The following is a 71,422-nucleotide window of genomic DNA, read 5'->3' on the forward strand; positions in this document are numbered from 1 at the left end:
GACCAAGAGGCCGTGTTACCTGAACCTTACAATTCACTACTTGTCTCTACTAAATCAATTATAGTATATGTTCACATAGAAACCCAACTTTGTACTAACGACCTTGCTGAGTTGGGCCACTCCGTACCATTTTTTCCTTCTTTTTTTTTGTTGGGTTGGTGATCTTGCCGAGGGTTTACGGACAGGTTACGTATTTCTAACACAAATTAAAAGATCATCAACAAGACCATGAGTCTCAAGCCTATGAGCCTTAGAATTCCAGTAGCATGAATTGGTAGAGTGAAAGTAAACACTAATCATCCTAATTTCGAAGAATTCATGTTATAAAAAGGCTGAACTTTATTTTTGGTTAATGGAAAAAAATGATGAAAGTAGTAATGGGAACTTAGAGCAACTCCACCCCTAAAGACTTTGCGCAAGCACCCAACCCATTTATCCACTTCAATGAACAGTAATATACCCCAATGAACAGTAATATACCAAAGCATCTCCACTCTTAACAAAAAATAGACTAGTCAATTTTATTAAAATTTTATTATTTTTTATTACAATGGTCCTCTTATCCGACTCGTCATCGTCAGCCTCCGTACCTTCTCCGTCGTCCTCCACTTTCGCTTTCCCTTTCTCCTTCTTGTTATTCGCCTCGGCCTCCACTTTCTCCTTCTCTTTCTTCTTCTTGTTCTTGTTCTCCGCTTGGGTCGGTGCTAAAGCTGGGCCAACCAGTCTCAGTCACAACCACCAGAGTGTTCTCGTATCGTGCAACGACCATGGTTCTGATGATGGCGTCAACCATCATGTCGAGAGGTTTTGGTATCGGACGCCCGTGGTGAGGTAATCTTGAAATCCGAATGGGTGCTTCTGAAACAGGGGAAACTCGACCTCCGCCTTGATCTCGCTGGAGTTGTCCTCATTTTCCTTCACAGCTTCCCCTTCCGCTTCTTCCACCTCCACCTCTTCCTTCTTCGCCTGCTCTTTCTTCTTCTGAGCTCCCTTGACCTTCTTTCTCGCTGGCGCCACGGGTCACCAGCTTGATTTCGTCGGCGCCACCAACTGCTTGTCTTCTTGCTCAGTCGTCTTGTGTTTCCTCGGCACCATTCCCACAAAACGCACGCTAATAGGCCGATCCTTGGCTCTATCAATTCTGGGCTGGCCTAGAGACCAGCTTGGGCTGGGTGCCAAGCAATTGAACGGGCTAGAGCGGATTGACTGAGTCCCGGCCCCTTTTTTGGACTGGGTGCCGGCCTAATGGTGTTCCGGTGGAAGTGCTCTTAGAATTCCATCGGTGGAGAGTATGTACTCCCACACCTAAATATTAATCAGATTTCAAATTGTTAATTTACCTTCATTGGTCATGCCCAAAGGAGGGTTGAGGGAAAGCGAAAGGTGGAATCACATAGGATCCTAAGTTTGAAGAGGCCCCCAAAAATTTGTCATCTATATTTATATATAAATAATGCTAACATATTAAAAAAAATACTTTTATAAGCATAAAATCTCATTGTGCACTCCTTATTAGTGCAAATTTTTTTTTATTATTATAAAATTTTGAAGTGTACAATTAGATATTTAAAGTGCCAATAACAACACCCTAAAAATGATTTTTTTTTTTTTTTTGAATTTATTATATATAATGCTATATATTCAAGTGAAACTTTGAAGTTAGAGTTTTCTAAGCTTTTTTTTTTTTTTTTTTTTGTTGTTTAAGATTGAAATATTTTTTATTATTTAATGAAAGTTATGCTTGTAAGTCTTTTTACTTAGTATTTAATAATACTTAAAAATTTACAATCAGTAAATCCTAAAGTTTCTTTTGAAAAACTATCTTAAGAATGGACATTTTTATAAATTTCACACAAGGCCTCTGAAATCTCAGATGGCCCTGATCATGCCTCTGCATTTTCCATCATCGCTATTCATCGTTTCTTTGTCCACTTTGAAGAACACCAATTTTTTAATTATTAAAGAATAACACCGAATTATCCGTATTATTCTGCATATCTTAGATGTAGCACAAATCAACTTCCATTCGATCTCCCTTGTAAAAAAAACATTAATGTACAATTAAATTAATGATGCGCTGAAAATAAAATTTTAAATTAATAATCATGTGCATGTAGTCCATGTTGGAAAAGGGTCTCACCACAACTTATATATGAGATGCTTCACCCTAATATAATCAAAGTTTTTTACGATAAAACTCAACACATAGTATTACGTGATTAAGTTGAAATAATGTATAATATCGGTGATGACCAATACTAAGCTTAAAAAGTTTATTTGATATTATACCAGGTTATTCTTCTGACATGTCGGATTTGAACTCCTCCTTTTCTTAATAAATTTTTTTTTTCAAAAATATAATAATAATGATCATGAGCCTGAGCCTGAGTCTGAGGTCCCGACCCAAGTGCCTCAGCTGTATTTTCATTATTCTTCCTGCAAATCTCGCCCTGAGTCCATGATTAGGGTTCATAAAGTCGATTAGAATACTTCAGTTTTTAATAATTATTAGTACAAACACTCGATGGATTAGGTCCAAGTTACCTGCTATGTGAACACCTTATGCATCTGCTCCCTCTACGAAGATCATTTAGCTAATCACATGGGTAATCGAAAAAGATTGATTTATCCAAATCTAGAACACATGCATGCATATACTTAGATTTTACTGCCCAAACTCCGTACGAAATGATCAATCTTTATTACCATATATCTATATCGACAATTATATTGCACCCTCTATGGAGGAGGAGGAGGAGGAGGGACCAGTTTTCCCAAAGGCTCGAGCTGACACGTTCATATACATCTAGTACAATTGCCAAATACTCAATGCCACAAACCATATTAAAAACTCAAAAAAAGACGTATCTTTTTGGTAGAAATAAATTCAATCTTCAGAGATCCCTTTTTTCTTTGTAAGACTTTGTCTAACCACATGGAGACCTCTCACCTCTTGCAAACTCTGTGTACTTTCTTTATTGAGGTTCGGTCTTTGTCTTGTACTTTATTTTTTTCATATGCTTTACGATTTCATTTTTAATTCCCCCAGGTGTTGTTTGTGCCACCGTAGAATCTTCACTATATAATGTTAATTGTATATTAAAAATATTTTTTTTTTCTTTGCTTTTAGAACAAACTGCAATTATACTGGAATTCTCTAGAGATCTTTACACACACAATTATAAAACATCTTTTTATAATTGAGAAAGGCAAATATAATTATGATAAAGTTGATGTTCAAGTTCAACTACTGAATTAACTGTCATATTAGTTATATGAAAAATTTTAATTAACTACATCGATATTGTTTTTAGAGACAGATCATATGTTATGTGATGACTCATTATTTGAGTGAAATGAAAGGTAAAAGCTGCAGTAGCTAAGTGTGATACAGGGAGTTTGAGTTGGTTGAATTATCCTTGATGAGGCTTTTTATAATTCCTTCCACCAATAATTGGGGGACTCTAGCCTATATTCATATAGAAGGGGTATACTTTTTGAATTTCTGTTTAAGGAGCCAATAATGGGTTGAAGTTGAATCTAAGTGGGAACCATGCTTTACACGTCCGAAAAGAGGCATAGGTTTTTCATGGCTTGGAAGCATGCTTGGTGTCCCAATAAAAATTAAAAAAAAAGGCCAATGTCTTCTTCAAATATATCAAGCGCTTTAAGTGGATTCCAACTCCTTCTTCAACCATATTGGGATCTCCCGAGGCCACCTAGCTCTCAAAGCTAAGCTTATATATAGCTAGTGGGTTTCCCTCTCATCACCTAACCCTATGAAAATAACACATTGATATTCCAATGACAACTTTGATCCATAATAGTAAATACTTTCTCAGATTATTCCATTAATCTTTTGATGTGGGCTCTCCCAAATCTTGGTGCCCAATAGCTTATGTCTATATCTCTCTTTCAAAAGACAACTGCCCTCCTCTTCACTCATTTATCCCCTTCATTAAACTAGTTAGCTACTTGGAGTTGGATCCTTTATGCATATTTTTTTGTTGAATTTTCAGGTCGACAGTCGAGTGCCCCACTCCAACAACACTAATAATGTCCTCAACTTGATGATTATCACCTGTCCAATCAATCAGGTGTGAAATTTTGTCATAAAATGTCTCGGTATTAGTCACATTGGGGTAATCATATTTAAACTATTTCTTTCTTTTTTTTACTCACCGATGTGGGATAGCCACCATTTATATAGATAATGTATAAATATCTTTGTTTTTTAGGATCAAAATGTATGGACGGATTATATATTATATATAATCCATCACCCGAATGAACCTATTATTTTGTGCGATCGGCTTAAAAAGCAAAGGCTCTTTAATTTGCTTTAGCTGCCTAAAGTATTATTTGGTAATATTTGTTACTTTGCACCCTAATAGTGTTGCCACAGCCATCTCTCTTTCTGAAATTAATTAATTATTTAATTAAACTTAATATATCGAGCTCTCGTGCGTTCCTCTTTCCATGATCTCTTGTCTGAGACAAGGGTGAAGAGGAAATGGTATCTGTAAAAGGAAGCAAACTACATGCGGTTAGCTAAAAGATTTAACAGGTGGCTAGCTAGCTGTGCCTGTACTGAGGTGCACGTGTTACTTAAAACACGTCAATGATCAGTAAAAATTCGTTCTTCTTTTTATCCCCTCAATTATTGGTAACTTGATCACTCTGAACTGGAGGGAAAGTTTGCTTTGCGACCTGTGGATAAAATGTTTTCTTTTAGGTTAGATGAATAAGATGTTTGTTAGATCTGTATCATACGTGTATGGCTGTTAGCCCCTCACACAATAAGTTCACTACATAGTATAAGCAGGGTAGCATTATCCACACACTTATTTTTACTTCTCACACATCACTTATAATTTTTATTAATCAGATTGAACAAATTTTGAAGAAAATCAATGTAAAAAATTTAACAAATGTGCGTGCATGGGAGGTAAAATATATAGGTATATGACTATCCTATAGGCAATGATGATGGAGAGAGCTTTTGACTTTACTTACGAATAACATTATTTAGATATGTATAACTGATATATTAGTACTAAAATTCTCTCCAATACATTTGAATCTCATATACAACAATATACTCACTCACTTGTATGTTTGCCAATATATATATATATACTCACTTGTATTAGAGAAACGCCAGTAACGAGGTCTGTGTTTAAATAACACTATTGTATGATTGTGTTATTTAAATACATATCCTTCTAGGAATTGTTGATTAAGCTCAACTGTCTTACATTGTAAACATTTTATATCAAGTTACGCATCTCAAGACGTGAACGAATTGTTAGTTTTCCTAAATTGTATTGAGGTCTTTTGGAATAGGATGGACTAGAATTCTCTCCCCTTTTCTTTACATCTCCTTCCATCCCTTTCTATCTAATCACACCTAGTGCACCTAGGTGATGATGTAACTGAATGACTTACACTGAATCAAGATACTGTGTTAATTTCTCTTTTTACTCAGTGTTGCTTATTAAATTATCAACTAAAAATATCATTTTTTAAGAACAAATCTAAATCCTTTCATTTGAATTAATGAGGTTGTGTTTCTCTTAAAAACAAAAAATTGAAGTTTAACTATATCTGTGTTGCAATATTATATTGTTGTTAATCTTAATTAAACTAGAATGAAAAGTCAATTAACTATTAATTTAGTAGGTTTTTTTTTTTTTTTTTTTTGTTGAAAGATATTTTTAGTTCGAATCCTTAAGTAAAAAAATGCAGATAAAAATTATACCTGATAAATTAGCTTGTAGTTGAAGTAATAATAATTGATGAACAAATTCATTTTATAAATCATTATGAATATAGTGTTAAAGGTACATATGCACTTACTATACATACGTGCCAAATTAAAGTTATGCTAGAATGGTTAATTACCATAATTTTGGGTTTTCTTTAGGATCATTCGAGTCCTCTTAACAAGCTAGAGGTTACCTGCATCTTTTGATCGTGGTCTCATATTCCTTGCTCATACAATCATGCATAAAATGATGAGTGAGGATAAAATGATTAACACTAATGGTAAACCCAATAATTAGGCAATCTGTTAGGACTTTCGGTGTTTTGGTTTGGATTATGTTCTGTGATGGCCTCTTGCCAAGTTAAGAAGGTACTTAATGGTTGGTTTGTGGATAAGGATGATGAATATATATTCCTGCTAATTATACAGCAAAATTATGTCAATTTAGTAGCAATGAACAACGCCCCGGAGTGGTGCAGGTTCGTCCTTTCAACCCAAGAATTAAAATAATGAATGTGGCATGGATCAAAATTTGTAAGCATCATCAACTTGCATATTTTGGAGAGATTTTTCAGTGTAATTGGTATATGTGATGGTACATCACGTGTTATTATATTAATGGTGAGATATGTGTGTTGAAAAGTTAATAATTTAAAAAATAAAATTTCCCACCACTTACATAGAAACATGTGGTGTACCACTCGTATTCCCGTAATTCATATAAATATAAATTATAGAATTCATTGGGTTCTTTAATTAATACAAACTAGCAGAGAGCACACACTTTGTATGTGTATGAACAATTTTTCTTAATAAGTGCGTTTTTTTTAATATTACATAATTACTGTTTTGTCCTCCTTATGTAAATATTGTGTATCAAAAGTGAGGGTAAAATTGGAAAAATATGATTGTCATTATCTCAAAAAAAAAAAAGGTAAAATAGGAAAAATAGGATATGATTGTCATTTTGTCAGAATGTACAAAATTACTATTTTGCCCTCTTTTTGTCAATAATGTGTATCAAAAGTGAGGGTAAAACAGGAAAAAAAAGTTGACAAAGAGGGTTTTCTTAATAATAGTATAGATATTGAGGTTTAAACAACACCCTTACCCATGGACAGAAGTCAGCCAATAACATTGGTGATTTGAAACACAGTTCAAGAATTCGTATTGTGCCTTTTTACTGCTGCATGCATATTTGTCTATGCTTTGTTCAGGTTAATTAGTACTAAGTATAAGTATTAACAGCAGATTAAGTTAAACAACACACCTATAGATATCCATGAGGATCTCTGAGCATTGCTTCCGACACCACGTTAATATTTCAATACCAAATAGTTATTAATTTATTTGATGTATTCTAGGCCATGGGCACCAAACTTGGTCCCCAAGTTCTCTTGGATTCCCTAGTGCATGCAAGACAGCTTATATATAGGCTGCCATTTTCGAAAATAAAAAGAAAACATTCATAAAAAATTAACAGTTATAAAAGTAAAATTTTTGAATATGTAACTCAATAATGCCCATCTTTATTTACATAATTAATGATATATGTAGATTCTCCCTTTCAATTGTTAATGGAACAAAATAATTATTAAGCGTTAAGTTAGCTCAGTTGGTCCTTATTATACATGAAATAGGGTCTAAACCAGTAGTGCCTTTCTAAAGAGACATGTCTTGATTCCATAATACAATTGGGACCGAGTTAATCTTATAGGATCGATCTTATATGGAGAAAAAAATAAAATAAATAAAAATAAAAGCAAAATGGCTTAATGTGTCGTAAAGTACGAAAGTGAACTATTTGCCTTTGCCTTTTCCTGCATGCACAGAGAAACTTCGTGTGTGAACAGGAGCATTTGTTGAAACTTGAAAGTAGCTACATGCACTATGAACTTGCTAGAGGTGAAAAGTGTGAGTTTTAGTGTAAAGGTGATATTTGGCCACTTTTTACATTAAAACTCACACTTTTGACTTGTTCAAACTATTTTTTTATTACTATCACTATTGTTATCTCAACAACTACTACTTTGCATTACTATTTAACAGCGACTATTGCGTTTTTTATTTTTCCTTTTTATAAGTGATGAATCGCTTTCAAAACCTAATTAATTCATTATTAATAATCAATTTTAACATCATCTTAATATGAAAATCTTACTTTTGTTGTAATGTACATCCTAATACATATGTGATAGTGTAAATTCTAAGTAGAGATAAATTAAAAAAATTTCAGGATCTGGAAGATATTTCTTAGAAAGCAAGTTTCTCTTCTCGTTATTATAAATAAAAACACAAGATCTGAGAAATAACACATAGAATTCCTCAAACCATTTTCTCCATCTCTTTTCTCCATACCGTGCCTCCCTTCTCTTTCAATTAATTAAACATAGGCCACAACAACTTTTTTCTTTACTTAATAATTCATAGGATTAAATCATGTCAGGGTAATACATAGGAAGCATTTCTTCGGTTGGAAAAAGCATCCTCCATGAACAAAAGAACAACTTATATAGCATGAGTACATTGTCATGTGACATCTTGTGCTAATAAAATAATGATATAGGAACAAAACTTACACATGTTTTTATTTTTTTGGCATGAGAAAGGAAACTATATGACATGAGAATTGAAAGTCTCAAACAGGCTAATATTGGTTGGGTACACTCTTTACATAAAAAAATAAATAAAAAAAAAAAAAACCTTTTAGAATATATCACTGTGACTGTGTGTAGGTGCTATATACGTCATCGTAAAACAATGGTTGCATGCGTGTGAAAAGTTGGCTCCCAGTCAATATAACTGCCGTGATTGTTCTTTGTTTTTCTTTGAAGATGTACTTGGCTTGGAGACAAAAAAAAAATTGCCTAAATTTCTTTGATCAAATTATAAAATGGGAAAAAACTAACTTTACATATGACCAAATGATAAAAAAGTGACTATGGACTAAATTGTAACCTTTTTTTTTTTTTTTTTTTTTTTTGGAAACACTAAATTGTAACCTTAAGACGTCCACATTAAGTTTGAATTCCTCAATTGTACAAAATTTCTTGTGTTTATATTTCATGTATTCAAGTTTTACTTTTAAGTTCTTATATTTTTTTTAAGTAAATTCCGTATTGAGAATGTGAATGTTACATTAATTATGGAATGTACATGGTCATGTACCGTCATGTGAATGTCGTTTTAGTTTGAAAAAATACAACTCGAAGAGTTTATTCATATATATAGCTAGGTTTCCAATTCCATCATTATTAATTAAACAATGGCCATGCAGACAGATGTGGTTGATAAAACAAATAGACCGCAAGACAATGAGAGATCTTGAGAGAGACCATTATATATACAATTTCCAAATTAATTATGGGATTCAGTTCAATAATTTATAATCACTTAACAATAAATTAAACTACATAATTCAATCCACCCTTGACAAAATTTTAGGGTGGGTTTTAATCAATTAAGCGCGCTCCCCGTCGTCTACCAGTCGATCGACCTAGTTCCTTTGTTGGTTCGACAATCTCTTCCATTTCACCAAACGCAACAAAAAGTCCTTAACCTGTAAAAGTAATGCAATAATATGAAACATTATGTTAAAAACCGAAATAAAAATATTTAGATAATATATATAGCATAAATTCCATTCAATAATATTGTTCTTACCTCTGCTGGTTCTTGCAAAGTATAAGAAGCATTTGTTTCTTTTGGAACTTTAGAAACTAGAATACCAAATCCTTGTCCTCTGTCGCGTAGCACCTAAACATTTTTGGATGTGAAAAATATGTCAAAAGACTTCTACGAAAATATTGTTACTTTATCAAATTAAAGAAATGTACGTAGGGTAGGGATGGCATTTCATACCTTGAAGGCATCCTCGTCTGTTCGATCATCTCCAATATAGACTGGGAATACTTCATTTGAGTTCGCATATCCTAGAGAGACAATAATTCAATATCCTCAGAATAATTATTTCATTAATATGAGATTTTGTTAATCGGGAATAATCTCGTTCACACGTTCATAGGTGCTTGTGAACATTAATTAATGTTAATTGTATCATAGGATCTTCATCATTCAGTAATACAAATCATAGTCTTACAAGAAAATTTTGACTCTAAGACTCACTCACCTAATGACTCTAGCAAGAATTCAAGAGCTTTGCCTTTGTCCCATTTGATTGTTGGCCTGATCTCTAATACCTGTTTAAAACCAATAGACCACTGTTAGGCATGCAGTTGCTTGTGTACAAAAAATAACCGCGGCCATGCAAAAAATTCACTGAAATATGTTTGGTCAAGATGATTGATCCAAATAAAGGTAGAAATGGGTGACCAGTAGTTACCTTCCTCCCTTGAGTCAATCTGAGCTTTGGGTACTCATTGAGAACAAGTCTAACTTGCTCTGCTAAAGCTGCCCAACTCTGGTAAATTAACAAAACAATGAACAGAAATAAATGTGCGCTTCATCAGATTACATGACTAAAAACAGGTTAAAATTAAGAAAAATAAATGAAAATAATAGGTGGGATTTATTTGCTTACCTTCTCATCAACACAACGGAAGTGTACAGATAAGCAAAATTTATTATTTTCCACCCTAGCTCCTGAGATGGATCTAGTTTTCTCCAATAAAGTTTTGTACACCTGTTAAAAGAATTACAAAAAATTAGTTAGTCCTCCAAACACACTTTTTTGTATTCACCTTTTTCTTTTCTTAAAATTGGTATCAGTGAACAAACCTCATCAATCATTGGTACAAACTCACTGGCTGGTTGGAAGAGAACCGCTTGATTATCCTAAATAATTCACCAATTAACAAATTAATTAAAATCACAACAAAAACTGATAAAATAGTAAAACAAAAAACGAAGATAGAGAACTTTTATTGTGGTATCACACTAGAGCTCACATTCTTATATTTGCTACTTTTGGATGGCCCCCTGATGTCCATCCCATGGCTGCCTGCATAATAAAGCTCTCCTAATTTTACAAAGCTATAAACCTGCAAAATTATCCAAAAACACAATTACCATTATAAATATAGTTCCACTAATCATGAAAAAAAAAAGGAAGAAAAACAAAAAGAAACCAATATTTATTTATATTTCTTTATACAGAAAGGAAAACTGTACCTTGTCTCTGCACCTCCCGCTAACTATTGCCGTGGGAAAGTATCTAGCAGCGGCCCTCACTGCTTTTCTCATCTGACCAAAATTACCATAGTAATTCAAAACCTAAGAAAGGCATATACGTATACTATACGTATAGTGTACATATATAGATACGTGTATGACATAAAAATATATTTTCTGAAGAAAGTTGAGCAGAATCAGACGGGAGAAAGAATAAACCTCCTTGGACATGAAAGCACGATCTGGGTCTTCTACAATGGGGGAGAGGGTGCCATCATAGTCAAGAAACATTACAATTTGCTTGCCCTTTGAAGCATTGGTTATCTGCTCGAACATGCTCATAGCTGATGGATGATGAATCTGTATATTTAACCAAAAACTAATTAGTTTAAATTCAATTTTAAAACAACCATAATTATGAAGTTATTTTTTAGAGCAATGCTTACAGTCCAAGAGTTATAATCCACGGTTTCAGAAAGAGACTGAGGAGTGGCTGATTTGACACGAGTTGGAGAAGATGCTCTCAAGGAGTCAACCCAAGCATTGACTCTGGCTGCTCCGCCTTCTGTGTCAACTTTCAAAACCTTGATGTTCATGGGAATGGTGAAGCACCCTCCTCCTCCTCCCTCAGTCATCGGTTTCGGAACCGACTGTGAAAACATAGCCTTTTTAGCAACCGTGACTTTAATAGCCACGCCTTTGGCATCAGAAACAAGCACATTTTGGTTGGTCATTTTTTCTTGCCTGCACACACAAGAAAAAACTTCAAACTTTTACATTCTAAACATACCAAAGCGTGAAAATTTTGATTCAATGGAACGAAACGAGAAAACCCATTTGAAGGATTGTGATTCTACCTCGAAGATTTCAAAGAATTTGAGGAAGAGAAAAACAGAGGAAGAGAAAGAACAGAGGAGGTTTGTGGGTTGTTTGGGGGATGATGAAACAGGAGGGGAGGGAGGGTGGGATGGTGGGGTTTAATAAAAACAAAAAAACCTGAGGGGAAAGAGAAAAGAAGTTGAGAATCGCAACACACGCGCAGTCGACTAGGCTGCTTGCTCGATCGCTCACAAGTATTTTCAAACGGGGTCGCTTGTCAATTTATAACTGTGATTCCACAGCACAAAGCGACGAAATTACCACTCTTTGTTCTTGCCTGTATTTTTCGGCCTCAATATTGTAATAGAATTGGGGAGGGACCACCGTGACCCCAATGCACTCAATAGTAACACCCTTCAAACCTTGTCAATAGTTGAACCTAAAGAAAAAATATAAAGGGTAAAGTACAAAAAACTACCTCAATTATGAGTCGAATGACACTTTCATACCTCATTTTTTTTAAAATGACAATGTCAATGTCATACCTCAACTTACGAATTTATGATAATATCAGACCTCTGTCAGTTTTTCTATTAATTTCTCTGTTAAGTGTTAACGTGGCTAGAGACGAGTCAGACTCACTAATCCAACTAGATTAAAAAATAATTAAATATATTTTTAAAAATTAAATATTATAAAATTAAAAAATTAAGAATAAACAAAATTAAAATGGCCTAGGGGTGCGGGCCTCCCCTTTCCTCCACCCGCACTAACCTTCTTCTTTTGTTTGACAAACCCCAAACTCTTCCCCGTCCCCCCAACCTTCCCCAACCCACACCCATCCCCGACCTCTTCCCTTCCCCCACCTCTTCCCTTCCCTTTTGAACCCAAACCCTAACCCTAATTCCCCATTTTCAAACAGAAAACCCTAACTTTCCCCACCCGTCCCCCCAACCTTCCTCCACCACCCTCTATCTCTCCTCTCCCTCTCTCTCTCTCTCTCTCTCTCTCTCTCTCTTCTCTCTCCCTTTTCTCTTTCCCTAGGCTACCTACAACTCTTCCCCCATCCACCAGAACCTCAACAACAACAACGCGCAGAACGACGTCGTCCGAAGCCAAACCACCCCAAAGTAGAAACCCAAATCCAAGCCCGCCGAAGTCGAGAAGAAGATAATAATGGAGTACACGCCATCACCCAGAGTCTCTTCTCTCTCTAACGTCTCGGATCATCCCTATCCCAGAAGCCGACGACGAGGATGACGAAGATGATGCCATCGCATACCCCGAGACCGACGACGTCTAAGAGTTCCAAGATTTTTGGTCAATCCCAACTCTTCATATTCTGATGCTCAGATCAACGGCAGAGATTTTAAAGCCAATAATAATGTATAGGTGAAGATTTTGCCCGAATCCGCTTTGCTCTCTTCGGGTCAGGGCTCCGACACTTATGCCGTGGCATTGCAGAGAATGGGTTGGGGAATCCGACGACGGGTTTTTGGGGGCGAAGAATCCAAGCTTTGGAATTCCCGACAGCATGAGGCATAGTAGCTTCGTGACGGAGGATAGGGAGTTCGTGGCATTGCAGAGAAAAAGTGTCGACCTTTCGTCAATTTTTGAGCCACGGAAGAGAGAGAGAGATAAAAGATGAGAGATGAGAGAGATGATGGTGGATGAAGGTTGGGGGGGACGGGTGGGAAGGGTGGGAAGGGTTTCTGGGTTTTGGGGATGCTGTTGTTCAGAGAGAGAGAAGAGAGAAAGGTGAGAAAGGAGAAAGGCATGAGAAAAAGGAGAGAGAGAGAGAGAGAGAGAGAGAGGGTGGATCCCACAATTTTATATAAAAAAATAATTTTATTTTTAATTTTATAATATTTAATTATTAAAAATATATTTAATTATTTTTTAATCTAGTTAGACTAAGGAGTGGAGTCTATCTTAAGCCACGTTAGCACTTAACAGAAAAACTGACGGAGGTCTGACATTGACACAAATTCGTAAGTTGAGGTATGACATTGTCATTTTAAAAATATGAGGTATGAAAATGTCGTGACATCAATAATTGAGGTAGTTTTTTGTATTTTACCCAAAAAGATAAGTCATATTGTTAACTACCAAGTCGACATGTAATCGGGAAATAATTTTCGGACACTTTTTTCTTCATGTGCATACTTTTATTCATTATTGACATTTGAATTGAAAAAAAAAAAAAAACAAGTGAATTGAGACAAAACCAAATAAAAGTATACATAACTAAAAAAAAGAGTGTCCATCGCACGATGGAGGTCAAGAGGAGGCTAAAATGTCAACCACTAGTTGGTCCCTTCTAAAAAGAAAAACAAGAGAGAGTTCATAAGATACTGTTCTTTTAAATTTTTTAAGATACTAAATAAAACGACTAGAAATATCTAGTTGTTGGAGTACTTATTCAATATGTCACCCTAACATTGTTGCTTCATATTAAAAATAAATATAAAAATAAAACAAAAACCATGCGTGCATCATTTTTTTTACTGATTTGATCTAGTGGTAATTTTCTTCCTCAAAATTAAAAGAGATATCAAATTGGACCCATCTTCCTCCAAAATGATTAAAAAGAAAAAAGAAATGAAGTCATGTGGGGAAACTCTTATTACGTTTGAGTGTCAAAGATTTAGGAGCACCTTCAATTTAAATATTTTTGTAACATGCATGTCCTAATGACTATCCTTAGTCATGATGCAATCTTCCATAAAGATCCTCAGCGGATCAAGAACCTTTGTAAATTGGATTTTCATTAGTACGATCACAAGTAAAAATATTGTTGTTCCCCCTTTAATTTGAATAGTCGAACTATAAAATTAAGCTTAACAAAGAAATCCTCTTTAGCAGTTGCCCATCGAATTCTCTGAATACGATAACAAGAATGATAACTTTAATTGTAATTGGTTGTTAATTTCAGAAATCAACAAAGTTCCAAGTATGTGGTCCAATATCTTAGTAGATAGGGTATTTGGTGCGTCTCGGACCGCCCCCGCCCCCGCCCTCCACACACCACCACCACCAAAAATAAAAATTATCATAATAATTTCGAATTCTTCCCCTTCTCCTTACTAATAATAAAAAATGATAGTTCCAAATTTTCCCACAAGAAGTAACAATTATAAAGCCAGTTTAAAATCAAGGAGAAGATGATGAGCTTTTTAATTCGAGTACAAGCTTTTCCTAATTCAGGGAACGATTGAACTAAAACTATAAGCCTCTACTTCATCAAACAAACAATCCTTAAAACATAAATCTAAGATTTGCCAATTTCAATCCTTCACCAAACAATTTTATACACCATTGAATTTCTACAACTTATTGAGAAATGTGTGTGCAGTTTTTATAAAGGTTAAAATTCCATTTTACTCAAATAATTGTTTAATTAGAAAATTTCCTATCAGAAGCATAACTCCAAATAAATTCAGCTTCCACATCTGAACACTGCTATATATCCATAAAAGAAAAAGTGCCAAATGAAGTACGTGTAATATTGTGAATGTATTAGCAGTTTAGCACATATAGGAGAGAGAAAATGTTTTTTCTTGTAGATGGACTTAGAGATCTAGTCTACAAAGATTGAGATTGAAAGTACAGAGAAGATTGAAGGAAGAAAATGTTTTTTCTTGTAATTTTTTATTAAAATTATTCTATTGTTCTGAGAGCTGGAAAGATGAAAGATGAAGATGAATCATGCTGGGTTTGAATATTTTGAATGGTTTAAAATCAATAACTGACATTTGAGTGGATTAATGTATTTATTATCTTATGAATTTTTTTATATAAATGAAAGTATTAGGAGTGGATGTATTTATTTGTTTGATTTTTTTTTATATAATTAAAAAGTATTAGGGGCAGATGTTTCTGCCAACGTGGCAACAAAAACAATAGGGACGGATGTTTGACATTTTTTTGCATCTAATAACAATAGCAATAGCTTTTTTAGGGGTGAATCTATTTTCCGCCACTCCTTGTTAGTAGGGCCGATTTTTCTATATATTTGCCCCTATTGGTGGTTTTTAGAGGCAAATATTTTTGCCTATATTAATTCGATTTCTTGTAGTGAATGCAGTGATATATATGCAAAGTCAGATTATGATGTGACTCATGTTTCTAAAGTTTCTAACTTTTAAAGGTGATCTAAGGAAGATACCTAATTCTATGAAAAAAAAAACAACATAATTTACAAAAATGTCATTTACTTTTTCTCAAAAGAAAAACTTTAAAATAAATATAATAATATTTATGCCCATCAAATTTGTTTTCCTATAAACCAATAATTCTCCAACAGGCTTCTAATACTTCTTTAATGGGGATATGATTACTAAGGGCAATTGAGGACTCGAAGGAGCTACTGATCAAACAGGTTGAAGGTTTTTTCGCCATCAAGCTATCTAATTCAATTGCACATTGTCTGACTCGTTTTGCTTTGCATATTGGGGGGGTTCGTCTTTGTTTGAAGAGAGGCACCTGACTTCATTCTCAACAAAATGCTTTTTGGGGTCTATCAAAAAACTGAAATTTGTGATGATTTCATTCTGAGAAAATAACGATTCACGTGGAATATAGTTATGTAAAGAAAATGTATTTGTTTTATAAACACGAGAAGAATAAAGAACAGTACTGCTAAATGCATATTGTTTACCCATAACATATACTGCACAAAACGTATTTGTTTTGATGCAATGTGTTTACCCATAACAATAGGACTTGTACGCATAAGAAATGTCGTAATTTACATATATAAAAAGACAGAGATTATGAAGTACGTAGAACATGCATGAACCTGCAGCCTCAAAACAGTGCATTAGTACAGATCAAATAATAAAAGAATTAATCGACTAGGATGCCGTTCAAAGAATATTTATTTTGAAGTAACAAGGAAAAAGTTAATTTCAAACGTGGATAACAAGAAAGGATCAATTTGATTAATTAAGGATGTGGTATACCTGAGGAAAGAGAAAGCGAAAGTATCAATTCTAATGATACAATTACTTAATTCCAAATTTTTTTGCAAGTTTGGTTTAAAAATTTGATCTCCCTAACATTACCCATTTTGATTAAATAAAGCTGTGGTCAGAGAAAGCATCAATTATACCACTAATAATACAACTACTTAATTCCACACTGCGCCCCTTGTAAGCTATATCAGTGCACTTGTTTGTACTAAACTGAAAAAACAACCAGCCGCTCCAACCAAAACCCACGTACGTTGTTTGAATCAAAACCATTAGCCATAACCTATCATTTATAATTTTTCTCCTTACTTTGATGTGGATGCGCTTTCTTTATTCTACATTCCAGAACATCACCTTTTTGGATTTTTCAATGGATTTTGCATTTCATACGCCATACATGTAATTGTCTCCAAATGGAAGCTATCATTTTATTTAATTTTTTTTTTTTCCTATAATATTCTTAACCGTTTATTTTAGTTTGATGCATGAAGTGGTTCGACTGTTTCTAACGTTTTATATCTATATATTTACACAAAGAAAAGGCATCCATGCAGCCTCTAATTCATAAATTAAGATCAAGCTAAGGCCGACAATGTTGAATTTGTTGGCACGTTCTTCATTCATATACAAAGAGTGAGATGCATATTATATATATAGTCGCACTTTCGGTTTCTGAAAGTTAAGCCTTTCGTTTTAGCCTGAAAGTTTTGAAAATTAAGACTTTTTGTTCCTCTTTCTTCCTTTCTGTGATTAGATTATGTTGTTGAAAAATATGATTGACCAGCTGCAGAGAGATGGTGGAAGTTTCCTAACAACATGCAAGTACTAAATTGCTTTCAATAATATTTTCTTGGGCTAATTTATATAAGTTTGGTGACCTACAAATGCCTACGACAAGAAGTGACGTGATATTTTAATTTGACTAAGTGATATTTGATTACAGTAACTTTATATTTATTTAGATGATACTCTAATTTTAAACAAACAATGAAGAGAATTCAAACTTAGATGCGGAGAGAGGATATATTGACCTAGCCAATTTAATTAAGCCCATGTTTAAAACTAAATACGATACTTAAGAAAGAAGTGAAGAGTTTTATTTTTCTTCACTCACATAAAAGAGGCGAAAGCTATTAAATGCCGTAACCTAGGTTATAAACTAACTAGTAAATCACCAATTAGCTATTGTTAAAGTGATATCAGTTTTTTTTTTTTTTTAATTTTTTATTCACGGATATTCTCATCAAAGAATTTGATATTAAGGACTTGGATCCCATACATTGCTTCTTAGGCATTGAAGTCCAACCTTATTCCAATGGCCTACTCAGACAGTATGGACAGTTTTATTAAACTTTGTCACAATTATTTACCCAAATAAACTTTTACCACATTATTTGACCATATCAAAATTTGATAAACATTTTATGCAGGTATCTAAAAATATTTTTAATTAAAAAATGTCTTTATATTCGGTTCCTGAAAAAAAATAGATTGTGCTCTTATTCACTATTTCACTTGGTGACTTTTAAGAATGCAGTGATGATTATTCATGCATGGTGTTGAGATGCTTTGAAGTTTGAAACCGAACTTGATAGAGAAGTTTAGCAAAATTCTGGTAGCTACAGAGATTGTCAAAAAAGTGAAAGAGTTAGGCAAGCAAAAGGAAGGTTAAGGCCACAAAAACTCTGAATTAGGCCCTTGAAAAATGGAATAACCTTTTTATTAAGCAACTCCCTTCACCACCACTCTCATCTTTAGAATGCGCTTAAACATTAATTTCTTCTCTATTCCTCTAATATATATTCTAATTCTGATTTGCCTAATCATGGAACAATAATAAGGCAAGGAATAAAATTCAAATGCTAAATTCCTACCCAGTTCATGGAGAAAAATGAGAATCCTTACATGTATTACGTAAGATATTGTTTAGTTTATCATTGGTGGAATATGCAAAGTTGTAAACCTGGAGTTTTATTCCAATTCCACTCACATTCATCTGGATTTGATTCATTTTAATAGCCCCATTCTGGGATAAGAACCTTCTTTTTGGAATCATTGCCTCTTTTTCCTTTGGGCTAATTATAATTTTACCCCCTGAATATTCGGAATTATTTCACAGTGATCCTTAATTCTTTTTTTTTATTTTTTATGCTAAGTTGGCACCAAACGTTTTAAAATGTATTAATAAGGAGAACAGTGACACTTGTGAAACAAAATGTTAGAAGATATCACATGCTTAACATGTAACTAGTGTTGGGGGCAATGTAGGTTAACTATTAAGCTTTGGGTGAAACTGCACCTTCGTTTCCACCTATAGGTTTAAGCATTTCCAAAGCTGGTAACCAACCAGTGAATGCGCAAACTGCACAAAAACCCCACCAGAACCAGCTACAGTTTATTTGGTTTTGGTCCACTTGTAAGTGACGACAACGACAACCAGGAAAGTTGTGCTTAAAGGAACTAATGGAAAGAAAAGGTCTTGCATAGTTGATGAGGGATATATAGAAGATCAGAAATCAACAAAGATCCTTAAACGATTTAGCGTTGGAAAATATATGATAAAGTGACTAAGATAGGAAATGAGATGACGATATATATATATATATATATAAAACACGCCCGTTTTAATTGAATCACCTCCAAAAAGTACATTTGTCCGATAAAAGTTTACCCGACGAACCAATTGTCATCGGGCAAAGCAACTTTACCAAATAGACTTAAAAAGTTTGGTCAGGCAAAAGAGGTCAACGTTTTGGTTTTTTTTTTTTTTTTTTTTTTTTTAGGAACTTTGCCTAACAAAATAGTTCGGCAGGTACATTATTTTTCATTTCACAAAGTTTTCGTGTTAAGGGAAAAAATTGACTTGTATTATGCCACATTTTGACCGACGGAAGAACAAGTCCGTTGGGTAGAAAGACTTTGTCCGATGAACCGTTCCGTCGGGTAATATATGAATCGTTGAGTAAAAATCCACAATGACCTGTCCTAAACGTAACTGACACCTTTTGTCTGACGATATTTTCGTGTGTTTACCCGACAACCACTCTTTACTCGACGACCTGGGTGACGTTGCTGGATGAACCATTTCTTCGGCCAAACCCTATTTTAATGAACAGGTCATGCAACCTTCCTTTTCCTTCTACTTCTCCTTTCTTCTTTCTTTCCCCAACAGTTATCTTCTTCTTTGCTACATTTATATTGTCGCTCTCTCACTCACACCCATCTCACACCCATCTCACACCCACCTCTCATCGCCAACCTCATCACCCATCTCTCATCACCCCTATCCCAGTTAATTTGGTTCATATATTCCCCAACAGGATCCTCTTCAGATTCTCTTTGTGAGGATCCTGGAGATTCATGAATCATGTCCGTTCATCGTACATCGTGCGGTCAGTTTTTGTCAGGTACGGTTTGTGTTTAATTTCAAATAAAAATTTTAAAATGATTTTTGATCACATAATATACGATGAACAAACACGATTTACGGATTTCCGGAATCTTCACAAGAACATCTGGATTCATATATTCCCACCCTTGACATTCGCATGGGACTCACTTAAGTAGCAGTGAAAGAAACTTCCACTCAATGACTGATAAATGAATAAATATATATCCCCTTGGACATGGATCCTCTCCGGATCCATTGATTCTAATCCACCAAATCCTGTAATCCGGGTCATTAAAATTTGATCATATGGCTAAAGTTATTATAATTTTTAAAGTGGGCCTATATTTGTAACCATTGGATCAAATTTCAATGGCCCGAATTACGGGATTTGGTGGATTATGACCAATGGATCCTATCCCCTTTACTACTTGCAGGCCACTTGTCCAAGTTATTATCTTTTTTTAAGTCCCACATGTGTTTATTTTGTTTACTAAGAGTATAAACCAAAGTTGCTACCACTCCACTTTCTTGTTTGCTAGCTATAATGTCTGCTTGAAGTTTGGTGAAGACTAAAAACCACCGAAACAATAAGTTGGAGTAATATAATTAAAAGGAAAGGTCAAAGCCTCCGATTTCAAACCACAGTTGGTGTATATAATTTTGAGATTCTACGTTTATACTTAATGTATACAACCATGGTAGCAAGAATAGGAAGCGGCGCCAAGTCACAATTAGTGAATTAGCAGGTGCATAAGTGCTGCCATGAGAGCAACTCCAACGTGCTCTTTAGCTCGATGGACTAGCGATTCCAATCACCCAATTGGCTCCAGCCCATGCAGGCAATAAGGCTCGAGGGAGGCCTGGTGGATAGGCCAGGTGGGAATCCATCGCCCGAGAGCCTGATGGTTATGTGATATGTGGCTGACCTCAAGGTGACCCAGCTCGAATTTGTCCATTTTCCTTTGTCAGAATCTGGAAAAAGAATGGGATGCATGCAGGGAATTAAACCACAAGAATTGCAACACAATATGATTTAAAGCTCAAGAACACAAGATAGTGATAGAAACATCACCTAGGTTCGAGATTGAGAGCTCAAGCTCTCAGCTTCAATAGTAGGACCTCGCACCATGCATTGATGTCGCATGCAAGGCCATGGTTGGGTTCCTTGAGTTCCAGGGATTCCAAAAATATTATTTTTGAGCTTCATTTGTTGAAGGTTTGAAGAGGAAGGAGGAAGAAAGCTCACGAGAATGAGCTGGAAAAGAGGGAGAGAAAGAAAGAAAAAGGAAGAGAGAGAGAGAGAGAGAGAGAGAGAGAGAGAGAGAGAGAGAGAGAGGAAGAACCCATCAAATGAGGGGAAAAGGAGAAAGGGTGATGGGGATGTATAGATTGGGTGAGGAAAAAATACTAATATTTTATTACCTATTGCCATAACTATTCAATTTAGGTAATTACTGTTAATTAAAGGCAGTTATTGTTCGATGGATGGATTCAATAGTGAGTTGCCCTAGGGGGCCTTTGCAACGCTAGAGTTGCTCTGAAAAGAGGAAGGAGAGAGGAGAGGAGGAGAGATTGGTTGTTTGGTTATGGGTGCAAGTTTAGGGTTGATTGATTGGTTATGGGTGCACGATTAGGGTTGATTGTTTGGTTATGGGTGCAAAAAGAGTTTAAGTGACTCGTGATTTTATTTCACTGGGCTACATGGTTGGGTCGTCACTAGTGAGCGGCTAAGTGTATATGAACGCGAAAGTTCTAAAAGAACTCAAATTTAATAAATCCATGATTGCAAATAAGAATTCAGATTTACCAAAAATCATGTATACAAACAGGAACCGAGATATGAAAATGCAAATTAATTACTGCAAAATTGAAAATCAAAGATGGAGAAAGAAAGAGAAGGAAAGGTAATGGGGAGAGGAAGGTCTATATCAAGAGAGGGGCTGATGTTAATGTCTGTTTAATGTGAGTCTAAAAGAGTATAAACTTTAACTCAAAGTGCGCGATGATATTTCACTTATTAAGTGGTCTGATTATTGTAACAGTGTAGACTAAATGAAATACGATAAATGCACTCGAGATCCAATTTATTATATAAAAATATAATTTTAAGGACGGTTCCTTTAATAAAAACCAAAAATAAAATTTTAATTAACTGAAAAATAAAATTACCTTTACATTTTTTTTTTTCGTTGACAAAAGAAGACAATTGATTTTTTTTCTTTATTTTATTATTTTTTTTTTTTGGTAAGTATCACGTTTAGACTTCGTTCACTGTGCAATGTGGTCTCGAACCGTTCATTATATTTTCATTCTTCAAAAATCATTCATACAAATTTAACCACTGTGATAACATCTTGATAATTGTTTCACCTATTTATTTAACTTATATATAGTTACGTGACTAAACGTTTTTTTATTAAATTATTTTTATAACATTGATTCTTAAAAAGTGACATATAAAATTAATGGTTTGAAAAGGTACCATTAATTAGATTGATCATATACCACAATGGGTAGTGAGAAGAAGATATATGGTACAAACTAAATTATAAAGATAGAGTAGGTAGGGTAGTTTGATATTTAACTTAAAATTAATTTTTAATTTTTAAAAATGATGAAAGTAAATAAATAACTTAGTACTTATTAGCTTTAAAAATAAAAGAGTTAGAATAAAAAGTGGATATCAAACAACGTCTAACATTCCTATACATAAAAAAATGAACTTTAATTTTGTCTTTGAAAGATTTCGTTCAAACTTAAATATTCTTCATATTTATATACCTCGACCTTATGGTTCAAACATTGTATTATTGAAAATAATGGGTCAAAGATTCTTTTAACATTGGAAATAATCATGCGTAAGATATATGTTTGTTGTGGTACTTTCGATAATAAAGCCATCGGTGAACCTCTTAGGCGGTGACAACAAAATCTCCGATAGACCAAACATTGGATTGTGACAGACATTTTACTTGAGTATTCCGCTGAATACTTGCATAGTGGCTTCTCTTCTTTGCCATTCTTCAGTGATTGTAAATAGTAATTGTCATGGCAGTTATTATTCGTCAATTATTTAACGGATAAAATTAATTTAGAATAAATTGTTATGGTTATGCTATTCTTCATTTACGGTAAATAGTAATTTTCATAGATTTAATTTGGGGTTAAAGTTAACATAGTTGTTCTTTCTTAGTGTAGATAATATCATTTGTTAAAAAAATAATAATAATTTGACATGGCCACTGCCTAGACTCCATCAGCCATGGCTGGAAGAAACGGGTAGAGGTGAATGTTTGATTGAATTTGGGATATAGTCATGGCAAAAAAACCATGGGTGGACTTGCTTACCGACTAAGAAAGCTAATTTTGGTTGCCATGGGTAAAGGAAACTAGGTATGTTTTAAAGGTGAAAATATTGTTTAACAAAACAAACCCACGTACAGTGGCATTTGCATATCGTAGTCATCACTCCAATTAATCTTTCATTTGTTAACCAACACAAAATCACATGAATATTTGGTCATCATATAACCATAATTTGAGCCAATGTAGGGGTATAAAATGAAAATTATATTTATTTACTCTTATAATCAAGAAAGCAAGAGAAGAAAAAATAAACTAGATGTTGTGATATAAATTTAGAAGGAGAGGAAGGGAGGGAGATCGGCAGAGAGAAAAGAAGGAAAGAAGGGCTTGATAGAATTCCGCATGCCTTAGCTTTATTTATAATAGTAAGGAAGAGAAAAAATTTACTCTCCAAGTAATAAAAACACTAATAGGAAAGATCTTCTTCTAGATCTCATAAGATTCCTATACATATCTACTAGGATTTACACAATCATACATGTCATAATTATAATTAAATAACTCCCTATTGAGTGTAAATACTCAAGTAGATGGCGCATCAGATGTTCATGCAAATGTAAAAGCAGTTGATGAAGTCGCCTCATTTAGTAGGCACAAGCGGCAAACACGAGTATCAATAGGAATTGCATTTAGGAGTAAGTCTCACCAAAACCTAGTTAGGGTAAAAGCTCAATGGGACAAAACCCATAGTCTAAGGAGAACAACTATGAATTATGCACGTAAGACCATCTTAATATGAAAGATCTTCTAGATCTCATACGATTCTTATACATAATCTACTAGAACTTACACTATCACACATGTTCCATAATTCTAACTACAACAATATTATTATTATTATTATTGTTTGATTTTTTAAACAGTACTGGTTGGAAAAAAAATGTTGAAACATGAAAATATTGACCATATATATATAGTTGAAAGAGTGACTGAATTTTCAAAATCCTATGTTATCTTTAGGGTTGAATCTAGAGGTAGGAAAAAAAATGATATCGAATTAGCTGTTAACAAAATTTGAACTTAAATGACAGTTTAAGTACTAAAATACATTCTTTATTTTCATTATAAATAGAATAAAAACTATATCGTTTTTCAATAGGTTTTAATTTTATTTATTTGAGGCTTTGAGCCTTCGTAAAGGTCGTTGAAAGAGTGACTGAATTTTCAACTTCCTATGTTATCTTTAGGGTTGAATCTAGAGGTCGGAAAATAAAATGATATCGAATTAGCTGTTAACAAAATTTGAACTTAAATGACAGTTTAAGTACTAAAATACATTCTTTATTTTCATTATAAATAGAATAAAAACTATATCCTTTTTTTAATAGGTTTTAATTTTATTTATTTGAGGCTTTGAGCCTTCGTAAAGGTACTGATCAAACAATGTGATGGCATCCAAACTAATGTGGAATAGTTCATTTGATTGACGAGGCATCAAATCATAATAATAACAACATGAAAGTGGCACAAGTACAGACGAGCTCCTTGCAAAAGGTGGACTAGCTAGCTTTTTTAGCTAGAAGGGACATCAAGCGTGCATATATTTGATTGAATTTGAAGCACAGTTGGTGAACACACATAGATCCCTCCCTCGATCTAGAACGCCAAATGAGGTATGACCGAGCATAAATTATTTGCTATCTAGCTTGCTCAAAGCCAGAGAGCACTCATGTCAAAACCAATGTCTTATCAGCTTATAGAAGTTGCTCTTGTTAAGTAACAGCATATGTAATCAACATGTCATGTACCAAGTCGTTAAGCTAACTTGCACGTAGATTGCATGCATGTGATGAAATGATATTATGTTACCAACCACGAGACTAATTAGTAATGGAATATGAAGAAATCCTGACATAGATTGCAAACCAAATTTTAACTCCAAATGTTGGTATAGCCTCATAGGCTCAATAATCTTTAGCATTTAACAAGTTTTTCATATATCGTAGCTTGACGACCAAACAATATTTATGTCTCCACTGTCCGTTATTCAGTTATAAACCACACCTTCTCACCAAACTCAACATAAAATCACAAAACTGGAAGAAAAAAAAAAGTGGCAATCCATTGCTGCTGGCCTTGTGAATCCTTTCAGAAAATTTAGCCAAAAATAGAATGCCAAGCTAATGGCCACATATAGAATAGGGCAAAGAGCTACAACTGAAAAAAACTGCCACCACAAAAGAAAACCCTAATGGTTTTCCAGTTAACAAAATGGACCTCCACTTAGTAAGGAAATACCAAACTCTGTATATGATATGGACAATGTTAGAAAGATTAAATTTATAAACTAAATTATATGTGACTAATAAAAATGAGCATGTTTATTAACACTCAAGTAATAATCCAATTATTACATTTCATGTCATTTAGTTATATATTTTGTCTATAAATTTAATCTTCGTAATATGGGTACCCATATGATATTATGGACCTACACCCGTTCCTTTTATGCGATGTGACATGTGGAAGGTGGCCTGGCAATGATTCATCATAGGGCCCACAAATCATGTTCTAGTGCTAAGCCCACCAATTCCCACCACAACCCACTGAAACCCTAAAATTCTTAATCGTCTACCCCCACGCCCCACCCCCACCAAGCACCTTGTTGCAATCTGAACATCCTCTCCTCTTTCTTTTCTAGATTCTATGGCGTTTAATATTTTGAAGAGTGGGGCATAAAGAACTGGTTGAGATATATAAATCAAAAGCAAAGTGTTGTTTCTGTTATGAATTTATGATATTGAATCATCAAGCATTCAGTGGGTATAGTTTAGACTTGTTTTTGGATTCATATCCACTCATATTCTTTAGTTTCCTTAATCTTTTTCCTTTAGACTTGTTTTTGTCATTATCTTTCATACATTACTGAATGAGAAGCGTTATCATGTATTCTCCGAATCTTAAAAACCCATTAGCACTTTCTTTATATATAAATGTTGTCATGTATATGTGGAGGTTTGGAGTGGTGTATGGGACTATGTTGGATTCACATCCACCTATATTCTTGAGTTTCAACAAGCTTTTTTCTTTACATTGTTCTTATCATATCTTATGATACACATTAACAAATGAGAAGTGTTATCATCTATTCTCTTAATCATAAACCTCAATAACACTTCTTTTATCCATAAGGTCGGCAATGTTATATATTATATATGTATTCTCTGAAGCCTAAACTCTAATAGCACAGTTCTTCTATACATAATGTAAGAGGCAAACGTAAAACATGAGGTTTGAAGTGTGAAAAGAGAGCACTATATTCTGTGTATAGCACAAAAAACATGTTGTGATTCCAAATTTGCAGTTTGTGCTATGTTTCCTCTTAATGACCTTTAATGAGTGCCTAACAACACACTTGATCCTGATGTGGTAATGAGGAAGTTGAAATGAAAAATCATTATCCAATGATAGCTAAGTTTCCTCTGATATTCTACTGAAAAATATCTCTTGGTTTCTCTTTTCATTGATTTTTTTTAGTGTGAAATAATCAAGCTAAATGTACTTGAAACGAAATGGAAACATCCTAAGACAAAATCATTGCTTTCAAATTGTGCAGATTTACAAAGTTAGGCTAAAATAACATATCAATTCCCCTTACTTTCCAAGATCTTTAAGTGGCTTTTAACTCTTAATTGTGCTAGTAGTGCCTAGGGCACTAACTAGGATGTTCCAAAGTTGAAATGATTGCCACACAGTATTGTCATAGATGTCACATCTTAAATTCATTACTCTTCTGTGATAAGCTTCTTTTGTCCTAAATAGACTTGTCCGACAAATGAAATTTTCGAAAAACATTTTGATTAGTTTACTAGTTGATTTTCTTTTCTTTTTTTTTATATTTTAATATTTAACTAGCAATTCTACACATGCTATATACGTAACAGAAAAATATGAGAGAGATGCCATAATACTTGTAAGAGTATAATTAATATTTAGTCTCATTATGTAACATGTACTTTAAGCAAGAGGTTAACTGACACACCCCGACCGAGATCAGGGCATGCTGGCCGTCACGCGAAGGTGACGTAGCCATGTGCGCGTGCGGAAGCTAAAGGTATAGTAATATAAAAGTACGAATAATTAAAAACCTAATAGCATACAAAGTACTAGTGTATGTGAGACACAATTCAGAGCAAGTCTACAGCAGTCGAAAAAGGAAAGTTACGACATATGTACACCCGAAGGTGACCCTACAATGGTGAGTGTCTGTCAGAAATGCCGGGACGCCCTCTGGGATGGACCACCGAACTTGCTAGACCACTAGAACCTGGAGGGGCGCAAAAACAAAAGCGTGAGTGGGCAAAAACAAAGCTCTTTTAAAACTCTTTAACAAAAATACATTCTAACCCCTCGCCGTAAAACCTGTATACTTCCCAGAAAATGAACATATATACGTATGTATAGGTATGTCAATAATGCTCCACATATGCCATTCATGCTCACAATATGCCATTCATGCTTGAGAATATGCCACAACAGAATCTCATAATCAAATGTAATTGTTCAAGCATAATTCACATCAATAACATATAATCTGGCAGCCGGGAGTCACCTAACGTGACCTGTACGGCTGCATATAGGACTTCAATCTCAACTCAATATCTGAATCTGCACACGAGTCGGAACCACCTAACGTGGTCTGTACGACAAGACTGGGTGTAATATATACGCTCTAGTGCTACGATCACGTGAAGACTGTGCGAATAATCGCGGGTCACCTACGAGTCGGAACCACCTAATGTGGTCTGTACGACAAGGCTTGCACCTAACTTGGATCCAAGGCGAGCGTGTGGTGCTGGTGAACATCACGTGAAGGACTGTGCCCTGGCCCTGGGCGGGAGCACTAACACCGGGGGTGCAGATTATGAGCTCTCTAAGCATTTCAAACTACTATTGCATAATAAACAGGAATGCATAACCACATGAATACCGCTTACCTGGCACTTACCTGTGCGTCCACAGCACCAAATACACATTTATATATGTATGCCAACTACCAACGCACGTGATGATGCGTAAACAATATTCAAATGATGCATGGCATAAAACATATAACCTTTTCTATTTAATTTCTGGGAATTAATATGTATATAGGTATATACGGAAAACAAAAGCCCACTCACTGATAATTAGAAGGGTCGTAGCCCCCCTGCCTCGAGTGCGTACGCTCGTCCTCGGAAAACGAATCACCTATACGCGACAAAGTTACGAAAACATTAATTTAAAAGCACCTAAGCAACTTCTCGTAATAACTTCTCATACATTGCTCAAAATGGACAAATGAATATACCAACGTGACCTACACAACCTCAGGATCACGCCCATATTTTTAGAAAAATTTTTGGACCACGCACGCGCCCCCACGCGCCTGAACACGCACGGACCTACGCGCCCCCACGCGCGGCCCACGTGCACTGCACACTGACGGCGTCAGTTGACGCCGTCAGGAATATTCCGTTAACTGACGGAATATTCCGTCAAATCTAACCGGATTCTGTCACTGCCGTTAGGAATATTCCGTTAGACTTAACGGAATATTCTCCTTTCTTCTCCGGCGAGACGCCGGCGCCGGCGACGGCGCCGGAAAACTGGGTAATTTTCAAACTAAGTTTTCTCCTTCGTTTTTCAACCATTTTTCACGTTCTTTATACCAAAATGAAGCTTAGGACTAGTAGAATCACGTTAGACTAGTTTTAAGGCCTAAAAATTGCTAGATCATACCTGTCTTCAACTTCAAGAATCGGCCAACTTCGTACAGGACGATCCCGACGTCCAAATTCACCCAACGAACTACTCCGAGGCTCCTTGGGACCTCACAAGCACAACTACAAGCTTAGAAATTCCAAAAACAAGCTAGTTTAGGTTTGCATGAACAGTGTAAAATTCGGCCATTGTTGAAACGACGTGAAAACGTTCGAATTCTTACCTGGAATTGGTATGGTTGTGCTCCTCACAACCTCACGAGCACGAGGGTGGTCTTGGTTTCTTAATTGGTGCAGGTTTGAGTATGTTTGTATGTGTGGCCGTGTGTGTTGAAGGAAGAAGAAGAAGATGGATTCGGGGAGAGAGAGAGAGAGAGACTGAGACAGAGACAGAGAGACAAAGAGTGAGGGAATGAGGGAGGGAATCCCGGGAAAGTGAGGGTGAGGTGTGAGTGTGTGTGTGGTCCTACAACACCACACTACACAACACTTAACGTACACAAACAAATTAGGGTAAAATTGTCATTTTAAATGTACGTCTCGTTAGTTTCGGGACGGGATGTTACAACCTACCCTCCTTAATAGAATTTCGTCCCGAAATTCAAAACAACCTCAATACACCCCTAATAGTCAAAGAATAATCTAGGATACAAATCCCTCATTCGTTCTTCTGTCTCCCATGTAGCTTCTTCAACCGAGTGACTCCTCCACAAAACTTTCACCAAATTCACCGTCTTGTTCCTCAGAACCTTTTCTTTCCAATCTAAGATCGTTAACGGTTCCTCGTCGTACGTCAAATCTGGATTTATCTCTAACGGTTGAGGAGGTATCACATGCAATGGATCAGCAACGTAATGTCGGAGCATAGACACGTGAAAAACGTTATGCACTTTAGCCAACTCCGGAGGCAACTCCAACCTATAAGCTACCTCACCAACTTTTTCTGTGACTATGTACGGTCCGATATACCTGGGACTCAACTTCCCTTTCTTTCCAAACCGCACAACACCTCTCCCCGGTGAAAGCTTTAGAAATACCCAATCTCCGACCTCATACGTTCTGTCCGTAGCATGTCGATCTGCTAAACTTTTCTGCCTGTCCTGAGCTGCTTTCAGGTTAGACCTAATTACCTGAACATTTTGAGTAGTCTCCTCGACAATCTCCGGACCTACCAAGACTCTTTCGCCAACCTCCGACCAACATAACGGAGTGCGACAAGATCTACCATACAAAGCTTCAAATGGCGCCATGCCAATGCTCGAATGGAAACTGTTGTTGTAAGCAAATTCCATTAAATCTAATCGCTGGTGCCAAGCATCACTGAACTGTAACACTGATGCTCGCAGCATATCTTCCAAGGTCTGAATAGTTCTCTCAGACTGTCCGTCCGTTTGTGGATGATATGCCGTACTGTAAAGTAGTCTCGTACCCAAAGCTTCCTGAAAGGCTACCCAAAACTTTGATGTGAATCGTGGATCACGATCCGAGACAATACTTACAGGGACACCATGGTACTTCACAACCTTTGAAATAAACAGCTCTGCTAACCGGCTCAAATAGTACTTCTCTCTTACTGGAATGAAATGTGCCGACTTAGTGAGCCGATCAACGATCACCCAAATGCCATCAAAGCCATTATGTGTACGCGGCAACTTGTACACAAAATCCATAGTGATATTTTCCCACTTCCACTCTGGTACGGGAAGCGGCTGTAACAATCCAAACGGCTTCTTTCTTTCTGCTTTAACCTGCTGACAAACAGCACAACTGCTCACATACTCAGCTATCTCCCTTTTCATACCCGGCCAATAGTAAAATGGTCGAATGGTATGATACATTTTGGTTGCCCCTGGGTGCATGGCATAAGCCGAGATATGTGCTTCATCAAGAATTTCCTTCTTCAAGTCCACATTACTAGGCACGAACATTCTACCCTCTAACATCAACATGCCATCAGAATCACGAACTCTGAGATCTCGCCACCTTCCTTGACCTCGAGCTTGAATTAGTTCTTGAATCTGTTCATCAGCTACCTGAGCTTCAAGCACCCGATCAACTAAGATTGGCCTAACTTGAAAATTAGCAAGTAATGCCACTTCTCGATCTTCTGCTTCTAACCTTACTCCCGTAGCACGCAAGTCCACCAAAAGAGGAATACGACTAGCGTACAACGCATTGATACGGCCATGTGACTTCCTGCTAAGTGCATCGGCTACTACGTTCGCACGACCAGGGTGATAATCAATCGTGCAATCGTAATCGCTGAGCAACTCCAACCACCTCCGTTGACGAAGATTAAGTTCCTTCTGGGTAAAGAGATACTGAAGACTCTTGTGATCTGTGAAGATCCTACACTTTTCTCCATAAAGATAGTGTCTCCACAACTTCAATGCAAAGATAATAGCAGCCAACTCCAAATCATGTGTAGGGTAATTCATCTCATGGGTTTTCAACTGCCGCGAAGCATAAGCAATCACCCTACCATGCTGCATCAATACACATCCCAGACCATTCAAGGAAGCATCGCTATAAACCTCGAAATCACCACTATCGTCTGGAAGTGCCAAAACAGGTGCATTAGTAAGACAATGCTTCAACTGCTGGAAACTTTGCTCACACTTATCATTCCACTCAAACTTAACATCTTTCCTTGTTAACCTCGTCAGTGGCAAAGCAATTACCGAAAAATCCTTAACGAATCTCCGATAATATCCCGCCAAACCAATGAAACTTCTCACCTCAGTGACGGTTCGTGGTTGCTCCCAACTCTCCACAGCTGCAACCTTCTGAGTATCAACCAGAATACCTTGAGCAGAAATGATGTGCCCCAAAAACGCGACTTGATCTAACCAGAACTGGCACTTACTAAACTTAGCATACAATTGGTGTTCTCTCAACCTTTTCAACACCAAAGTAAGATGTCGGACATGTTCCGCTTTGGACTTAGAATACACCAGAATATCGTCAATGAAGACAATGACAAATCTATCCAGGTAAGGCTGAAATACCCGGTTCATTAAATCCATAAAAGCTGCTGGTGCATTCGTCAACCCAAATGGCATAACCAGAAACTCGTAATGACCGTAACGAGTCCTGAACGCCGTCTTAGGAACATCATCCCTACTAATCTTCAGCTGATAGTACCCAGACCTCAAGTCTATCTTAGAAAATACACAAGCACCTCTCAGCTGATCAAACAAATCGTCGATACGAGGCAATGGATAACGGTTTTTAATCGTCACCCGATTCAATTGTCTGTAGTCGATACACAGCCTCAAAGTCCCATCTTTCTTTTTCACAAACAACACTGGAGCGCCCCAAGGTGAAATACTAGGCTGAATGAATCCCTTATCCACTAATTCCTGTAATTGCACTTTCAATTCCCTTAACTCAGCGGGAGCCATACGATAAGGAGTTAATGAAATAGGATTGGTACCTGGAAGCAACTCAACAGTGAAATCCACATCTCGATCTGGGGGTAAACCAGGTAAATCTTCAGGAAAAACATCAGGGAAGTGTCTAACCACTCTCACATCCTCAATTCTGCTTGGAACGGCCTCCTCTAGTACCACATGAGCTAGATACCCCTGACAACCTTTAGTCAACAACTTCTTCGCTCGTAAAGCCGAAATAACACCATGTCTTACTCCACTCGGCTCACCCACAAAAGTAACCTCAGGTAATCCAGGACGGTGAAAAGTAACTACTTTCCCGTAACAATCAATGTTGGCACGATAGAAGTGCAACCAATCATTGCCCAAAATCACATCAAAATCGACAATATCTAACGGAATAAGATCCGCGGGCATAACTACACCCTCTACTATCACTGGACATCCTGGGTACACACAATCTACAACACATCTCTCTCCTCTAGGCATAGCGAACTCTAAATCGTACCCTAGAGGTGTGGGGCGAGGTTGCGTTACTTGAGCAAATGTATGAGAAATAACGGAATGTGTAGCTCCACAATCAATTAAGACTCTAGCAAAATAACCAAGAATGTTTAACGTACCCATTATCAAGTCCGGGTTGTTCTGAGCATCCTGCAGGGAAATATTGTGAATACGCCCCTGGCCCTGCTGTCGTCCTCCACGACCTCTGCTCGCTTGAACACCGCGACCTTGAGCTCCACGCCCCTGACTGGGCTGACCCATCTGCCTCGAAGACCCTGCACTACTAGTGGCATTCTCACCCTGCTGATACTGTCCTCCTTGGTACCACTGAGAACCACTTGTTGGAGCTGGAGGATACGGCATGTAGTTGCTGGGATACGGGGGATAACCACCTTGTGAATACGGGTCCTGGGGGTACTGATACGGTCCCGGGGCATAGGGAACAGCATCACCCTGATAGTGATAGGCACCACCTCTACCTGTTTGACCATAATTACTCGGACCTTGGATTTGCCGAATCGGTGCAGGTGGCGGCATAAAGGTCTGCTGCGGCTTCTGTTGCTGACCCTGGGGACAATTCACCGCTCTATGTCCCATCTGCCCACACGTGAAACAAGCACCGTTGCCACGCCTACACTCGCCGAAATGTCGATTATTACATCTACGGCAAAATGGGAGTCGGTTTCGGCCACCATCATCTTGTCTCTGGCCTCGAGCACCTCCATAAAACCTACCTCCACGTCCTTGTCCAGAGGCACTGAAACCACCACTAGACGAACTTGAACTTGCACCACCCCTTTTAAAGTTCTGAGTTTGACGAGGCCCCAACGATGTTTGACCTTTTCCTTTGTCGTCTTTCTTCTGATTGCCGTTTTTCTCTTCGTCACTATCACTTGACATATTCTCAGAGTCCTCTACCCTCAACAATATCTCATAGAACTCCTGATATGACTCACAGTGAGTAGTAGTTACCATAGAACGCCATTTCTTCTTAGTGCCCAAGCGAAAACGACGAAGCATCTCCGCCTGATTACCAGCGACATCGGGATAGTAACGAGACAAATCAGTGAACTTACGATAGTACTCGTTAGCCGTCATCTTTCGCTGTTTCAATTCAGTGAATTCCTGTTTCTTACGGTCGATATACTCAGGGGGTACAAATCTCCTTTGAAACACGTCTTTGAAAACATTCCAATCGGTCCTCTGAGCTGGAGTCAACCTACGAAGTTCTTGCTCCCACCAAGCTGCAGACTCCATCTCCAGAAACCAAGAGGTTGTCTCAACCCACCTTTCCATAGGAAGGTTCCCCTGGTTATGCAACACACGGAAAGTCTTCTCTATGTGTTCCAACCAACGTTCTGCGCCTTCGTGACCCTCGTTACCTTTAAACTTATCCAACTTCAAGTTATACATAGTCTCCAGAGGAGTCCTCTGGGGAGGGCGCATCACTGTTTGAAGGGCTGTAGCAATCACTTCCCCCAACTGAGTAAGATCAGGAAAACTAGACTCATCTGAGCGACGTGGTTCCCGACGAGGCGGCATGATTCTGACAGAAGACACCAACTATTAGAATACTCACAAAGACACAGGACTGCCAAACCTAGGCTCTGATACCAAGCTGACACACCCCGACCGAGATCAGGGCATGCTGGCCGTCACGCGAAGGTGACGTAGCCATGTGCGCGTGCGGAAGCTAAAGGTATAGTAATATAAAAGTACGAATAATTAAAAACCTAATAGCATACAAAGTACTAGTGTATGTGAGACACAATTCAGAGCAAGTCTACAGCAGTCGAAAAAGGAAAGTTACGACATATGTACACCCGAAGGTGACCCTACAATGGTGAGTGTCTGTCAGAAATGCCGGGACGCCCTCTGGGATGGACCACCGAACTTGCTAGACCACTAGAACCTGGAGGGGCGCAAAAACAAAAGCGTGAGTGGGCAAAAACAAAGCTCTTTTAAAACTCTTTAACAAAAATACATTCTAACCCCTCGCCGTAAAACCTGTATACTTCCCAGAAAATGAACATATATACGTATGTATAGGTATGTCAATAATGCTCCACATATGCCATTCATGCTCACAATATGCCATTCATGCTTGAGAATATGCCACAACAGAATCTCATAATCAAATGTAATTGTTCAAGCATAATTCACATCAATAACATATAATCTGGCAGCCGGGAGTCACCTAACGTGACCTGTACGGCTGCATATAGGACTTCAATCTCAACTCAATATCTGAATCTGCACACGAGTCGGAACCACCTAACGTGGTCTGTACGACAAGACTGGGTGTAATATATACGCTCTAGTGCTACGATCACGTGAAGACTGTGCGAATAATCGCGGGTCACCTACGAGTCGGAACCACCTAATGTGGTCTGTACGACAAGGCTTGCACCTAACTTGGATCCAAGGCGAGCGTGTGGTGCTGGTGAACATCACGTGAAGGACTGTGCCCTGGCCCTGGGCGGGAGCACTAACACCGGGGGTGCAGATTATGAGCTCTCTAAGCATTTCAAACTACTATTGCATAATAAACAGGAATGCATAACCACATGAATACCGCTTACCTGGCACTTACCTGTGCGTCCACAGCACCAAATACACATTTATATATGTATGCCAACTACCAACGCACGTGATGATGCGTAAACAATATTCAAATGATGCATGGCATAAAACATATAACCTTTTCTATTTAATTTCTGGGAATTAATATGTATATAGGTATATACGGAAAACAAAAGCCCACTCACTGATAATTAGAAGGGTCGTAGCCCCCCTGCCTCGAGTGCGTACGCTCGTCCTCGGAAAACGAATCACCTATACGCGACAAAGTTACGAAAACATTAATTTAAAAGCACCTAAGCAACTTCTCGTAATAACTTCTCATACATTGCTCAAAATGGACAAATGAATATACCAACGTGACCTACACAACCTCAGGATCACGCCCATATTTTTAGAAAAATTTTTGGACCACGCACGCGCCCCCACGCGCCTGAACACGCACGGACCTACGCGCCCCCACGCGCGGCCCACGTGCACTGCACACTGACGGCGTCAGTTGACGCCGTCAGGAATATTCCGTTAACTGACGGAATATTCCGTCAAATCTAACCGGATTCTGTCACTGCCGTTAGGAATATTCCGTTAGACTTAACGGAATATTCTCCTTTCTTCTCCGGCGAGACGCCGGCGCCGGCGACGGCGCCGGAAAACTGGGTAATTTTCAAACTAAGTTTTCTCCTTCGTTTTTCAACCATTTTTCACGTTCTTTATACCAAAATGAAGCTTAGGACTAGTAGAATCACGTTAGACTAGTTTTAAGGCCTAAAAATTGCTAGATCATACCTGTCTTCAACTTCAAGAATCGGCCAACTTCGTACAGGACGATCCCGACGTCCAAATTCACCCAACGAACTACTCCGAGGCTCCTTGGGACCTCACAAGCACAACTACAAGCTTAGAAATTCCAAAAACAAGCTAGTTTAGGTTTGCATGAACAGTGTAAAATTCGGCCATTGTTGAAACGACGTGAAAACGTTCGAATTCTTACCTGGAATTGGTATGGTTGTGCTCCTCACAACCTCACGAGCACGAGGGTGGTCTTGGTTTCTTAATTGGTGCAGGTTTGAGTATGTTTGTATGTGTGGCCGTGTGTGTTGAAGGAAGAAGAAGAAGATGGATTCGGGGAGAGAGAGAGAGAGAGACTGAGACAGAGACAGAGAGACAAAGAGTGAGGGAATGAGGGAGGGAATCCCGGGAAAGTGAGGGTGAGGTGTGAGTGTGTGTGTGGTCCTACAACACCACACTACACAACACTTAACGTACACAAACAAATTAGGGTAAAATTGTCATTTTAAATGTACGTCTCGTTAGTTTCGGGACGGGATGTTACATTAACAAACTCTCTTCTCTTGATGTCATTTAGTACTAACTATAATTTAGTTGTATTCATTTTCATTTGTAAGTAAGTGAGAGGTTGTTAAGTTCAAATATCATAAAACATGAGTTCACTACCTAAAGGAGAGGTTATTGACGTTAACAGTTGGTATTTTTATAAAGAATAATGCTTGGCTACCTAAAGGATGAATAGGAGCTCATACTCAAAACTCTTCATTTCTGATTTATGGACCTTCGTGCTTTTTATCAGAACTATTTATATTATAAATCATTTTATAAAGATTATGTCTGCAAAAATTCAATTAAAACTAAGGTCGTTTAGTCATCAAATTGTATAAGAACAAATGAACAGAAATGGTAAAAACAGTACGAACTGTTTATCTATTTGCTACAGTTGATCGACTTAATGACCTTAGTTTTAATTCATTTTTTGCAGAGATGATTTTTACAAAGTGATTTATAATACGAACGGTTTTGATTATAAGCATAAAGTTCTGTGAATTAGACACGAAAAATTTTAAGTAGGAGCTCCTACTCATCTTTAAGTAGTCAAGCATTGCTCTTTCATACATAGGTTGAGTACTGACCTTCTTCACTTCTTTTTTTTTTTTTTTTATGACACACCCTTTTCAGTTAACAATAGTATAGATACAATACATACATAATTTCCCAAAAAAAAGAAATGCTTCCCATGTCACATCACGGCCCGGGGCGGATCATTTCCCGGGCCCGCTCCACCACCGTAGCACAATATTGTCCGCTTTGGGCTTACCATTCCCTCACGGTTTTGTTTTTGGGAACTCACGAGCAACTTCCCAGTGGGTCACCCATCATGGGATTGCTCTAGCCCCTTCTCGCTTAACTTCAGAGTTCCTACGGAACCCGAAGCTAGTGAGCTCCCAAAAAGTCTCGTGCTAGGTAGGGATGGGAATATACATATAAGGATCACTCCCCTGGGCGATGTGGGATGTCACAATCCACCGCCCTTAGGGGCCCGACGTCCTCGTCGGCACATTTCCGGCCAGGGATTGGCTCTGATACCAAATTGTCACATCCCGGCCCGGGGCGGATCATTTCCCGGGCCCGCTCCACCACCGTAGCACGATATTGTCCGCTTTGGGCTTACCATTCCCTCACGGTTTTGTTTTTGGGAACTCACGAGCAACTTCCCAGTGGGTCACCCATCATGGGATTGCTCTAGCCCCTTCTCGCTTAACTTCGGAGTTCCTACGGAACCCGAAGCCAGTGAGCTCCCAAAAAGCCTCGTGCTAGGTAGGGATGGGGATATACATATAAGGATCACTCCCCTGGGCGATGTAGGATGTCACAATCCACCTCCATAACCATTGGTACCACTACTACTACGGTACTACCTCCGATATCCCATCAATGTCCAGTACCAATCCCTGATCAACCGTTGTCATCACTAAAAACTAAAAGTAATTACTAAACAAATTTTTAGTTTTCAAAAAATAAATAAATAAATAAATAACTAAAAATTATAGTTATCAAAGAGCCCCTAAGTAATTAATTTACTTTTTTTTTTTCTATTTTTCAACATCCCTCACATAAGTACACGGATCACGAGCAATGGCCTTGTTAGGTCTTTAATTATAGTTATAAATATATAGTCATGAACCCATTTGTAGAATTTTATTAATCACAGCGGTATAACTTATGTTCTTACAAGGACATTATCTCTTTCTTGTATAGACTTAAATTAACCAAGTACATTCTCATTACGTGTGTGTGTGTGTGTGTACCTTTCTTGTTTATCAGACGCTGCACGTAATTTGTTGTTATACCAACAACAAATTGATCAACTACTCGTAAGCATGTTCATCCATAGAATTATGATAGTACTAGCAGTCTAGCATTTGCATTTGATCACGCATGCATGTCATCTTCATGTGTTTTGCCTACCACTTCCAACCCCAATTATTTCGTATCTTTTACTACCTCCATCCATCACTTAATGATTGAGGTTGATGAAAAGAGGTGAAGCTAACAAAGCCAAATTTGACACAAACCAGGCATTTTTGTTCTTACATTCAAATAAATAAAACTGGTCAGTGAGAATTTGTGAAAATCTTTGGGGTAGATGTCTTAGGAGCTCCAAGTTCTGGAAAAAGCATTTGACAGTACAATCATTGCACAATTGAATTTTTTATTTCATATATATTAATTTTATGTTATTCTTACTTTTATTTGGAGGAATCAAAGCCCATCCCACTTACCATATCACAAAGGACAATTATAATTTGACTGCCCATGCTTTGATTAGATATAATCCGCACCAGAAAATTGACAAGAACAAGGTAAAGTACAAAATGCACCCCAAAGTGGAAGAGTGGAGTTTCACGTGCGTTTAAAAAATAAAAATATGAATCATATCGCAGCCAGAATTATATTAGATGTTACGGCACTAAGTTGGATCCCTTGATAGCCTTTAGTCAAGAAGTTCAGGTAGCACAAGAAGAGCCCCTAGGTTTTCGAGTCGGCAGGTTTATCTTTACAGTAACTTATCCTTTGGTATAGTGATAATTGTTTTGATTTAGCTCAAAGAGGTATTAAATTCAACTAACGTGAATACATGGCGGCATATATTTTTTTTGAAGTTTAATATTTAGTTGCAGAATGAGTTATTGTGATAGTGTGAGTTTGCGGTAAGCGAAAATGAAAACAACATAAAATCACAGAAATGTTGTTTTTTCTCAAGAAAAGGACACTAGTAAAATTTGTCGGAGATCACTCTAAATGGTGGCTGCTCAATTTCAGAGAGATCTTACAAAGAAATCGTGCTTCATGTAGTATAATTAACTGACTCATTAGCTTTACTTATGCAAATTGTATTTGGGAAGGAAATAAGGAAGAATCAATTCTTACGTACAGTGTGAAATGTACAGCTTAAAGTTTAAAATTTTAGGTTTTGTTTGATAATCATTTCCTTTTACTTTTTGTTTTGTGTTAGATTATGAGGAAAGAGATCATATCCGGATCTCTTCCACCAAGGCCATCGGATCAAGTGATTTGGGTTTTTCAAATTTCATCCAACAGTTAAAAATTATCATAGCTTTTAAGGGGTCAAAACAGGTGAGCCGTTTGATAAAATTTGGAAGACCCAGATCACTTGATCCGGTGGCCAAGATGGAAGAGATCCAAAGAGAATCTCTTTCCAGATTATGAAGAGGAAATATATGAAAGAAATAAAGAATGCAGACTAAAGAAAGAATGGGAGAGAGATGCAGAAGATATGTACAGGACATGTAGGGTTTAAGGTTTCGGGTCTCAGGTTAATACAAAAAATTAAAATTAAAATGCAAAACGAAATGATTACCAAACCCTTAATTTTAAGTTTTGGAATGACATAAGAATCAGCTTTAAGTTGAAGAAAACTTGACAGTGATTTCATCTTATTTATGCAATTTAATCTCGTTAACTGCAAAACGTGTAGTTTTACTTTTGATGCTTCAAGATTAAAGATGGTGGTTGCACAAGCTGAACAACAAGGGAACAAATAAAAAGAACGTGTTCTTTTACCTACGGGCTCATATGGCCGGCAAGGTGACAAGATCCATAAGTTTGGATTCAGATCTAAGGATCAATTAATCCAGTCCGTTGAAACTTGATCAAACGGCTACAAACAGGGGATCCCACTAAAGGTATAATAATTGTAGTCATTGGATCAAATTTCAACGGACCGGATCAATTAATCCCTAAGCCCAGAATCCTTAGATCCGGAGAGGATCTGGATTCCATAAGTTTTGGTAGTGTACACTGTATACTGTACTTTCATGTAAAACGTTGGGAGCCGGGAAGGTAAAAAAAATATCACATGACCTCAAACATCTTATTTCAAAGGAGTGCATAAGATGTTATAATTAAGGAAAAATATGAGAAATCCAAATGGCAATATGTATGGAGCTTTAACTTTTAAGCTATCTGGAAGATACGAGTATTTCACATAGTTAATAACTTAATAGATATAAGTTTTATATGCATATCCTCCTGCTACGACTGAAACAATAATTGTTAACGCCAATGAGCATTTAGTCTTGTAAAACGCAGTCTTCATTTTATACCTTTTGAGTTTAAATTTCATGGATTGTAAATGTTGATTAGTGATGTTTACTTTGTCACTCACCTGTTGACCAAAGATTCATGGTCACTCACCGTTGAATTTGATATCTAGAATTGAAATTAAAACACTAAAAACACTTCCATTTATTCTTTAGATTTGATTTTAAATTCAAAAATGAGTGACTATACATTCAGTAACAGAGAGAACATTTTATTATTGAGTGGTAAAATACGACAACATTGACAATTTTTGCAATTTTTTCAAACTTGGATCTTTGAAGGCAGCCTTCAGTTGATTGCAAGTCTAAATTGGTCTTGAAGTCTAACTATCAAGCCCAAAAGCCAATATCTATTGGGTTAACCCTTGAAACCTCTCCCTTCCTCTAAAGCCCAACTCTATTCCGTAACTTTCTAAAGGGTCCCTAAACTATTACTTCAGTCGAAATTGACCCTTTGAATTATTTTTTTTGGTAAATTAACTTCTTAAATTATTTAAAATCACCCAATTAACCCCTTGCCGTTAGATTTCATCCACTATTCCATCAAATTCAAGGGCAAATTAGTGTTTTTATCATCAATTCTTATTTATGAGTTATAACCACCAATAAAACAATGACACATGGAAGCATACTAAGAAACATAAAGAAACCAAACGTTTACGTAACAAAACATTTCACTTTGTCATTACACATTACTATGAGTCCACATGTCATAATTTTATTGGTCATTATAAGTTACATGTAAGAATTGATGATAAAAAGACTAACTTGCCCTTGAATTTGACAGAATGGTATATGGAATCTAACAACAAGGGGTTAATGGGATTATTTCAAATGATTCAGGGGGTTAATTTACCAAAAAAATAGTTTAGGAGGTCTATTTCAACTAAAGTAATGGTTTAGAAGGTCAAACGCCAATTTACCCTATTAATAAAGAAGACTCTATCAACCAGGTAAGCCACCATTTGCAGGTCCATCATACTCATTCAAAAATGTAAGATCAACTTTTTTTTGAAAAATCATAGCTTATATGAGGGATACCATTGTAAGGCTCATTTTATATCGTACTTCAACATTCCAAATCATTTATTTTTGGGAGTTTTAACGAAAAGTCCACAGTACTGTTCACTTTAACGAAAAAACCACATTTTTACACTAAAAAATCAATCCCGATACTATTCACTTTACCCTTTATTTTGTCCTTATCATTAAAACACAAAGTTTTCAAGTCCTTTTCATTAGTTTTCCTTTTATTTTTTAGGATTCTCTCCCAGCTCATCATTACTAGAAAATTACCAAAATTTAAAGTCATATAACCACTAGATAAAATAGTGGTCATGTAATTGTTATTTTAAAAGCACAGTATATGTCTATTCATGTCACATCCCGAGCTCGACTTCACTGTAGTACAATATTGTCCGCTTTGGGCCCCGACCACGCCCTCACAGTTTTGTTTCTGGGAATTTACATGAGAACTTCCTAGTGGGTCACCCATCCTAAGATTGCTCTCGCGCGAACTCGCTTAACTAATTACCAAAATTTAAAGCCATATAACCACTAGATAAAATAGTGGTCGTGTAATTGTTATTTTAAAAGCACAGTATATGTCTATTCATGTCACATCCCCGGCTCGACTTCACCGTAGCACAATATTGTCCGCTTTGGGCCCCGATCACGCCCTCATAGTTTTGTTTCTGGGAACTTACCCGAGAACTTCTCAGTAGGTCACCCATCCTGGGATTGCTCTCGCGTGAACTCGCTTAACTTCAGAGTTCCTACGGAACCCGAAACAAGTGAGCTCCCAAAAAGCCTCGTGCTAGGTAGAGATGAGAATATACATATAAGGCTTACAGGATTCATTCCCCTAGGCGATGTGGGATGTAACAATCCACCCCCTTTAGGGGCCTAACGTCCTTGTCGGCACACTTCCGGCCAGAGATTGGCTCTGATATCAAATTGTCACATCCCGACCTGGGCCCCCACCACATCCCAGGCTCGACTCCACCGTAGCACGATATTGTCTGCTTTGGGGCATGACCACGCCCTCACGGGTTTGGTTTTGGGAACTCGCACGAGAACTTCCCAGTGGGTCACCCATCCTGGAATTGCTCTCATGCGAACTCACTTAACTTCGGAGTTCCTACGGAACCCGAAGCCAGTGAGTTCCCAAAAGGCCTCGTGCTAGGTAGAGATGGGAATATACATATAAGACTTATATGATTCACTCCCCTGGATGATGTGGGATATAACAATTCATTTATTATAATTAGATGTCTTAATATTTTTTAATTTATCTATTTTTTGTCTATAAATAATAAATTAAAATATAAATGATTCGAATTGTTAAAAAATAATTATGAAGTTTGTCTCCACATACGCTGAACAATGTTTGACTTGTTTTTTGAATCATAAGTATGAGGTTTAGAGTTAGCTTGATCCAAACCATAGCTTATAGATTATAGTCCAACAAACTAGACATGGCCCAAGATCAAAAAGCCCAAACCTCAAGACACATCATTTTAATTTCTTACAGACTGGTCCGGGTGCTTTGAAGGAGGACCTATAATCTAAAGGACTCGAACATTTTATTATTATTATTTTAAATGCCAATAATATGGTTTAAATTCGTTTTTGGCGAGAATCGAACCTAAAACCTCTCACTTATAAGTGAAAATGATTACCACTAAGCGGCAAAACTCGAACATTTTAATTTCTTACAAACATATCTCCACATATCATTAAGCAGCTGGAGGAGAACCTATCTTTCACGGAGTAGAATTCTCCCCTCATATTCCCATCCCCTTCCCTCCTCTCCCCTCATCTCACAGTGTTTTTTGTCTTATTATCTCTATAACAAAAAAAAAAAAAATCAATATAAGATGTTAACATGGTTAAACCGTAACCGTTCAAATAGGAGGACAGGAAATGGAGAGAGATTAGGAGGAGAGAGAATCCTCCTCCCACTTCCTTCCCACCCAACCCAATATCCCCGATCGCTCCCCTATGTTGTTCCCTTTTTTTTTTTTTTTTTGGAGTTTTTATTTTAATTTTGGCGTTATAACTCTGTTGTCATGTGTTATAAGTTAAAATTTCTTTTGGTCACTATGTCTTTAATGGCCCATTTGATCACTGTATTGTTTAATTTTAACAATTTTGACATGTTTGGCTTTGAGGGTGGGACTAGCTAGGCAGGTCATGCGAAGGGGCAGGGGCAAGGGCAAGGGCAAGGCCGGCCCAGGGGGTAGACGACAAAGTGCGACCGCCATGAGCCCCCAGTCGGAATGCCCCCTCCCCAAATGTTTCAGTGGTACAGTGGTAAATGCCAATATTTTGTGCCAAATGGTCTTGTATTTGCGTTTTTGTGAAGCACTGATTGGTGTTTTTTTTTTCCCTTGTAGTGCATGATTGCGCATTAGCCTGGTGGTTGGTAAATAATCATCCTCCGGCATGGAGGTACAAAAAGAAAAGGCAGGTTTAAAAATGATGCCCGCAACACATTTGAATATTATATAAATTCTACAGTGATAAGTTCCTAATCTAGTTTTTGCCCTAGGGATTAAATTTTAGTCACTATCCACGATATTTTCCTTTCTTATCAATGAGTAAATTTTCAGTCTTGATGTCAATTTAGGCTTGTTTATTATTTTTAATTTTATCTTTTTGGCTTTCAAAAATATTATTTTATTTAATTCATATGGCCTTATGCGATCGGTTTGGTGGACCCTACAAATATACCGTGTTAGCACACTAACAAAATTTTAATAGAACCCAACGACATGAATAAAATTGATGAGTAACTATATAAATATAGATAGATGATCAAATAGATGAGTTTGGAACATGAAAAAACAGACGAAACCGTAATAAAACAAAAAACAAAAAAAACAACCCTTTATTTCGCTGATAGAGATCTTTTCACATCCAACGTAAATCTAGAGAATTATGATTTCATTCTCCTCCCGTGAAGAATCCTTACAAATCACAATACAAAAAGAGGCGGGTCTCGTTTCCCGGCGAGTGGCTTACCCAAACAAACAGCTCCCACCAAATATTTTCTTAAAAAAGAAGAATAAACAACAAAAACGAACAAATAAATAAATAAATAATGAAAAAAAAATATTAAAAAGCAAAAACAAGAAGTTCCTGAAACCAAAAGAAATCACCTTAGACGCCCCGTTCGTAAAATCGCCCCCCTTTTTTTTCTTCCAATAAAAAATCTGCGTTTCTGTCTCGATTTTGCTTTCGATTTGGAAGAACGGGGTGTTTTGGTTTGAATTTCAATAAATAATCTGCAGATTTTGTAATTTAATTTTTTATGTCAGAGACATTTAGATGAGATATTATCAGATCAAATCTTAGAGATTACTGAGCGAAGAAAATCAAAGGCAGCAAAAAAAAAAAAATGGAGAATATGATGAGCAAGCTTCGGAATTTGGATGCTTACCCAAAAATCAATGAAGATTTCTACAGTCGTACACTCTCAGGCGGCGTTATCACTCTCGCTTCCTCCATCGTCATGCTCCTGCTCTTCCTCTCCGAGCTTCGTACGTTTCCTTATTATTTTTTTATATATATATTGATATATGTAGATATGAATTTATGCATGTATGTGTATGGTTGTTCTCTCTCTCCGTGAAGATCTCAATGATTAGATGTTCATTTGGGGAATGAAGATCTGTTGATTTCTAGGGTTTGTTCTCTAAATTGTGTTTCTTTTTTGTTTAATAGGGAGTTTAGGAATAGGACGAATTAAATTGTTTGAATTTCTGAATTCCAACTCGTCCAAGTCAACGTTTTGTCAATCCTGATTGATCATCAAGGGATTAACAAAAATTATTGCTTGTGTCGAAATTGTGTTATGCATTTTTTATACTGTTGTGTATTTTGTTTAATTGTGCGAGTGCAGGGTTATATCTCCATGCGGTAACGGAATCAAAGCTTGTGGTAGATACTTCTAGAGGCGAAACCTTACGAATCAATGTAATGTTTTTGTTTTTCCTCTCTAACAAGTGTCAAGTAGCTCCTATTCGATAACCTGATATCAAGGGCATTGCTTTGTTCCGTTCGGACGAGGAACATTTTGACAATGGTTTGAAAATGTTGTGGTAAACTCCAACTTTTTTGCTAAACTAATTGATGCATGTGCTTTTTGACGTTCACAATTGCAGTTTGATGTGACTTTTGCTGCCTTGCCTTGTTCTATACTAAGTCTCGATGCCATGGACATCAGTGGCGAGCAGCACCTAGATGTAGTATGTATCCCAATTGATCGGTGATGAGATATAACTTTTGCTCTGAACTCTCCCTCTATGCAGCCGCACATCACCGCTCGATGCATTCTGACTTGTATGCAATTTCTTGTTCTTGTGTACTTGCAGAAACATGACATTATCAAAAAAAGATTAGACTCCCATGGAAATGTGATAGAATCAAGGCCAGATGTTATTGGTGCACCCAAGGTAAGTATTACAATGTTGTATGGACAAAAAAGAATCAGAACGTTTGCATTTGATAGATTAACAAGTTAAAGTATTCTGTAATTACCTGGTGTATGGAGAAAAGAGAATTAGAATAATTATTTCCTTTGGTTCTGCAATTTCAATTTCGTAACAAATTGCGTTAAGGTACATAATATCTATTTGTTTTTACTCATCTGTCCTTCAGTCTGCTCATACCTGTTTCTCCTTGACACACCTTGACACAGATTGATAAGCCCTTACAGAGACATGGTGGCAGGCTTGAGCACAATGAGACGTACTGTGGTTCATGTTATGGTGCAGAAGCGGTATGTTTGTTTGTCTGGATTGTTGTGCTAGATTTGTGTTAAATATAATGTGGGAAGTTGTTTCTGTTATAATGTTGGGAATGCTGAACTAGATAAGTGTCATCAGTCTACCCTGTAGATGTGTGTAAAGATGCTGATTATGATATCCAGCTGCGGTGTTGTAAATAAAATGAAGCTATTTGGAGATCCAATTGGATTGGATGTGTTCTGATTCTGTAAATCTAAATTTACTAACTATGAACTAGAAAGACTCTTACCCACATGTGTGTACATTACAATGGAAGTTACGTGTGGGAAGGGGGGAAATTGGGTCACGGATGATAAAGGTGAGGTTTCTGAGAGTAAAAACTGGAAATTGATTGGAAGTTGGGTAGTGTTCAATTATCATGCTATCCTTGTTTCTTAATCTAGTATTGAAGTGTTTAAAACGTCGGAAGTATATTGGGTTTTCATTCTCCTATATGTCGAACAATAGAGAGTTTATATAACAATATAGACAGACATGCCAATTCACTGCCTTAATAGACTGTAATAGGATATACAAAATAAACCTTTGCAATGCGCTTCTATTTCACTGTCCCCTCTATATATAGTTCACTATCACTTAAGCTTGATCATGATTATATATAGTTCACTGTCACTATGACTTATACTTTGGGTGTTATGTTCAGTAGCTATGTTTGTCACTGGTCCTCCATCCACTGCTTTAGTTTCTCCTTTGCGTTTCATTTCTCCTATGGGTTTCTGCATGCATGCAGACAATGTTTTCATTTTGATTTTCTGCTTCGTTTCATTTCTCCTATGGGTTTCTGCATGCGTGCAGACAATATTTTCATTTTGATTTTCTGCTGGAATTTTTTAGAAGCATTGTGATGATCGCTGAAATTTGGTCCATCACAATTGAGAATCATTCTACACAGATATTTTGAGCGAAAGAAGTTTCCTTAGTTATGTATTTCTTATTTTTCTAATTCCCTTTGTTTGTTTGTTTCTGTATTTTTGCAGGCTGACGAGGATTGTTGTAATTCATGTGAAGATGTCCGTGAAGCTTACCGAAAGAAAGGTTGGGCAATATCAAATCCCGATTTGATTGACCAGGTCAGCGAGCTCGAGATCTTGAATCCAAAAGAGTAGTCTTAAATGAGAAATTTTACTCTACATTTAATCTTGTGCATTAAAATGATCACCTTTGTTTAAAAAAATTCCATGGGCAAGTCACATTTAGAAATGACTAGGTTTGATTTTGGATGTCTAATTTCATTCATGTTATCATCTGAAACCATTTGTCCAAAACTTATCTCTGTCATATTCTACCTTTTACATGTCTCTCGAGTCCCTTACTATCATTATTTTACCCCTCCCCTTTTTCTGTCACCTGTTATAATTCTGTTCTTTTAACATTTCTAGTCTTTCTTATGTTATGTGTTTCACAACAGTGCAAAAGAGAAGGCTTTCTGCAAAGAATTAAAGATGAAGAAGGGGAAGGGTGCAATATATATGGATTTTTGGAAGTCAACAAGGTAGCTGGGAACTTCCATTTTGCACCTGGGAAAAGCTTTCAACAATCAAATGTTCATGTACATGATCTGTTGGCATTTCAAAAGGATAGTTTCAATGTAAGGCCTGATCACTAGTTTTTTTTTTTTTTTTTTTTTCTAATAAGACATATTGGAAAATTAATGTATGAAAAAAAAAAAAAAATAGTGGCACCAATTTTCCCCAAATAAACATGAGAAAAAAGGTCTGATCCCTGATGTTTCTAGTTTTCTTTGTATATGTGGATAACGAAAATATAAGGAGACGAATGAGATCAAATTATCGAAGTTCCTAGAAATATACTTCCTAAAACTTTGTCCTGCATCTTTGGAGAAGTTGTGTAATTAATATATATTACATGATACAGATAAGTCACACGATCAACAGATTGTCTTTTGGAGACTATTTCCCTGGTGTTGTAAATCCTCTTGATGGGTATGTTTCCTCTCTTCATTATATATTCTAGTCAACCTTATTATTTCCAAACATTTAAATACTTTTAAGGTTTTTCTGTTTATTACATCCTATATTTTGATATTATATATGCTTATAAATTGGTTTTTCAACCTTCAGTGTGCACTGGACTCAAGACAACCCAAGTGGGATGTATCAATACTTTATCAAGGTCTGTTTCCTGCAGAATGGCTCTTATATCTTTTGCATTATTTTCTATGTTATTATAATGTCTGCAGTTTATCTACATCCTTTCTCCATGTTCAATAATCTTTCATACATATGTATATGCTTATACATAGCTACATTTATGAGCATGTACATGCACATGCATGCACACACAAAAAGAACGTGTATTAGAGTTAGCAGGAAAAAGGTTTAAACGGCAAGAGCAGAAGAAATCTACTGTTTAGATGCCACCGCTTTTTTTCTTTAGATTTACATGTAAGAATTTCTGGACTATGGATGTGCTGTATTTTTGTAGATAAAAGAGAATTAGTTCTTTTTCCCCTTCATTGTTGCATGGCAATATATAGCATGATCCAGCTATATAATGTCTTGCATACAGCTATTGGAAAAAAAAAAAAAAAAAATTAATAATTAAAAAGTTGAGTTATTTCAGAACTTGCGCATATTTGGTATTGAATGATGACTCTGGTTCACCTAGCTGGCTATCTGCTTATTTCATTCCTTTGGCCCAAAACCTTGTGTTTTCACCTTTGAGTTGAGTCGCATATGAACTTAATTCTGTATGGATTACTAATATTAATAACCTTTTGTCGCATATGATAGATCTTATCTCGATTCCCCAATCAATCCTGATTACCTTGCTCTTTTGTGTACCTGTATATGGTGTTATACTCTTTAAACATATTTATTGCACGTCTGCATATACATTCCAAAGAGGAAAAACAAGTTCTTAGTGAACTTATTTACAGCTACTATTAGTCTTCCATCTGAAATAGTTGCCTTTTATCGTTGGCCACCTTTGTTGGATCAATCTATTTTTCCGCCAAGGAATTTAACGATCGTTTTTATTTTGCAGGTTGTGCCTACTGTGTATACAGACGTGAGTGGGCACACTATACAGTCAAATCAGGTGCAGTAAACTCGAATTAAGCAAAGATTAAAAACGATGCAATTTCTAAGCTTTGTCTTTTACCAGTTGAATATAACGTCTTATGTTCTAATAATTGGAATTTGCAGTTCTCTGTGACTGAACATTATAGGGGTACAGAAATGGGCAACCTTCAGTTCCTTCCTGGAGTGTTTTTCTTCTATGATCTTTCTCCTATAAAGGTGTATTTTGTTTTCATTCTATTCCACAAGCTAGTTCAAGAACTAATTTTAACGATAATTCAAATCTTTTGCACTCCCTTCTGTTGAAGTTGAACCTATATTCTTATGCGGCTCACTTGCATGTTGCAGGTAACTTTCACGGAGGAGCATATTTCATTCCTGCACTTCCTGACAAATGTTTGTGCCATAGTCGGAGGTAATGACTAATTACCAATTTTCATCTCCCATCTTTGATTGTTTCTATTGACACAGTTTCCATCTTTTTAGTTTTTCTTTACTTCTAATGTCTTTTGTGGATTTTGAAGTTGCATTGTCATTTATCTGTTGATTATTTATCCACCGTTTTAGCATTCGTCACTAGTCATCAGTCATCTTGAACTGAACCTGTTGCAGCATATGCTGGATTTCTTTGGCTATCGTTATTTTAATAAGTTGTGATGCATGTACTCTTTTTATCATTTCATTTCTGTTTTTCAGGTGTTTTTACAGTTTCGGGGATACTAGATTCCTTTATATACCATGGCCAGAAGGCAATCAAGAAGAAGATGGAAATTGGCAAGTTTAGTTGAGTGGTTCTATTAGCATATGGTGCTGCTCCATTTGTTTGGTCCGCCTGTCAACGACTTTGTGCGACAGAATCGATCTGGGAAAGAGGAAGCTTGTAGTGCACTCTCATCACTGCTTGGGCAGAGGCATCATCGTTTAATCGGAGACTTAAAAGAACTAGGTTGACATTCCTTAATTTAGACATGCCAAAATGCCCACAATGTTAAAACAGTTTTGTAATCGCTATATCGTCATGTGAATCTCTGTTTGAAAGCCGAAAGAAGGGCTTCTTCATTTCCTCCGGGATATTCGATTCTCAATGGAGATCCAGGCACTTTACTCCCTCCCGAATTAATCTCTCGTCTTCTTTCCTTCTTCCGACATTCGACGATTTCGAACTCGTTGTCCTACTCTTTTTTTGGGGTCTTGGTTAGTGGTTACTTGTCTTGCTCTTTGGTTTGGTTCTAATGTTTGATTGACGGATAAAATTAGTGAACACAAATTTTTGCGGGTTGTGCATTCCTCAAAAACATGGATAGGATTTGCATCCGCTTAAAACTAAAACCAATGTATATAATAGCAACTAAACTCAATGAGATCCATGTATTATGCTCAACAATTAAATTCACCTGTATTCAACTCAAATTTTTTCGGTCCGTCGCATGAGTTATATTTCAAATTTATAAGAATCAAACTCAAAATGTTCCGATCAATGGGGAGTGCCTTGAGTCAATATAAGCCTCTCACAATCATTTGTGTTTGTAAATGGCATTTTGAGTCGGACATTGGGAACCGGGATAACTACATTCTTAAATCTCCGACATTCATTTGTTTATGTTTGATTTGTTTGGTGTTTTCTCATACGAGCTATACTAAAGGACATGAAATCAAACACAGAATCTCAAATGTATTACAAACTTCTTAGGTTTAGATAAGATGTTTTGAAGATGTTTTGAATTCCACATGGCGTGTTTGTAAACTTTTTTAGAATGTTTCGGACAATGATCAAGATCTACCAACTAAACAATTCAAAATACAAAAAATACGAATAATTCCAAAACATAAGACAAGGACAGAAACCGCGTCGGCAGCACAACCAATGTCCATAAAAAATTGGAGCATTTTGCAATTTAATTGTTGAGATTCTTGCACACAGCTCATCCGCAGAGGCAATTAGATCTAATCACCTTTAAACACCTTTTAACCTTTCGCAGCAAAATGCCAAAACCATTCCCATCACCCAGAACAACCTTTGCACTGTTTCCACTGCCCCATTTCACACACCTTTCCCCCTTTTTCTATTCAAAGATGCTATTGCTTTCGAATCATATGTAAATCACACAAATATCATCTTGTTTTTCAATAGAAATGACAACCATCTGCTCTCTTTTTTTCATCTTTACGCACATTTTTATTTGTGTATGTTATTTTTGTTTGATTTATAAAATTTAATATCAAAACATACACAGGGTATGTGTAGGAAGAAAAAAGAGTAGTCATTTTTTTTGTGAGTAAAATTTTATGAACACATGAAACTGACGTACTTGTTAACACTCTTTAATAGAGGTGAACCATATTATTGCATGTGTATTAGATAAGAGGAACTTGTATGATACAGCTACACTGTCACGGTAACACTCATACCATGACGTTGTATCTGTACCTTATAATTTATTGTATTAAAAAGCTAGTCAAGTGTATTAGTTTTGTCGATTAATAGCTATCACCTCTTACTTTTATAGACGGCCCCGTTTGGTTCCAAATGCCCCCACCCACTTTTTCTTTGCATCCTTTTTACACTTTTTCTGTGCATTTTTGACCTTCTAAGGCTGTACAAAATGCAGGATTGGAAGGACTGGAAGGAAGAATAAGAATAAAGATGGATATAGGGACACCCAAAGAATAAGAACAAAGTGTGTTTTCTGCCTAAGGTTTTAAGCAGCAGCCGTGTTTTTAAATTATGGAGGCATCAAGCATGATTGTTGTGGATTTTAATCAGTTGGTGTTTTCGTCGTAGCAGTCCACCATTTCGAGATCGAAAAGATTCACAAAGTCATTACAGTCTTTCTCTGACCACCATCATTGTGAATTGTTAATCGTACTTGTCAATGAAAGAAAATGAAGGATCAAAGCTTCTCTCTTTATTTGTTGCTAGAATTACTAACCTACATGCAAATATTTGTGTTCATGGGCGAACTAGGATAGATTTGGCTTTGCTAGGGTTTAGTTACATGTGAGACTCATTTTACACAAACTGGTTTCGGTAAAATTTCTCTACAAAGAGAGATACCCTTTGTTTTCTTGACCCGAAAATAGAACGATTGAAAAACCTACTATCGTTGGATTGTTACTGTTATGACCAATAATGCCCACTATCGTGAATAGGGCAATAATTATTGTTGATCTTTCTCATTTGACCACTATTGAGAAAAGAAATCTATAATGATGAAGTCAGAACTAACTAGTCACCAATTTATGTTCCAACTGTGATAGCAAGAACTTGTCGTTTTTAGTTTTGACAAATTTGTACTTACAAAACAATCAACGTTTTTAATCAATGACCTAAGTCTCACGCTGACTGTTATAATTTACTTCACAATAATATTCTACTTTACGAGCCAAACTTAAAAACTTAACTAACCCTAATCACATTCAAAAAACTTTTGACTAAAATAAACTATTTAATCGTTGGGCGGTTATTGCTACGACCAATAATATTTTTCCTTTATGGTAAATATGACGGTAATTATTGATGTTCTTTCACATTTTGACCTATATCGAGAAAAGAAATCTACAATGATGAAGTAGGAACAACGAGCCACCAATTCATATTCTTGTTGTTTTTTGTTTTCACATTTGACTACATAGTAATATATTACTCTAAAAGCCCAACTTAAAAACTTAACTAACCCTAATTACATTAAAAAGAATTTTGATCGAAAACCGAAGGAGTTGAAAATCTTCCCTATCCCTAAGAGATACCGTTATGACCAATAATTTTTTTCGTTTACAGTAAATATGGCAATAATTATTGATGTTATTTCATATTCAACCACTATCGAGAAAAGAAAGCTACAAAGATGAAGTTGGAACTAACTAATCAGCTATTCATGTTATTGCTATTTTTTCACATTTGACTACACAATAATATTCTACTCTACGAGCCAAACTCAAAAACTTGACTAACCCTAATTACATTCAAAAGAAGTTTGATCGAAAACCGAAAGGGCTGAAAATCTTCCCCTATCCCTACGAGATACCGTTATGACCAATAATGTTTTTCGTTTTATGGTAAATATGACAGTAATTATTGATGTTATTTCATATCCGATCACTATCAAGAAAAGAAAGCTACAAAGATGAAGTTGGAACTAACTAATCACCTATTCATGTTATTGCTGTTTTTTCACATTTGACTACACAATAATATTCTACCCTACGAGCCAAACTCAAAAACTTGACTAACCCTAATTACATTCAAAAGAATTTTGATCGAAAACCGAAAGGGCTGAAAATCGTCCCTACCCCTAAGCAGCCACCTTTATAGTGAAAATGTTAGTAATTATTGATGTTCTTTCAAATTGGACCACTATAGGGAGAAGAGCTTCAATTGATGAGATAGTGCTAACTGGTCACCAATTCATGTTACCACTGTTCTTTTCATACATAAATTAGATATCAAATTCAACATGTATATTACATCGTAATCACCAATTACGTGAGCCGAACCGAACCAAAGGGTTGAGAACTTCCAAACACGTCGTTCACCCCGAACTGAAAGGGTTTAAAAACTTCCTTATTACTAGACGATTACCGTTATGACCAGTAATGTTTTTCCTTTCTAGTAAATATGGAAGTAACCAGGCCCTTCATATCTAAAAGGAATCCTATTTTTGGTGGGAATAGTTGTAGGATCCACTGCAAAAATTCAGTTTAATCCAAAACCATTCGCTTATTAATTATCACAATGAAATTTCTTTGCTTCTTGTACAGCAAAGTGTTTATCATTTTCCTTGCACTCAATTAGATGTCTCAAAAATTTCCAATTTTGCTAGTATTTTATAAGGATGATGTATGAGATTCAACTTGAAAATAAGAAAGCTCGTTCGTTGAAGTTCAAAATGGTGTGAGTCCACAACTAATACTCATTTCTGAAAAGAAAAAAACAATTTGAAAGTCTTCTTACCTTAAAGGCCTGTTGGAAGTAACTATTGATGTTGGATCGAAAGGACCACAAATGAGAAGCAAGGCAAAATGAATTCGTTCACTGGTCACAATTCAGGATAGGTCCGTGACTCACTCGCTAGTCACCGGAGCAACCAGAAACAAAACCTTTCCAGATTCTTAGCCGCAATGCAACCCATCACACTATCTAAAGTTGAGACACCTCCATCCAACTCATGACTCCCTACTGACTCAACATCACATGTTCTTCAATTATCTTCCCCATTTTATGCCCACAAATCCAGTACGAATCAAATTGTATTTTGATCCAACTTGATAAATCTTGCGGCAAAATGCATTATTCGTAATGTATTTTGATCCAATTTGATAAATCTTGCGGGATAATTGCAAAATGCATTATTCGCAATGTATTTTTATACAATTTGATAACTAAATGAACAAATGTGGCAGGATAATTGCAAGATGTGAGAAGATTAAAGCACTAAGTTTCAATGTAAGAAATACAAACACCAAGAGAGTGAAATACATATAAGAGAATTCATACATATAGATATATATAACGGAAGTTGAATGATTCATGGTTTAGCTAGGAAAAAACCAGCCGAACATGGTGAAGACTTTTTACAAGATAATTATATTAACATAATAAAACCCAATGCAACCAACTAAAACCCTAAAATTCAAATGCAGCTCTGCAAATGCCAAAAACTTGATTGCAGTAACCACTATAAACCCTACTCAACTTACTCAATTACTTAAGACTGATGACCAGACTAAAACATACTCGATTACAATTTAACATGATTGATAAACACTAATTAACTGAGGATCGAAGCCCAATCAATCTCGGACGGATACTTCTCCAACACGGAAGTGCTCTCCGAAGCGCCGCTGTTCTCCCATGGCTCCGTGGAGTCGCAGAAAGTCAGATCAGACAGCGGCGAAGACCCGGCAGACCCTTCGCTATCAGTCGTCACCGGCGACGAGGTTTCAACCTTGACCGCTAAAGTCTCCGGCTCCGGCTGTCGGCTGGAGGCGGAGGACCTCTTGGCTGGCTTCCCTGACTTGCCCTGTTTCTGAGTCTCGGCCAAGCCTTCGCAGATGGCTTGAAGCTTGGCGTCGACTGAGGAATGCAGAGGCTTGTACTCACCGAACTCGCCTCCGACGACGGATCCGTTGTGGCGGAGGTGCGGGAAATTGAGCCTGGCGAAGTCGCCTCTGAGCTTGTACGCCGCCTTGTCGTAAGCCAAAGCGGCTTCCTCCGCCGTGTCGAAAGTTCCGAGCCAGAGCCTGGTGCGGTTCTTAGGGAGCCTGATCTCAGCGACCCATTTTCCCCAGTGGCGTTGCCTCACACCCCTGTAAAGCTTGGTGGGTTTCGGCGGCGAACCAGCCGAGCCCACCTGCTTCATCGGGATGGGCTTGGGGCTGAGGAAGCTGAGGGTACGAGATGACGTCTGGGAAACTTGGTGGTGGTAGTTATCCCAAGAGATTTGGGGCTGTTGGGGTTGGGATTGAGACTGGATCTGAGCTTGGATCTGGTGGATCTGGGAGGGGGTGAGGTGGTTCAGCCCGATTGACGGCGGCTGCTGCTCAAAGAACCCATCTGAAAACACCTGGGTCATAGAAGAGGTGGAGCAACCGTCGTGGTAGTAAGTGGGCTGGTTTGGGAAAGAGAGGAAGTCGTAGGAGGTAGAGGGGAAAGAAGGGAGGAGAGAGGCGGAGGAAAAGGGAGGAGAAGCGGTGGTGGTGGGAAGGGAAGACGGCGGCGGCGGCAATGAAGAAACACTTTTCATAAAAGGCTCAAGTGCTTCCATCAGCTCACCTCTGAAGGGATCTGATGATGAGTGAAGAGCTGATCTGCAACTGTAGAAATCCATTGTAGCTGCCATGCCTTCAAAACACACACTCAAATCACAAAATTAAAACTTTTTAGATAACACGAGACAAATTAATTAATCTACAAATCAACCTGTTTCTTATCAAAATTAAAGAACAGGAAGCGGGTTTTTCACAGAAAATTAAGAACAACCTAAAAATAGAAAATGGGAAAGAGATTTTAAATAATCAACCTCTTTTACTCCCAGAAAATCAAACAAAAACCAACCTTGAGGGACCAAAAATTAACCCTCTAAACTGATTTTTCCAAACCCCCAAAAAAAAAAAATTATAATTTAGCTAAAACCTGAGAAAAAAATAATTATATAAAACCTGGATCTCGATTCTGAAAACACCTGGCTTTCGACTGAAAACTCCTTCTAAGTTTGCTTTCTTTTTTTTTTTATATTTTATGTTATTTCCAAAAAACAAACCCAAAAATCATAACTCTTTGAAAGACAGATGATTAACAGAAAGGGATTCAGAGAAGCGGGGATTACAGAGAAGGGGGGGAAGAACACAGAAATTAAACCAGAAGATTAATCGCTCTTAAAACTCTCAAACACTCTGCTTTGCTGCTAAATTTTTTTTTTTTTTTTTTTCACTCCTCACTTTGTTTTTTCTCTGCAGGTGCATCTCCTCCTCTATTATATAAGGGCCCTGGGGGATTAATTACCTTCGTTAATCACGTCGTTAATCCCAATTATCTCACTGTAAGCCCCACTTGCTGTTTTTTAAATTTTCTGCGTCCCTCTCGAGTCTGCCGCGCGTTCTGTTCGTGACGTAAGGTCATTCAATGAATGGGGTCCGGGCCAATGGATGTCTGCCACGTATAGGTTCTGTGCTTAGAGGCGGACACCTGTCCTTTTCCAACCGGCACCTGTCGGTGGACTCCCAGTTAGTCTTGGTCTGGCATAAATTTGTTGCCTAGCTTGTTGAATATTTTATGACGCGTTCACACCTCGTACTTTCCAAAATTTTTAAGCACTGACAAAAAAAATAAAATAAAAATCATCTCACTTTTTTTTTTGGGAACTAGCAGTGTTATCTATCTTCACAATAAATTAATAATAATATTATTCTAATTTATTTTTAATGAAAATCTAATTTAAAAATTTTCATTTACAAATAAAGATAAATACTATAAAATTGTATTATTAAGTGACAAAAATAAATATATCATTGAGTATGAAAAAGTACTAAGAACATGTTTACGTATCTGTAATCGAAATGAGAATATGAAATTGAATTCCGATTACAGAGTACTCTGATATTTACTAAATATGAAGGAATCAAAAGAGCAATGGGGGCCCACACAAATTTTGGAATTCAATTTCTTGTATTGGTGGAATTGGATTCCCTAGATATAGGTGGTAATCCAATTCCTGATTGTTTGGGTAATCGGAATGACACTTTTGTTCCTTTTGTGCCCTCATTTACTTTTTTTATTTCCAAGACTATCCTTTATAAGCCTATTAAAGTATATAAAATATTTGATTTGGGACAAGGGCATTTTAGTAATCATACTAGTTTATATTTCGGTTCTGCTGAATTAGTAAACAGCTTTATAGAATTCTATTCAGATTTCAGAACATTTAAGTAAACAACTTCAACATGAATCCGATTCTGACTTCTCCTCATTCCAACTCCTCATCAATTCAATTCCTCCTCAATTCAATTCTCATATTTTCATTACCGTTACGTAAACGCGCCATAAGGTTTGACAAGCCGCAGGCCTACCTCTCTACCTAAAATGCAATATGCTACAGTAGTTTAGTCCTCACCATATGGATATGTGATTTAGACTGGTTGATTGTGGTAAGAGTTCATTTTTATGCATTTTAATTCGAATATTCCTACTTATAAATTAAAATAATTTAACATAAATTGTCGTTCTTGACTGTTGATCAACTCGAAATCTTGAATCCATTTTCGATAAGAATGTGAATTTGAACTATAAGTCAACTTTATCAATCTTCTATATTGATTGTTTGATGTGTATTACTCTAAACAATAGTTCTATATGAGCATGATGATAAATTGTCATTTAACAATTTTTAATGATTTGCGTAAGAGAAATGATTTGTGAATTCTTCTTTTTGTTTATGCCTCCTGATTTTTTTTTTAGGGTAAATTACATAAAACTATATTAATTATTAGGTTATTAACAGTTTCATATCTCGTTTTTAAAAGTTTTAATGTTATACCTTCCGTCAGTTGTCTGTCAATTTTTCTGTTAAATACTGATGTGGTTTGAGACGGAATCACTTTCTATTAAAATATTAATAAATTACCCTAAAAAAAAAAATTCTCAACCCGACCATCCCTTCTCCCTCTGCCTTTCTCCCCCCTCCCTCCCTCCTCTGCACATCCATCATTCCCTCACCCCACCCCCGACCCTCCTTCCCTTTCCTTTCCTTTCTTCCCCAAACCCCAGTTCGTCTTCCCCAAACTCATCTTCATCTTCCCCGATCCCCCTTCCTTGCAACCCACCCCTTTCTTCCCCTCCCGTCTTCCCCAAACCCCAGGCAAGGTGGGGGAGGATGGCTCGTTTTCTCCACTCGCACCCCCAACCCGAGCCCAATCTGCAACCCAGGAAAAAAAAAAAAAAAAACCATCTTCATCTTCCCCAACCCCCCTTCCCTGCAATTAATTAAATTACCAAATTACATTCATGAGGATTTGGCACACTTGTCAATTGAAATTTAAATATACCATTTTCATAAAAATAAAAATAAAATTAGTGTAGGGAAGAGGGTGGGTGTGGAGGAGGAGGTGGAGGATGGGTGCATGGTGGGTTTGGGGAAGACGGGAGGGGGAAATAAGGGGTGGGTTGCAAGGAAAGGGGGTTGGGGAAGATGAAGATGGGTTTTTCTTTTTTTCCTGGGTTGCAGGTTGGGCTCGGGTGGGGGGGGGGGGGGGGATGATGGATGTGCACAAGAGGGAGGGAGGGAGGGGAAGAAAGGAAAGGGAGGGAGGGTCGGGGGGTGGGGTGAGGGAATGATGGATGTGCAGAAGAGGGAGGGAGGGAGAAGGGATGGTCGGGGTTGAGATATATTTTTTATTTTTTAGGGTAATTTATTATTTTATTTCACATCAGCATTTAACAGAAAATTTGACAGACAACTGACTGAAGGTATGATATTGCAACAAATTCGAAGATAAAGTATGACATTTAAACTTTTTAAAGATAAGATATAAAACTATTAATGATCCAATAGTTGAAGTAGTTTTATATAATTTTTTTTTTTTTTAATTATTTGATTCCAACGACGAAGAACTAGTATAAACTCTGTAAGAGCTCTCGTTAATCAGCATCCCTTGATAATTGATAAAACAATACTACCTTAAATATACCGATAGAAGTGATTAGCAACCATTAATTACAATAAGTTTCGAAACATATCTCCTGACGGCAATGATCTATGCACTCACGAGCCACTATGTTTGACATAGTTAGTATGTTATAAAATCTCATCCGCATGACAAGCTAGGTCACAAAAATAATTGGATTGACACAATGCCACTAAACCTACTCCTCCCCATTTTAGGGTTGACAATTTGACAACTATTATTTAAAACATGTAAAATTATATAATGTGATGGTGTAGAGTAGTAGTGCAGCTATTATTTGTCTTAATAGTATTAGTTACCAATTTTTGGATGATTAAGACACCCCCACATTCTTCAATTAATGGAAGCCTCTCGATTAAAATCACTATTTTAAAATTTTCCGTCTCTTGTTGTCTATGCGCCAGATGGTTGGTCATTGCTCCGATTAATCATCGGACGTTTGAAAATTAAAAAAGAGTGTATAGGTGCCTACCTAGATACCTGTCTAAGTCACGACTCTCACTTATACAAAGAAGTGATAACTTTCATTTTGCGTTTTATTTTTTCAATAATTTGTAAGAGATTTGTTAAATACTCAAACAAACACTCATTATATGATTATTTCTCATGTTCTCAATATGTTTAGTACTTTATAATTTATAGATATTTTGCAATATATGTATCTACTACAATTATGCATCTTTTTTAAGTATAAATAGACTCTTATTTATATGATATAATAAATTTATTAAAACCCCCTAATTCGCCTCGGCCCAACCACTTAGGCGTTAAGTTCCAACCCGACATCCGATTAGTGCCGAACGTTTTTTAGAACCTTGATCAAGATATTGATGAAAAACTCATCTTATGGACTAATTAATTAAACCCCTAATCCGCTCGATGACCTAATCTTCAAGATTAATAATTTAATTAAGGAAAATGTTATTGACATTCCAAAAATCTCAATCTATGCTCCTCACAAGTGTATTTTTCTTTTCAAATATAGAAAATTTAAAATGTAAAATGAAAATTTTGAAGTGTCAATAACAATTTTATTAATTAATAATCATACAAAAAGTGGTATGCGCGTACCAAATCCTAGATGGAGTGACAAGGACTTAAAGGAGTTATGACAGCCGTTGATGTTAGGGTCAGATGACACGAAAAAGTGGTCTTTGACGTCATGATTACAGATATCTGATGGTTGAGAGCCTGTCCCTTTCTATTTCGTCTATCAAGAGCTATCCTAATTAACAAGGTGACAATGTGGAAAAAGAAGGGAATATTTTTTATAATCATCTTCGAGTGATGATAATGTTACTATTATTTTTATTATTATTGAATGAGTTTAAATTTTAATATATATGTAGCAGTTAGATGTAAAAAGTTTAAAATTTTTACTTATTCAATAATATAAATAGAATGGTTGCATTACCATCACTTGAGGATGCTGAGTAAAATGCACAAAAAAGGACGAAGCTTTGAGTTTTCAAGTTCTTAACTTAACCATGGTACATCAATGGTTTGATGTTTGCTAACCATGGTTAGATAGAAATTATTTAGGTGTGACTGCTCACATTTATCTTTCAAATTCACTAACGTATGTGTATATATGTATTAATACAATATTTAATCCATTTGGGTACTTGGACAAATGATTTTCGTAAATAGATATTTAAGAGCCGTTAGTTTTCACTTGTATTAAATTGAAATTTTTGTTCAGTTTTGTGGTTCTTATACTTCATACTTGGTATGTGCTAAGGGCGGACGAAAAAAGAGACTAAAGCGGTCCCAAGATCATCCGAGTCTACAAAATATACATGTGAGGTGTTCCAAGAATCCTTTCAATATTTAGTATAGATCGTTTGTTTGCTTATTAAATGTTTGATGTAATGCATGCTAGATATATCTTGACAAGTTGCGCCAACATCACTCGACAAATTCTTTCTATATCACTCATCAGATTGCTTCAGCATACGTCAATACCTGTTGAAATATGTACAACAAACCCACAAAGTGAATAAACCTTTTTTTTTGCGCTCTTTGAACTCTATTTTTATCTAAAAAACTTATATTTAACACTAGCATCCTAAATATTCGCGACTGCATGTGTAGCGTTGCCCAAAATCAATTCTGCCAAGACTCGCTAACCGCGTAGTTTTTGAACCCCTCATTAAATTATAGTTGGTCCCCCACGTCTTAAACAAAACCGAAAAAAATTAAAATGTTAACTCAGTGTCTTAGCCTAGGAACATTATATAGGTTAGCCCAGTATAATTTGGCCATGGCAGTTCTGCGGTGGATTTGGATCCTCCCCAGAATTAATGGAGAAGATCATCCTGACCAATCATCATAGGTCGTTGGTGAGTTTGCTTAATTGTGATCACAAGTAGAATGAAATTCTCTATAACTTCTGAAAAAGATAAATAATTGTGACGTGCCATCAGTTATTTCCTTTTTAAAAAAAAAAAAACTTCATTAAATATTATTTCCCAAAGAAACCATCCCACCCTTTCATTTCTCTCTCCTCCCGCATCCATCATATAACATAGAGCACGCCACGTTGTGTATAAAATAAGCTCTAAATAATTTATCGCAGTTCAAGTATGGCGGAGAATACGGCGTAGACTGGAGTGGGAGCCCAACATGTCACGTGCCGCACCACGCGAGTGGGACAACTTCTTCAATTCAGGCGCCAGGCTCAATCTCTACTACTCTTAACCCACGTGCACTAGCGCGTACCCCCTTATCACCAACTAAAGCTTCCACACCGTTAGTTTTTAATGGCACGTGATATTCACGCTGTACCAAAAAGCGTGGTATCAAAACAACGCAGGCGTGCTACACATTTTAATGATTTAAATTGCAATAGTAATAGTTGACCAAATCGGGTCGAGAGAATCACCAATGAATCTTGCGGCATGTCGGGCGGAACCCGGAACCCGGAGCCCGATCCTTCTCCATGATGCCATGATTTTTTAATTAAAGAAATGCTAACGTTGACTCTCTAAATATGAGACTCTTTGTGAACTTACAACCACTTTATATTTTAATATTTTATAATTTAAAAAAATAAAGCCGACTCTCTGAATGTGAGACTTTTCGTGAACTTACAGCCATCTCATATTTTAATATTTTATAATATTATCTAAAAATTAACGTTAAACTATAAAGTAATAAAGAATTTATAAACGTTTTACTTTTGTGAAAATCTCTTTAACATTTTATTTTTAATTGTTGGGTAAATGAAGCTTCTAGATTAGAGGTTTGCGCCGAATTGCTGAAAGGACTTGATAAGTCTCCAAATTTTATAATTTTTTCTCAATGTTTTTGGATCCATCCGACTTGTGCCTTTGTCTTCAAGTCTTCCAAATTCCAACGTAAAGCATTATATTTTTCCTATTTCTTTTCTTTTAATTCTATTTTGTATTTGAATTGTGATTAGGGTTTTGTTTTTTGTCAAGGTTTAATAATAATAATATAATATTGTTAAGTTTTTTGTTCGATTAATCTATTAGACATAACAAGATTTATGACACACTCCGACTAAAATCAAGGCGAACTGACCGTCGCGCGAGGGTGACTTAACCATATGCACAGTGCAGAAGCAATAATAATATAAGAAATGAGAATAAATAAAAACCAAACTAACTAGAGTACTAAGAGATAAGGTGCAAGATGAAATAAGTATGAATTCACAATCAAAGCATAAGTAGCCTATGTGCAGTCTAGCAGGACAAATACTAATTATACAACACTAAAGGTAATTCTACAATGGTGATAATCTGTTAGAGTTGCCGAAGATTAAGATCCCTTGCCGTAAAACCTGTATAATATATATATATATATACAGACCGAAATCAAGGTGTGTTGGCCGTCATGCAAGGATGACGTAGCCATGTGCATAGTGCGTCTTGATTTCGATCAGAATATGTTAATTTAGATGTGAGATTTAAATTTTCTCTTTTCAATGAATCGGTTTGTAAATGAAAAATAAAGATGAGTATAATGATTCTTGCGTACACGACGTAAAGTTACCATCGTCATCAATATGATACATTGTGTACGCGACAATCGTTGTGCTCATCTTTATTTTTCATTTACAAACTGATTCATTGGAAAGAGAAAGTGGTGGTGATGATGATGTTCAAATTATTAACAAGAGAAATTGGTAACTTTATGGAATGCATGTAGTGTAAATTTGGTAAGATCTAGTACTTTACAACTAATTCTTATCTAATATCATATCTCATAATAACCAACTTTTGACTTTCCAAGCACAAATCATTCTTTTTAGTGTCTAATTCACGCTTCTTTAGGTAATTAAGTCCACACGATGTGATCAACTTTTTATTTTGTTTTATTTACTTTTTATCAAAATGATGTCATCAACTTCATGTTGCTTGCTTTATTGAAAAAAAAGTTGTAATGAGCATAATTAGAGATGGAGAATGGTTATGATAGTCGCGTAAAAACGATTATTATTTACAATTGTTTATGCTCATTGCATAACTGTTTACTTTTTGAATAATTATCTAAATAGTTATACTCGTACCTATAACCATTTATAAATGATTAACCATACCCATAAACCGTGTACCTATTTAATCGTAGCCGTTTACCCGTTTATTATTTTTTAACCTATTTTTCTCTTTTTTCACCCATTTTTTCACCAGTCCACATGTTTTTTTAACAACTTGAAAATTAAAAAAGAAAAATTTGTGATAAATTTCTTTTTCTAACAATTACACTGTTAACTTATAGATACATTTAGCATGCATTTTGTATTTTAGTCTTTTAAGTTCTCATACCATTCCAATAATCCTAAAACTTCTAAAAACTCAAGTTAGTCATTATCTTGAATACTAGATAATTTCAAAGCTTCAAAATAATCCAAAACTACACTTTCGACTATGCTTTAGATTTTTTTGTATTTTTAAATTTTACATATATTAAGATAAATGGAAAAATGGGTATTTGTTATAACCCACAAGTAACACTCATAACCACCTATTTAAATTTCACGGGTAAATAGTTATACCAATAACTGTTTACTTATTTAAATTGTTACCCATAATAATAAACGTGAATATTTATCTAAACGGTTATCCATGACAGTAAACATGAATTTTAAACGAACGAGCAACTGCGGTTACTCATGCCCGTGGGTATTTGAAAACTAAAAACCGGTTGGTGATTACTTTTTTTTTTTTAATGTAAAAAATTAAATACAGAAAACTGAAAGTTGTTCCAGACGAAATTGAGAGGGAAAATGGAGTTCAGAAAAATTCTTGTGTTGTTATTTTCCCCACACATTGTCTCATATTTATATTGCTTTATCTAGGATTTAGGAGTTCTTTAATGATTACAGTAAGTACATGAGCTTAGAGAAATGCAAAGGAGACTCTCGAAGTGGGACTATACATGAACTCTTCGATGCCTCATAATATAACATCAATTTCTATACCAACATTACAAAACATTATGTAAAAAAATAAGATGACAAAAAGTCTATAGAGAGTCTCACTTTTGAAACAGTCTCCTTAACATTTCTCCATAAGCCTCATACAACAGACCATGTTAAATCCATACTTTAGTTTACACAATCAAAACTTAAACACTAGGAATGCTTACAACAAAAAATACTTTTTTGAGTTTTCAAAATTTAGCTTCCTGTCTTTATTTACCTGAAAATTAAAAACTAAAAATAGTTGTAAAAGGAACTTTTAATTTCCAGTTACCAAACCAAATAATTATGAATTGGCCCCTTAGTATTTGCAATTATATGCTTTTCTTAATATTTGAATCATAATATTAGATAGCAAATGAGGCTTTATAGTAGTAGTAGATCATGTCTATACATTATGATGCATGTTCAATCATCACCGATCCTCTATTCTTAACATACTAACGTTATCATTTGTTGAAAAAAAAAATCATAATATTAGATAAAAAGATAACACCAATTGCTATTTTGTTCCTTTTTAGTATTGGATGGATCCAAATTTACATCATATCAATCATTTATCTAATTAATTTACTCCACTATGAAAGTTAATTTCCCATATGGACACATGAGTCCAAAGCCTCCAATATTATCCCTCAGCTTGAATAACACAAGCTCCAAATATTTTCCACACATTTAGTTATAGGTTTGTCACTCAGTATTGCAGTTTAGTTGTATTTATCTTCATTTATAAATAAAAAGCCTTAAGTTCAAGTCTCATCAACGATGAGTTTGAATCGTATTATTACTAGTTTATTGTAAGAAGAAGTCCACCATTTTTAACATTGTTTGTTTGTTTTTTTTTTAAATATAGGTTTAATTCCTCAAAAAAGAAAAAGAAAAAAAAAAAGAAAAAACCTGAAAAGTAACTGCAAAGAGAGACGCGTGAGAGTAGTAGGCCCCTCCCCCAATGGGAGCGTTTTCAACGCGGTTTCGCGGGTCTTCTCTCTCACACAACGGTTCTTGCACTCAATGCAGTAGCCGTTAACACGATTTATTAATTCACTAATCAATTTATTTTTCGGTCAAGTCAATAATCTATTAATTATTCTCAAAGTCTTGTGAGCACCGTTTCTTCACTAAAATTCCTGTCAAATTTCGGTCCAGCAAAGGATTTCATGAAAGGTTCCATGCATATCACGTGATATCATGTAACATTGTTTCGAGATAAAATAAATGCTAACAACCTTTTTATTTGAACTTTTTAAAAACATTTTTTTTCTTATTTTAATGTTGTAAGATAATCAGAATCATTTATTATTTGAGTTACTTTTAAACATCGTTTATGCAAAAAAAAAACAAAAACAAAAAAATAGAAATTTGAAGTCATTTAATAGACGAACCAAGTTTTTAATTAGATACTGAAATTATGGTACCGTTAATCGAATGAGTAACTAATTTTTTATTTGGTCGATTTTGTGTAGAGTCGATTTTCAAAGATTGACCTAAAAAATAGACAATTTTGATCATCATGCAACATTATAAATATACAAGATCGTAAAAGAAAACGAAAAATAGAAGGAGAAGTCCAAATAACAAGGCTAGTAGCATTCTTGTAATATAATTGGGGGTTTTTCCCTTCTCCATCTCTTCATTTTCATATTTTATAAAATCTTTTATTTTTAGTTTTTATTGATAAAAGAATATAGTAATTTTGAGATTTGTGGGCACAAAATACTTTGCACAAATAAAAAAAATAAAAATAAAAAACCAAAAACACCATATTCCTTGTTTGAGAAACGCTAAGGGGACTCTCTCAAAAGTGAGACTTTTCGTAATTTGTTTGCCTATTTTACAATGTTTATGAGAATTGATGTTAAACTATGAGATAGCAGAAAATCCATAGAAAGTCTCACTAAGTGCGTGTTTATGTATCTATAATCGGAATGAAAATGTAGAATTGAATTCCGATTACGTAGTACTCCGGTATTTACTAAACACTGAGGAATCAAAAAAGCAGTGGGGCCCACACAAATTTTGGAATTCAATTCCTTGTATTGGTGGAATTGGATTCCTTAGATGTAGGTGGTAATCCAATTCCTGATTGCTTGGGCAATCGAAATGACACTTTTGTTCCCTTTATGCCCTCGCTTACTTTGTTTTTATTTCCAAGACTATCATTTATAAACCCATTAACCCTAGTTTAATTATGCACAACTCCTTACTTTTTTTTATATTTCCATGCTCATTCACATTATGCACAACTCCATGCATATGCCGAAGAGAATAATAAACTACAACTTGAGCGAGAAAATTTAAATATTAAAGTAAATACTTAAATTTAAAAAAAAAAAAAAAACTAAAGCATTTTAGTGTGTCTATAAAATAAACAAATAATTTAATTTTTTTTCTTACTATTATATATTATATTAAATTTTATTAAAATAAAAGTATATAAAATGTTTGATTGGGGACAAGGGCATTTTAGTAATCATACTTGTTTATATTCCGATTCTGCTGAATTAGTAAACAGTTTTATGAAATTAGTGTTATTTCTATTCTAATTCCAAAACATTTAAATAAATAACTTCAACAGGAATCCGATTCCGACTTTTCCTCATTACAACTCTTCCTAAATTCAATTCCTTCATTACGGTTACGTAAACGCGCCATAAGAATCTCTTAAGCATTTCTCTCTTTATTTTCACTAGAAGGGAAGGGGTGTATTTGATTACTTGAAGTAATAGCTAATGATTAATAAAATGAGAGTTTGTGCTTGTATATATGTAACCAAATTCCAAGTAGAGAAAAGATGCTTCTTTGGAGTTCTATTAGGTCGTCCGAATCACTTGCATCAATTAGGTCGTCCGAATCACTTGCATCAATTAGGTCGTCCAAATCTATTGACCTTGTTCAAACTAAGCTGCCTAGAAATAGAATGAAATTTAAGGTTTCAATTTAGCCACCTGAGCCACAAAGAATTCCAACAAAAGATTTGGTTCACACTTATACAACTTTCCACTACATTAAGTCTTAAAGAAAAGTACAAGTGCAACCACCACCTCCTTTTGTCACAAGTTTCAACCTAATCAAACCCATTATAGCTTATTCTCGTAATTTCATGTATTATGCATAATGGTTTCTTGAACAAAATTAATGTCGATCGTTTATGCATATATTTAAATTTTAACCGTTAATGCATGCGACGTTTATAATATATTTTTGATCAACATGCACGTACGTAGAAGACTGTCGGTAACAGCTTTGTGATTTCTTTGAAAGTACAAGCATAGAAGAATGGGGGAAGGCAAGGGCCATTGAATTTGAATTTGTTTTGCGACTAAGCAAAGCAAAGTAATAGATGGTGGGATATATATGTTGTCATTTTCAAAGTGGTTTTCATGTCATTATAGCCAAAGATATATGAAAGGATTTGGTGGGGGTCCTCCAATTTAACTTTTCCACGACACTATTTGATCTTGACTCATACATTGCTTATTTCTTGAAGTTTCTTTTTTGTTATCCATGCTTTTAAAGTGTGAATTGCCCAACCTTGCGGGTACAAAATTGTGCTGAGTTTGGATTTTTATTTTTTATAGTATGTATCACTGAGTGGTTCAAAAAATTAATAGTTAAATTTACATATAGAAATTTGATGAATTTTGCAATGATTACTCTTGACTCTTTCGATCGACATTACTTATTTCTTGAAGCCTCTTTTTTACAATACATGCTTTTAAAGTGTGAATTGCCCAACCTTGGGGGTGCAAAATAGTATTGAGTTTGGATTTTTCTTCTTCATGATACGTATCATTGAGTGGTTCAAAAAATCAACAGTTATATTTACACATAGAAATTTAATAAATTTTGCAATGATTAGATCTTATATAAACTTTGTACAATTGAGTGAGACGTAGTAGTATAACTCAACTCCAAAGTTTGAATATATATAGTGAGCATGAAAATTTATGAGTTATGATGGCTAACATATAAAAAATGTTAGAACTATGAATGGTTTTAGTGCTATGGTTGGAATGTTGCCCAAAAGTGAGCATATGGAATTCCCCAAAAGTGTTGTATTTTCTTCATGCTTTCTCTTTCTCCTTTCATTCTCATTCGTCATTTTTCTCCTTCACCCCACTTGGACTTGGATTTGAATTGAGCATGGCGTGCAATACACGGTGATAATACTAAGTTATAAATGATATATGAACACGTGTATATTTTAAATGTTGAAATATATAGTCATAAGGGTTTATAGTTGGTCCAAATTTGAATAAATGAAACATTGTTACGTAATGGACAAGCAATACACGAGAATAGAACTAAGCTATCAATTATGTTTACTAAATGACGTATGAATACACGTATATGTTTTTAATATGGAACTGTAGAAAGTCATAAGGGTTTATAGTTGGTCCAAATTTAAATAAATAAAACTACATGTTGAACAAGTTTGGTAGCTTTTTTTTTTTTTTTTTTTTTTTTGGAGAACAAGATAATATATTATCCGGGCAAAGATGCCAAAGATTACAAAGAAGCCTACCCCGAGGCAAGCACGCCAACTACAACAACAATAAAGAAGTTGTGCAAGGAGTGACAAACGACACCGCATCTAATGCTAAAAGTGTCACTCATCGCACTACCAACTAGAACTTAATGGGAACATGGAAGACCATCATTACACAAAACATGCACAAGAGAAGATGGGATCTATTGACCCATATATTATCACATACTTCCCTATTTTGCTGTGACGCCAAAAGATCTGCTGCCATATTGGCCGATTTTGGAATCCAAGACCAGTGGCATTCTTGAAAAGCCTCCCCCAAACCTTTGCACTTTACTAAAATTGGGAAGGCTTCCCAACCGCCCATCGTTGCCAAATCTCGAAGGCCAAGAAACTGAATCCAACGAGTCTAGCTTTTGCAAGATTGAAAAGGCATTGTAGAAAGATTGTCCACGAGCTTATGCTTATATCTACGAATGAATAAAACTTTCTCTAAAAAATTCATAAGCTTGTTAAACATGGATCTGTTTTATATAACATTTTGGGTTTAGGGTAATTATACCTCATGACTATGTTTTAGTACCTGACAATAATGCTCGGCCAAATTTGTCATGTTGAATTGGATCGTTATACACAATTTGGGTTTACTTTAGTACCATTCAATAATTTCTCCAGTCAAATTTGTGGTTTTGAATTAGATCATTAAATAGGTGCTTGAAATATATCCCTTTGAGGTTAGATAGGCACATATCCCTTCAGGTTTTATGTTGGGTGATGTTATCTACACTTTTTTTTTCTCAACCTTACAGACACCTCTTGTTAATTCCTACTTTTTTATTATCTTCAAATTATTAGATCTGACGGTCAAAAATTCAAAGAGATGAATGAAAGATAAAAAAGGGTGTGGGATAACAACACCCTTTATTTTATGTTTATACACTCCTTTGGATTAGGGAATCGCCCTTGTGTCCATTTTTCAATTAAGCACTCATATTCTACATCAAGTTAATGAGATTAAAAAAAAAAAAAAAAAAAAAAAAAAACAATTACCCATGTTTCTTCTCACCTATCTAGGTTAAAAAAAGATGATACAGATTACAGACAAAGAACAAGACATGAACAGTAAAATAAAATAAAAAAATATTTTTGCCTTTTTTTATAATCTAAAAATGCATGCATCTTCTTTTCTTTTTCTTTTTTCTTCTACAAGTGACTCATCTCTCTTGTTTGTTTTAGAGACAGAAAAATTAAATACTAAAGCATCAGCACCAAAATTATTCTCCTGGTAGGTCCAATTCTTTATTTTTTTTGGTAATTGAAAATTCTTTTTTCTAATATTTAAACGATGTACTTGTAAAAAAGGTCCTAACTACGCATCACACCCTTGAGATTTGACTTGGTTTTGTGTGAAAT

General features: G+C 36.0%; 4 protein-coding genes across 6 annotated transcripts; 1 reads left to right on the forward strand and 3 right to left on the reverse strand.

Moving 5' to 3' along the window:
- Positions 1-9,087: 9,087 nt before the first annotated feature.
- LOC137718569 (putative trehalose-phosphate phosphatase D) lies at positions 9,088-11,966 on the reverse strand. Its single transcript, XM_088698144.1, has 12 exons — positions 11,755-11,966; positions 11,344-11,641; positions 11,117-11,257; positions 10,898-10,969; positions 10,675-10,767; positions 10,505-10,561; positions 10,308-10,409; positions 10,110-10,187; positions 9,897-9,966; positions 9,629-9,699; positions 9,431-9,523; positions 9,088-9,326 (listed from the first exon to the last, which is right to left on the reverse strand). The coding sequence occupies exons 2-12, from the start codon at positions 11,629-11,631 to the stop codon at positions 9,264-9,266; spliced, it is 1,128 nt and encodes a 375-aa protein (XP_088554270.1). The 5' UTR covers positions 11,632-11,641; positions 11,755-11,966; the 3' UTR covers positions 9,088-9,263.
- Positions 11,967-27,491: 15,525 nt separating this feature from the next.
- Positions 27,492-36,949, reverse strand: LOC148694658 (uncharacterized). Of its 3 annotated transcripts, XM_088698134.1 has the most exons (7): positions 36,616-36,949; positions 36,411-36,521; positions 35,813-35,879; positions 34,884-34,956; positions 33,164-34,590; positions 28,570-28,636; positions 27,492-27,713 (listed from the first exon to the last, which is right to left on the reverse strand). In XM_088698134.1, exons 5-7 carry the CDS (start codon positions 34,584-34,586, stop codon positions 27,707-27,709), a joined length of 1,497 nt encoding a protein of 498 aa, XP_088554260.1. In that variant the 5' UTR covers positions 34,587-34,590; positions 34,884-34,956; positions 35,813-35,879; positions 36,411-36,521; positions 36,616-36,949; the 3' UTR covers positions 27,492-27,706. The 3 variants fall into 3 exon arrangements, with proteins under 3 accessions (XP_088554260.1, XP_088554259.1, XP_088554258.1); XM_088698133.1 differs by lacking the exon at positions 28,570-28,636 and having other exon boundaries at positions 36,411-36,514; XM_088698132.1 differs by lacking the exon at positions 28,570-28,636.
- Positions 36,950-44,964: 8,015 nt separating this feature from the next.
- Positions 44,965-51,011, forward strand: LOC137718311 (uncharacterized). Its single transcript, XM_068457834.2, has 13 exons — positions 44,965-45,585; positions 45,948-46,021; positions 46,210-46,293; positions 46,420-46,500; positions 46,746-46,826; positions 47,832-47,924; positions 48,263-48,442; positions 48,730-48,797; positions 48,936-48,987; positions 49,861-49,914; positions 50,022-50,114; positions 50,244-50,310; positions 50,592-51,011. The coding sequence occupies exons 1-13, from the start codon at positions 45,444-45,446 to the stop codon at positions 50,681-50,683; spliced, it is 1,161 nt and encodes a 386-aa protein (XP_068313935.1). The 5' UTR covers positions 44,965-45,443; the 3' UTR covers positions 50,684-51,011.
- Positions 51,012-55,398: 4,387 nt separating this feature from the next.
- LOC137717490 (ethylene-responsive transcription factor RAP2-4-like) lies at positions 55,399-57,420 on the reverse strand. Its single transcript, XM_088698505.1, has one exon. It carries the CDS (start codon positions 56,732-56,734, stop codon positions 55,664-55,666), a length of 1,071 nt encoding a protein of 356 aa, XP_088554631.1. The 5' UTR covers positions 56,735-57,420; the 3' UTR covers positions 55,399-55,663.
- Between the last annotated feature and the right edge of the window lie 14,002 nt (positions 57,421-71,422).

This window comes from Pyrus communis, chromosome 8, assembly GCF_041283825.1.
Source record: "Pyrus communis isolate YQ-2024b chromosome 8, ASM4128382v1, whole genome shotgun sequence".
NCBI classification, from domain to species: Eukaryota; Viridiplantae; Streptophyta; class Magnoliopsida; order Rosales; family Rosaceae; genus Pyrus; species Pyrus communis.

What these genes read in the sequence shown, in the direction of transcription:
- LOC137718569 (XM_088698144.1), bottom strand. Translation starts at nt 11,631, where the DNA reads ATGACCAACCAAAATGTGCTTGTTTCTGATGCCAAAGGCGTGGCTATT. An exon ending in TTGTACCAATGATTGATGAG is followed by an intron (nt 10,410 to 10,504) that starts GTTTGTTCACTG and finishes TTCTTTTAACAG; the next exon opens with GTGTACAAAACTTTATTGGA. An exon ending in CAGACGAGGATGCCTTCAAG is followed by an intron (nt 9,524 to 9,628) that starts GTATGAAATGCC and finishes AAAAATGTTTAG; the next exon opens with GTGCTACGCGACAGAGGACA.
- LOC148694658 (XM_088698133.1), bottom strand. Translation starts at nt 34,586, where the DNA reads ATGCCGCCTCGTCGGGAACCACGTCGCTCAGATGAGTCTAGTTTTCCT. An exon ending in CAACCCGGACTTGATAATGG is followed by an intron (nt 27,714 to 33,163) that starts GTACGTTAAACA and finishes GCGCCCCTCCAG; the next exon opens with GTTCTAGTGGTCTAGCAAGT.
- LOC137718311 (XM_068457834.2), top strand. Translation starts at nt 45,444, where the DNA reads ATGGAGAATATGATGAGCAAGCTTCGGAATTTGGATGCTTACCCAAAA. An exon ending in TGTATCAATACTTTATCAAG is followed by an intron (nt 48,988 to 49,860) that starts GTCTGTTTCCTG and finishes TTTATTTTGCAG; the next exon opens with GTTGTGCCTACTGTGTATAC. An exon ending in ACACTATACAGTCAAATCAG is followed by an intron (nt 49,915 to 50,021) that starts GTGCAGTAAACT and finishes TGGAATTTGCAG; the next exon opens with TTCTCTGTGACTGAACATTA.
- LOC137717490 (XM_088698505.1), bottom strand. Translation starts at nt 56,734, where the DNA reads ATGGCAGCTACAATGGATTTCTACAGTTGCAGATCAGCTCTTCACTCA.